The following is a 72089-nucleotide window of genomic DNA, read 5'->3' as shown; positions in this document are numbered from 1 at the left end:
TGCTATTGTATTAATTGCTTTATGTAGTTGTAGTACTCATGCCCCGACTAGGTTTGAGTTGGCAATATTGTAATAGTGTTTTTACAGAAGCCCACTACAATCTGTGCTAAACAATGCTTCCTACCTTGAAAACCATTACGACCTTGCTGTATGTAAAATAAAATATCTATAAGCTCAAACAAAATGCATTCGTAGATGAAGAGGAAGCATTTGATGTTTAAAAGCACTATTATCCAGTGACGTCGAAGGAGTGCACATTGAAATTTCATTTGAAATGTTGTGATGTTTCAACTTTGCAACAGATCCACATTTTCACACGCTATCGTTTCATTTCGGGAGCGATGGCCCTTGGCTAAATTTGCTACTCATGCAGGCATTATTATTCAATAGCTGTCGCATTAAAATGCCATGTTTTTATAACTCCACACATTGCATTTTTGGTTGGGTGTGATTGTAATCCATGGACAGTCAATGAAACATATATTGTGTTGATTGCATCACCAAAGGCTGTCCTTTGAAGCACATACGCATATATATGAATGTTTCATATAGGGCTTTTATCTGAATACAAATGGCAGCCATATTTTCAAAATAAAGACCACGAAATATGTTGGTGCAAAGTGGTGATCTGAATTTTGTGCCGTTCTTCAGGACCTGCAGGAGAAGATGTATTGTAATCGTTTTTTGGGAATGGGCATTTACTACTTTGCTGGCGAACGCAACATATCATGGGAAAATGATTCCACTTGCCATCCTTGTTAAACCCCCAAGAGTCCGAGTTTTATCTTCTCTCCCCTGCTGCTGCTTCTACGGAGGCCGGAGGATAGTGCTCTCTGATTTTGGAATCTTTCCACTGCAAAATCATAGTTTGTGGGTGACATTGGGTACCAAGTTGGCAAAGAGAGCAGTCCGTTTCTAACTCTGGCTATTGTTGAACATGCAGTCTTTCCTTCTGACTCACTTCAATGGGTGAATGCTTTCAAATAAACGGAGAAACGCAACAGGTGTGTTCTCGCTCGCCTGCTCTATTTTCTGCCTCTTACAGCAAATCTCCAGCCAGGCAGCTATGTGTATCCTACTCTTATCAAATAGTAGATACAAGTTTCAAATTGCCTGTACTTTGTTGACCTTCTTATATGTACATCTTGCATAGGAAGTCTATCATAAGCAACCAGCCCAGATATTCGTGAGCATTTCAGGCTGCAAAGGTAATCTTCTAAAAACAGGAGAACTCGGTTATAGCCGAAGGCAGACCAGAGTATTTAGGTGTAACCATGCAGCATGATCTGAGCAACACAATGCAATTGAATGTTCAGTCAACCTGGTTATAACTAGAGAAAATATTCAACTGCAACCAATGTCTGCTGTCATGTAGCCGACGGGAGTCCACAAATAGCACAAACATATTCATGGGACGAAACAGGTTTCATTGAACACAATAAGCTCCTCTCCTCTGTCAAACCAAAACATATAGTGTAAGGACGGTCTCATCTCAAAAAGGTCCAGCAGTTCATGGGTTTGCTTAAGTAGCAGCACATCTATAAAGGACATTGTCACTGAATCACCAGCTTTCAAGGAGGAGCCAAGCCAGGTCAGTGAACACCCCGAGTGCTTGCTCGGCTGCGTACTGCAGCCGAGGAAGCATCCCTGAACCGGCTTTGTTGCAAGGGAAACCCGATTTCTCCTGGTGTGGTGTACTCCAGATGCACATACCCAAAAGGCCAAGCAGGGCTGGGGTGTTTGGCCCAAGTGTTTGTAGGGGTCTGGAGTATTCAGAGGAACGTGCTTTAGCTACTACATGCATGTCAGGAACCAGGAAGGGAGAAGTCTTTGATTGTCACCTCCCCCTGCTTTCTGGTTCCTGTCTTCGGGGTGTGCAGGAACCAGTGGGCCACCCAGGCCACAGTGGGATACCTGAGCTACGGAGGAGCTGAGGTGTGATGCAGGTTAGGAAAAAGAAATGTTTTGTATAGGATGTTGGCATGCATGTGATTGTTTCTGTCAACTGTGAATGTGTGCATGTGTGAATCTGAGTGCAGTTTGTATCTTGAAGTTTGCATGTCTAAAAATGTGTGTATGTGCGAACATGCAGGGAGAGATGCTGCTGATTTAGGGCAAGCACAGCCTCTAGGGCCCAAAATGAAAGATTATTTTTACTGACATGATGGGCAAAGCAACATGATGCATCTCCTTATAGGGGAATAGTGACCTACATTGCTGCAGCCAGCATGTAAAGATTTTCTTCCAGAGGCATGGCATGTTTACTGACATTATGGTTCTTACATGGGGATTCTAGCATATATTGGTGCAGCCAGCATGGATACTGAATATTGATATATTGTGGACAATCGCATCATGAAAATGCATTGGGAAATGCTCTTGTGTGCTATTTTTTCTACAAAACCAGTTGCACACTTTGTGGCTTTTACAGTAAAATTACATTTTCACTTGTTATTTAAAAATATGTCTTGGTGTCAAACCTCCCCCTCCAAACCGCTCTTGATTGGGCAAGCACGCATGCTTTTATTGGTCGCTGGTGTACATTAAAAAATGGGTGCTAGATGCCATCCGCCCTCACCTCCCCGCCAACCTGGACAGCTGCACCCCTCCTCTGTGCTCCTCTGTATCCTAGTATAACTTAGCTCTGGAGTGCAGGTGAGTTTGGTCCCTTCTCCTCTTGTCCTCCTTGTGTCCCTCGTGACCTCCTGTGTCCCCCAACCCACATATCTTACTTAAGTCCTTTTATTTATTTATTTTGTCTGCTAGCGTTCCTCTGGCTGTTCTCCACCCCGCCCCCTATCCCTCTGCCTCGCTCGTTCCTTCTCCCTCTTGTCCCCCTACCGCCCCTGATGTCCCTGACCCCATTATCTTTACTTTAGTCCTTTTACTTATTTTTGTCTGTTTGCTCTCCTTGCACTTTTTCCTCCTTGCCTACCCCATGTCCCTCGTGACCAGCTGTGTCCCCAGCCCCTTATCCTACTTTAGTACTTTTATTTATTTCTTTTGTCTGCTGTTGCTCCTTGCACTTTTCTCCCCCCTACCGTACCCCTCTGCCTTGCTCGTTCCTTCTCCCATTCTCCCCCTATATCCCTTGTGTTCTCCTGTGTCCCCCGACCCCCATATCTTTACTTTAGTTATTTTATTTATTTTCTGTCCATTTTTGCCTCTTGTGCTTTTTCTCCCCCCTACTGCCCTTCTGCTCATTCCTTCTTACCTTATTTTTGGGCTCTTGGCATTACTGAAAACCTGTAACTTAACTGTATTGACCCTTACTTGCCTCTTTACCCAGCCATCCTTGTTGGCTCACATACCTGATGTAGCCCCCCACAGCATGATGTGAGGCTTTGCTAGAATGTGCATTCATACCTTCTTTGTCATCCTTGTTTGCTCACATACCTGATGTTGCCCCCCGCACAATTAGGTGAGGCTTTGCCAGATTTTGAATTCATACCTACTTTGTCATCCTTGTTTGCTTAGATACCTGATGTAGACCCTGACCCCATGCATCAAGAGGCAATGCTCTGCCACAACATGCACTCAAATTGATTTTGTCCTTTGTACTCTTGTAACCAGTGCCATGATGCCCAGGGGTTTGGTGTGCTTTATAAATGCAAAAAAGAAATATATATTAGTACAGCCCAAAGGGCAGCCCTCCTGCCCAGGCAGCCCCTGAGGCTAAGGGTTCTGAGGCAATGGGCAGCTCCTCCAGTAGTAGCTCCTGACTGTGTTTGCCTGTGTTCACCAGTGGAGCATGCAGCGCAGCCCTCAACCTGCTTCGACTGACAAGGTAAGAAAGGTATGGGTACAGGAACAGACATTGCCTCCTCCCATTACTTCTATTAACTAATCTTGCAGACTACAGCACATCACCCACTGTTGTTTGTTACCCATCTCTATCATGTAGACGTCTCTGTCTTAGTTATTCACCTGGCCTTCTTCACCCCCTCTCTCTCTAGAAAAGTCGAATGTGGGTATTTTTGTATTGGGGTGTGCTTGAAATGTAGGTTTTTCTCCCTCGCTCTATGAAAGTGGAATCTGGGTGTTTTGCATTTGGGGTATGCTTGAAAATTAGGCTTTTCTCTGCTCTCTACTTAAGTCGTATCTGGGTGATTCTGCAGTCTTTCCTTGTCACTAGATCCCTCCCCCTGGTCCTCAAGCACTCCCTTGTGCACTCTTCTCAAAATGCAAGTGAACCTGCTCACCTGCACTTTTTCACATTCTCCTCCAACACCCTGAGCTTTCCCCTTCCTCCCCATCTTGCACTCCTCCTCTTCCATCATTTCTGTTGCTGCACTTGCACGCTCCAAATTTTCTCACGGCCTAGTAGGAACGTTGTCTTCTCCCTGTGCCCCCCCCACCTTCACCTCCTATCCTCCCCCTCCCCTGCATTCTTACAGGGTAGCGAATCCAATGTGGTTGTGGGCCCTGGGATGACCATGCATTAATGACAGCCTTCAGAATAGATCAGCCCCACGGGCACGTAGCTGTCTGTCCTCATTTAAATAGCAATCCTTGAAATCTGCATCTCCAGAGACCGGGGAGAGATCGCAATGTGCACCTGCACGATACGAATGTCTGAAGACCGAGTAGGATCATTTTGTTTTATTTTTTTCTCCCCTCATCCCCTCTTGTCTTGATGTGCCTTGAAAAACACCTTGTGATGTATAGGCACATTATAAATACCCAATAAATAAATAAATCCTACCTCTGCTGTATGTCTGGTCTGTCGTGACCTCTGAAAAGCGCTTGGTTCTATACCTCTGTAAAGCGCTCTGTTGTGTATCAATATTGTTGTATAGCTCTGTAAAGAGGTCAGTTGCTTCCCAAAGCTAGGTCTGCACTCAATAAATTCCATAATGACAATAATAATAAAAAAATCAACCATCTGTCAATTTGTGCCTTATAATGTTAAAGTGTCCAGGGTACCCCAAGACACATAACAGGGGGGCAACATTTCAAGTTGATAGTTACTAGCCAAGCATAACATTTTTTTGCCACCTCAATTCTACACGTGCACACAGCGCTCCATTCCTTACTCGCCAAGGGTCAATTATCACTAGCCAGTGGCTAGTGTAAATTTTGCGTCTGAGGGACTGTCTTCTCCGGTTCTCCTTGTAATTTCTGTAGATGCCACTGTGTCTCCATCACAACTTGGTCATAATTTGAACTTTTCCCTGATTTTAATGCAGATCAACCTGGGTTTATCTTCACCACTTTCTCAGATGTTAAAAGGACTGTTATCACCTCTGTCTCTTGGGGTCTTGATTTCCCCTCTCTACTCCTCTTTTACTCCTGCTCCTCCCTGATGTGAGGTGTTCATTCCTCCTAGCACCATGGGTTTAAACACCCACACCTCCCTGCTTTGGGCCCAAATTATTATACACCCTCTCTCCCCATCTTCATGTTGGCCATCACATTATGGCATTTGCACTCGTGCATAATTATTGGACCCCTGTTGGGAAGTGAAGAACATCGTCTTTATAGGTTACAATGCAGGATAGCTCAGCCCCAAAGATGCACAGGACACTAGACTCTGGTAAAGTAGGGACATCCAAAGCACACCCTCTCGCACCCAGCCTCTTTCCAACTGTCATACATAGAACACTTATCAGTCAACACTCACACCACATTCTACATCCAGAACCTTCATGACATCAGCATTCAGGCAGAGAAAGCAAGAAAGCACAACACAACAGCCCCACGATTGGTTCAGCTTGATTTCTGCATTGGGTCCACAAAGAGTTGATTGTGTGTTGGATGCTGTATAAGGTCAGTGGTTGGGTTTTTTCCTTCTAGAGTTTCCATTTTAGTGTCAAGTGCTTCCCCGCCTTCAAGAGCTTCTCATCAGCATCTCACTCATCTTTGCATCTCTTGCAGTCAAGTTATCCCCAGTACCTATGCTCAACACATGATTGTTTCATTTTCCTCAACACTTTGTGGGTTCAAGTGCCCTTCACCCTCATCATCGTGAGATCTTAAATGTTTTCTCCAACAACTCCTGGGTTTAAATGCTCTCCTCAGCACTTCACCTTGGCATGCTGTGCGTTCAAGTGCTCTTCTCAACACCATATGTATGCACCTTGGGCATTCAAGTGTTCTGCAAAGCACTGTGTCACAGCACACCACCTTTGTTCTCAGTCGTCATGGGTTCAAGCATCTCCTCAGCACATCTTCAGTCTCCTGTTCTTGCACTCCGACACCATTCCTACAAACCCATAACCCCATGCTATTTTGGTGGGTCGAGTAAAGGAGGTGGACACTTTGAGGACATTATGAGTATTGCTAAAGGGGTTTCCCTACCTATGTAAATAACTCAAGGTGCTCGTCAGTCACTAGGAAGCCCGAAGTGAATATGTCCTTTGTCCAAAACAAATTTTACCTTATTTTACCACTATCTTCCCTAACTGAAATTACACTAAGATAATGCCTCCCCATTTCTGGCTTTCTCTTGTGGCAATGGCTCAACTTATTTCAGTGACATTGAGAACGTGCAGGGGCGAGGGAAGGGGGAAAGTGCAAGGGGAAGCAGAGGAGTGGAAAGTGCTGAACATGTGATAGAACAACAGGTAGTGCAGTCATCAGGTGGTATGTGCAAGAATATGGTGTCTGATAAGTGCTGGAAGGGGACTGTAGGGTAGCAGATACATACCCAAGTGCAAGGGTTGCCAGGAGGCAGTGCGGGTGTGTGGCTGGGAGGGCAGGGATCTGGGCCCAAAATCAGAGGGTAACCAGGTGCCCGGTGCCAAAGTAGACAGATTGGCAGGGGAGAGGAAGAGCAAAGGCAGAAGCAAAGAGGAGTGTATTGAGGTGCTTCCAGAACCGAAGATGGTTCTCCTCAAGTTTTAGAGAGGCAGGGAGGCTGTTCCAGAGGGAGGTCTCAGCAGAAGAAAGGGATCTACGCTCAACTCGTTGCTTGGTGAAGACCCTGACCCTGAGAGAGTTGAGGTGAAGGAGCGAAGAGCTCGAGTAGGAAGGTATTTACAGAGGGAGAGTTGAAGGTATTGTGGACCCAGGCCCCAGAAAGCTTTGTGGACAATGCAAAGGGTCTTGAATGTAATCCTTGCAGCCACTAAGAGCTCATGAAGAGATTTCAGGGCTGGAGAGATACGATCCCAGGTCTTGAGGCTAAGTCTCGCAGTCCTGTTCTGGATGAGCTGCAGAGGGCGGAGAGTGGTTGTAGGCAGATTTAGAAAGAGGCTCTTGCAGTAGTCCAGCCTAGAGAGAACCAGAGCTCTGGAGACAGTGAGCCTGTGGGGGAAGGAGAGGAAAGGGAGAATACCTCTGAGGAGGTGCAGTTGGTAGTTTGACTACTTAGAGACTTCAGAGATGTGCGTAGAAAAGGAAATCATAGAGTCGAAGATGACCCGAGGTTCTTAGCCTCGCAAGGGGGAGCAGGGAGAGGGCCAAGGGAGGCTTGCCAGAGAGTGACTGGAAAGGAAGGTACAGGTGTGCTGATGAGGAGGATCTCTGTCTTACTGGCATTAAGGCAGAGGTTGTTGGTGGTGCACCACTTCGGATTGCTGGTAGAGTCAGAGATGAGAGAGGGAGAAGAGGTGACAGAGGGAAGCCTGAAAACAAGTTGGGTGTCATCCGCATAGCACTGATAGTTATAGCAGAGAGCAGCAATGCAGTGGGCGAGCAATGCCAGGGAGAGAGGTTAGACCCCTGGGGAACACCACAGGTAGAAAGTGAGATAGAGGAAAGGAAGGACCCTAGTTGGACCTGGGAGAGTCGGTTGGAGAGGAAGGCGGTCAGCCAGGCTAGGGCCTGATCAGTGATACCCAGGTTATCACGGGGGCGATTGACCAGGATGACATGGTTGACCTTGTCAAAGGCAGAAGAAAGATTGGGTAGGATGAGGACAGATGGGATATTAGAATCAAGGTTGGAGAGCAGCTCTTCATGGATGTTCAGGAGAGCAGGTTCCATGCTTCTGGCAGCACTGAAGCCAGACTGATGGTCATGGAGGCAACCAACCAATTTGTATTTTTGCAACCAATGCAAATTTGGGATATGATCTTACATCCCCTCCTTATTTCTACCATTTACCCTATGCGTTTTAAATATTTGGTCGCCTAAAAGTGGGCTTGGGCGACTTGAATGGCAGTCTCGAGCGAGGGCTGAGGTTGTAATAAACCTCTTTGCCAAGATGGGGAAGGGCGCTAATAAATTGTTCCAAGGCTCGTGTCTACAAAACATCTGGTAGGGTTTCCCACCTAACCACTGGCTAGAATATTTTCTACCCGGCCTGCTAACTTCAAGGGACTTTCATCAGGCAATAGATGGATGTACTGTAAATTTAACCTGTAAAAAGCATCTGTTTGCCCTATCCATTCTAATAGGGCCCTCTTTAACTCAGGGAAAGGGGTAGTCCCTAAAGGATTTACATTTTGATAGGAGGTTTGTAAGTTTAAAATAAATGCTCCCAAATCCTCCCCTCCCTGACAAGGTTGGAGTACCCCATTGGGTGCTATCCGGTGCGAAGGCCCAAGTAGTATTTGCCGAAGCCCTTCCTGGAGTCGAAGAGCCACTTGGATCTGATGTTCTACTATTCGCTCCAGTATGGACTGGCGCTTAGTCCTTTTGTCATCCGGGTTAACGGAGTAAGATTTCTTCAAAAAGTATTTTGATTGTCTGTAGCTCTTTTATAATGTACTTTGGTTTGCTCTCCCCTTGTCTGTTATTCTGCAAGGTTTTGTATTACTCTTCCTTATACTTTGACCCAGACATAGGTCTCTTTCTGACCCTTATATTTCCAACTTCCTTAAGTTGTTTATCCTTTTTAGTAACTTATCCTTCCCCCTTTCCTGGGTTTCTTCAGTTGGACTACTTCCTCCTTTATCCGTTTCACTTGATTTCACTTCCCATTCATATTTGGAAACTTCTCTCTCAAGCTCATTTGTTACTGTCGACATCAAGTTAACACAGCTCTGCTGACAGATTCCAAGATGACTGCCGGGCTGTCGGGTCGGCTAGAAGGCTGAAACAAAGCTGTGCTGCAAGCTCTGACACTGTAGGAAGGTGATGCAAACAAAAGAGGATATTTAAATGACCCCTCGATGCTGATGAGCACCCATTAGAGAACTATCAGCAAGGTTGGGTGTGGCGCTGATGAGTGCGGATCAGGACCAGAGAGACGAGCATGTGCAAAGGACTCTTGAGGGCTAAAACGAACGCCCCGCACCCCCAGCTTGGTAGGATATGGCCATGTAACGCTAGGAGGAGAAGCGGAGGACACGGCCAGGCGCCCCCGAGTGTGGGTGGCAGAGAGGGACTGTGAATGGGCATCACCAGCAGTGAGAAGACATCCAAAGAAGGAAGTATGGAGGACTGGGGCTGGCGCCTCTGAGCACTGTGCCATACTCAATAGCCTCTGCAGAAGATGTCACACTACCCATACCGGATGGATGTATAGGGTAACAGATTTATTGAAGGCAAGTGATCTGGGTGGGGAAACATAAGGAGCAACCAGAATTCATTGAACAGTGATGTGGAACTGGAAGTGTGTTTAACCTTTGGGTTTGTGGAGCGACTTCACCTGTGAACAGGGGCCAGTTAAGAAGGCGGTGGGTGTTTGAGCCACCTGGTCAATAGCTGGTATTGGGAAGCAGCTGCACATCATATTGGTTTTGTGTAATGGGGCACTGGTCTGACTAATAGATCTTTTTCCATAATGTTAAGGGTGATTCCCTAAATTGGCTGAAAGTGTGCATTCCAAGATGCCAGAGCCTAAAGGGAAAACCGCTCCCTCGAAATCCAAGACACCCACCTCCACACAAGGAGGTCAGCTGGAACGTTGCTGACGACCTCATACTGGTGAAACCTCCATGGGGGTATGAATCTGTGCAGCAAGCCTCGGGAGAGAGGGAATCTGTGCCAATCAAAATGGCTTTGAATCAGGAAGATCTCCAGGAATGCCTTAAAGGTATGGAAGAGAGGATGGTGAACACCTTCCAGGTCCAGTTGCAAAGAATGAAGGAAGACATACAGAGTTCATTGACAGAGTGAGGAAGGAGGTCAGTGAAATTGGCCCTAGGATTGATACTACGGAAAGAGGCCTGATGGAAATAACAAAAGAAGTTGGTCAGAATAGCAAGCTCTTAGAACCATTAGCAAGGGCCACCCACAATTTTGATGTACAGACAGAAGATTTGGAAAATCGTTCCCAGAGATCGGGTGAAAGGCTTTACGGAGGACATAAGGGATAGGGATGCAGATTTGAAAACTACAATACAGCAGTGTTTTTGGAGCCTTCTTACGGAAATGGTGCATGAGGATGTGGGGATCGATCTGGTGCATAGGGAGGGCCCCAAGACATCTGGCCCAGGTAAAAGGCTGAGGGACGTGCTGGTAGCCCTATCATCATCTGCAATGATAGAGGATATTCTCCAGGCAGCGAGGTCACAGCCTACTCCAACAGTTAATGGAACCCAAATACATCTTTTTCAAGACTTGGCATTATCGACTCTGCAGAAAAGGAGGGCTATGATTCTGGTGACCAAAGAATTAATTGCTAAGCAAATCCCATATAAATATACTTTCCCATTTAAACTGCTTTTTACTTGGGATGGCAGACAACATAGGGTCACGACGTGTGAGGCGGGATTATCCATTTTGAACTTAAGTGAGGAAAGACGACCCAGTGGGCAACGGCAAGATCATGCCCCCTCGGGCAGTAATCGCCCGTGGGATTGGTTTGAGGCTCAGGACAGACTGGGCAGCAAGGTGTTAAAACTAAGAGGACCTCCACGCAGTACAGGTGGAGCAGGGCTGATGGGGGAGTTTTAAGAAGCGGATCAATTGCCCCTACATTTGGGTCATTCAGATATCTGCAACTACAAAAAAGGAACACAAATGAAGGGGGAGCTGCTGAGATGGGTGCAGTGTGAGCGGTGGGTTTTCCGGCCTGCGACCGGTAGGGTGGAGGGGACTGGATCGAGGAATCAATGCGGGGATGTAGTTCGCCCTCATTGGGGAAGTTCCCGGGGTTGTATATGGATCAGAACCCCAGGAAGGTATCTGGGGTTTTCGTAGGATATTTGGTTCTGACCGGGAGAGGGGGGGTTGGGTTTGGAAGGAGTGTGAGGGGAGAATGTTAGGGTTAGGCAATGGGTTCTGTTTGTCGTGAGTAGCAAGGGGTTAGAGTATAGGGTATGGGGATTGGGCAGGGGGATTGCCTATGCTGGTCTCGGGTGAAAGGAATATTTCATCTTCTGGTAATAATTCATAGGCAGTGCATTGCCGATAAATTATATCTTTAACAAGTTATATCTTTAACAATTTATTCACACAATGTAAGAGGATTGAATTCCACTGTCAAACTCAAATAAGTGGAGGTACAAATTAGACTATCCCAGGCTGTCGATCCAAAGGAGTCACATAGAAAATTGAGAGGCATGAACCCAATTGGAATTGCTGCATACGCAAAAAGCAGAGTGGGCATTGTTGAATATATAAGGCAGCAATACTATATGAAAGCTAATAAAGCGGATAGGCTGTTGGCCAGAAAGATCAGAATGGCGAACGCGAAACGAATAATTGGGGGGAATTAACCAATCGGATGGCAAGATTGTGACGGATTCAGAGTCAATAGTGGGTTTGTTTGAAGAATTGTATAAGGCTATTTATAAGTCTGATGAACATGACCGACAGGCAGTAGATCAATATTTTAGTGGCCTTTCGTTGCAGAAAATCACAGGTTAGAGGAGGGATCCCTAGAGGAAGAAATTACAGTGAGGGAAGTAGAGGTGATAATCAAATAATTACCTAAAAATAAAGCACCAGGAGCTGATGGTTTTACAGCGGGCTTCTATCAGAAATACTGCAGGCAATTGTATCCCAAAATTTTGTGACTCTTCAACTCTATAGGGAGGAATGGGAAAGTGACCCACACTATGAGTGAGGCAAAGATGGTTGTCTTTGAAAAGCCCAACCAAGATCCAATGGCCTGTGGGTCGTACCGTCCTATTGCTCTCTGAACTTGGACGCAAAGGTTTATACAGGTATTCTAGCGGCAGGGGCTACTCTTCTTCTTCTGGAAATCTTTGGTACAGATCAGTCTGGATTCATAAAAGGGGAGGCAAACAGGGGACAATACTAGTGAGCTAGTGCATATGATATACAAAGCTGCCAATTGACAGGTTCCTGCAATATTGGTTTAGCTTGATGCGGAAAAAGCTTCGACCATGTCGAGTGGTAGTTTTCATTTAGGGCTATGGAGCATATGGGTTTTAGTCCAGGGTTCATCCGAATGGTACAGGCCAACTATGCAAATCCCTCGATTCGGTTGTTTATTAACCCTCACATATCATAAAATATTCAGATTACGAGAGGGACGTGTCAGGGATGTTCGTTATCTCCACTTCTTTACTCTATATACCTAGAACCGATATTACCCATGTTAGCGACAATTAGAATCCGTGAATAAAAGGTATACAGTTTGGGGCGGAAGAATATAAAATAACAGCATTTGCTGATGATATGATGATGTCCTTAACCACTCCAGAGATATTTCTATTCCGGTATTGAGTATGGAATTGTCAAGGATGGAAAAGGTAGCAGGGTTATTTATACGTCCAAATCAGAGCTGTTGGGCATTGGGTTGACGGAGGCGCAGGGGGCAGATTTGTCATGGGTTTCACCTTTTCAAATGGCTGTGGGGACTATTGGGTACCTGGGCGTACGGATAACTAATTCAATTTTTAATCTATATATGGAAAATTACCCAACATTAATAGGTAAGATAAAAGAGGACTTAAATAAATGGACCCCCCAGCATATATCTTGGATGGGAAGGATCGCTACAGTAAAAATGGTCACGCTACCCAAATTATTGTATTATTATAAGGCACTTCCGGTTTGGTTACCGAGATCTTTCTTAAGAATATAAATAGAATACAGCTCCGCTTTAATGGCTTTATATCTAATGCCTCGTCAATTTAACTGGACACGTTTTTCTTGGCGCATTTTTCTTAATGCCTTCTCTTTCAGGTTTATTCGTTACTCTTGTGAATTACATTAACACAGTTCTGCTTTAAAGGCTTTATCTTTTGTATCTCGTCATTTATACTGGGACGAGTTTCTCTTTGTGCCCTTTTCTTAATACCTTCTCCTTTGGGTTTATTTGTAACCCTTGTGATTAAATTAACACAGTTCTGCTTTAAAGGCTTTATCTTTAGTATCGTGTCACTTGTACTGGGATGAGTTTCCCTTCCTTTATAGTGATGCCCCGGTGGCCACCAGTTATTCCTGTTCTCCCAGTGACCTCAGTAAGTGCTAGTTAACACATTCAGGTTCGGCACAGACTCGGGCCCTCTTCTACTCCATATCTCATGCTACTACTTCTTGTCGGGGTCTTGCATTCACCCTTATTTCTATGTGCTACTACGTCTAACTGCGGTTTGCAGGGCATTCCGTGGACTTGTGGTTTTGACGCTGTTCAACGGGCGCACTGCCCACCACGAAATTGACGTGGTCACACCACCACCGGCATAATGCTTCCCTTCTCCGATTCTCTAATTGAAAACACTGCGCTTCCGGCATTTCCCTTTGCTGCTCAGGACTCCTGCAAATGTCACAGGCTCCACGGCCAGCCTGACTCCACCACCTCTAGACGTCAACTCATCAGGGGGCTTCCCTTGCTTACGTTCCTCTCTCTGGTCATGCTCCGCCTTTCCCCAACATTCTTTCACTCTACTCGTCTCGGTTAAATGCATGTCTCTACTTCAAGAGACCGGCCCTCTCTCTTGGGAACAATGGGATATTTTAGACTTGTCTTCAGCCAAATCCTTGGAGCATAAAATGTTCTTCATATCGATAGCCCCATGTTTGCAATTATGGTGGATGCTCTAGGGAGTTCCTTAGAGAAACAGGAGTCCTTGTTCCCTAAGAGGGGAGTCTCTGCCAGTGAGATCCCACTTGCCCATACCTCTGTGGAGGGTCTTGCAGAGTGGGCTCACATCTTTGGCCTCAAAGGGGGAGGCTGCCCCTTGGGGAGAAGGGACAAATACCCTTGATTCATCACATTATTCATATGTCCTTAGCACACCCTTTCTACCATTAACCCCGCCCCCCCTTAATGGAAAGGTTTTCCTCCTCCTCGTCACCTGATCATAGCCGATATTTATCATAGGTTTATTAGCCCTTCCTCCTCCCCTCTAGAGCATGCACCCAATTGGGCAATTACAGTATATAATCTCTAGAAGCCATTTTCATTTCCTCGTTTTTTCTCCTTGACATGTGACATATCAGCATATGTGGCCGCCTTCTGTCATCCGTGAGTTCATTTCAGACAAACCAACTTATCCATTTGTGTGATCACTGATATCTTTTATCTGCACACCTCCAATATCGCACAGCATCTTCTCTCTAGACTTCACAAGTGAAGGCTTTAGTTTGCATGCGCTGTAAACAATTCACTAAGGAGCCTTCGGTCCACATTGTTAATTATATAATCTAGTAGGACGTCGTCACAATTTCTTCCAAAGTTTGTATTCCTAAACTGCTATAAAGAATATAGCAACGAACCCTTCAAAATCTGTAAAGAATGTGGGCTGGAATAAGTACGTTTCAAAGTGGTCTCTTGCTTCACTTTAAGATTGAATTAGAAAGCATTCCCATAAGTATTTGTACTCTTATGTCCTGTCCCTTTTCCTCCATACATTTGGGACATTCCATCCTATAGAATTGGGACTGAAGCGTTTTTGCAGAACAAAAAGTATTTGTCCTTCGATTTTCATGTAAAGGGAGGTGCATGCATGTCCTTGGGCTTCACCCTCCAAGCCTGTCCTGCAGTCCTTTTCATGGATGCATGCTGTGCTGTCGGTCTTCCACACTCTCTTTTCTTTGTCCTTCTATTTCTTATTTTCTTTTTCTTTCATCGCTTTCCATGATTTTCAGCTCTGGATCTTCCTCTACCTATGCTGGGTTTTCCTACTGTGCATCTACAACAGTTGCTGTGTGGTCTTTGCTCCCCTCTATCCTCTGCTTCGTGTGTTTGGGGCCTGACCACTGTTGGGACTCTATATTGTGACACCATTTTGGTCCATATGCGAAGTCATTGGCTCCTTCGGTGGGAGGTAATCTTTGGTCGGCTAACTCCTTGAACTTTTCATTGAAGATAAGACAAGCAAACAACCAAGTTATTTTCTTTCCAGGGCAGCCCAGCTTGGTTACCTCTTCCAGGATCAGCCAGTTCCAAGTTGGGATCATGGAATTCTGATAGACTCCGGGACTCCACCAGAGGTACTCCCAAGGGAGACCAAGATGGATACTGGAGGCGATTCTGAGGCTTCCCATTCACAGGATTACACCATGGGGCAAATGCAAATTCCCCCTTCAGAGACTAAGCCAGAGACCGGCAAGGCCATTGTTCCCTGCTCAAGGGCTACAATTACTGGGATGTGCTTTGAGTCTCCATTTAGTAAGATTGCTACAGGGCTGTCAAGGTTCCACACACCAGGCTAGAACTTTCAGGGGCAACCATGAGGTCCCCCCTAATTTGTTGATAGACTGTGTCCAGGCTCCCCACTCAGAAATTAAATCATCAATAGGCATGGCTATTGGTCCTCGTCCAGGGCTTATTCTGCCATCAAGATATGCACTGAGCATGCAGAAAATTCCAACTCCACTAGAATTTGATTCTGTCACTTGAGGCTGTCTCTGCGTGATATGGCGAAAATGGGCTTTGGAGAGAGATTTGTGCAATAGTTTAAGTTGCTGTATCAGGCCCTGCCAGCCAAAGTCCAGATAAATGTGGTCACTTCCAGAACATTCCCCCTTGAGCGAGGGATGAGACAGTGTTGTCCCCTATCCCCCTACTGTTTACACTAGTAATTGAGGCCCTGGTGATAAAGCTAAGATCCAATCAGACATGGAAGGGGTTCTTGTGGCCAACCAGACAGGAGGATAAAGTAGCGCTATATGCTTATGAGCTCCTAAGTTTTCTCAGGGGCCCAGTGTATTTGTGCCCCAAGGCGGCAGATACTCTAGGAGAATTTTGCGCAAAGGTCAATTGGGATAAATCAACTCTGCTACCAATTCAGGTGGGTGCGACCGGACACTCCCTCCCAATAATGTTTACCGTATTGCGGGAGAAAGGTTTAAATACCTAGGTATACAGGTATGTGTTGATCAGACACACTTCATTAGACAAAATCTAAAGTCAATCACAGACCGATTTATTTTGGATGTCAAGCAGTGGAAGTCCCTCCCGATCACACTGATGGGACGCGCAGCACTGTTCAAGATGCTGATGCTACCTAGATATGCATACATGCTCCAGAACGCCCCCTGTGTGACACCCAAGACCGAGTTTGTCCAGGTGAACACTATATTCAGAGATCTTTTATGAGGGGTTTGGTGACATGAAGTGAAGAGGCGGACCAAATGGAGGCATGTTTCTGGCTATAGTTTCATTAACAAAAGAAAACCAAACCTGTCTATGCCTATCTAAGGTTGTTTCTCTATCTAAACAAACTAAACTATGGTCAGTCCGGATGTCAGTGATGTCCAAATCAAAAGTTCTGTCCTGGTCAAACTCCTCACCGATCCCTACCACTAAAACACAAGGTCAAACATAATAGTCTCTCCACGACCCAGGAGAATGACACGGAGGATTCACTTGTCCTGGGTAAAAGTCTCTCAAAGTTCAAAGGTTTGAAAATTGAAAGTCTTCCCCAATTCAGAGCTATGAAGTCTGTAGTAGAATGACTCCCTTCTCCTAGTCTCTCGGTAATTTCTCTTAGGCTGTTCTTCAGGTTTACTCTTTCCTCTAAGGTTATCAGTATCTTTTTGATGTCCCCAACTGGAACGAAGTAGAGGCTTCCAGAGCCCTCTATCTTTCTTCAACTCCACAATCCTATTTCACAAAATGACTTCTACCACTACTCTCTCCTGCCCCCCCGCAGCCCCCGGCTCCCTCCTGAATTTTCAACACTTCACAGTACCTGTCTCCTTGGGAATGTTTCAGCAGTTCTCCCTGGCACCATTTCTCGACTTTCAACTTCTTCTTTTTTCTTCCAGACTGGGCCTGCTTGACTTTGTGGCCCTATTCTCCTAGTGGAAGATCTGGAATAGAAGTCACTAAACACATGGGGTCGGATAAGAAAATCACACTTGCGCGACCACTATAGCACAATAAGGCGCTTACCCAACTTAATAAAATTTGAGTGTTAAAGATCTGGGTGGAAAAAAAGATCGGGGCTCGGGGACATGAAGGAAGGGGCGCTCGTTACATTCCACGACCTGCAGAATATACATGGGCTGCCCGGAAACTAACAGTTCAGATATCTACAATTCACTCACGCCCTGACCAAACAAATCCCAAACTTCTGTGTAATCCCTCCACCCTCACCAATGGTAGTAAGCATGCTCCCTGAGAGAATTCCAGCAAACGACACTTACTATCAAACTATATCCTAATTCACCCCCCCCCCCACCCCCGCCCCGCTGCACCTCCCGAGATCTGAAAGGTCTCAGGGTAAAATTAGAAAAGGATATAGGGCCTTTAGAGGAGGAGGGGGAATGGATTGAGGCACTGAAGTCTCAGCGCGAAGCAGCGATACCCTCCAGACTTCGACTGGTACAACTAAGGCTTCTACCAGGGTATAATATTCTCGCACACAACTATTTAGATGCGGCAGAGCACGAGACCCACAATGCCTACAATGTAATAGCGTGGACGGGACTTTCGTTCACATTCATGGGAATGCCACCGGATACACAGATTTTGGTGCTCGATCCTTGAAAGGTCGGTAGTGGTGGTGGGGGCGAGAAGGTGGAAAGAGACCTGAAGGTTGTAGTACTGAAAGCATGGAGCTAAACACCCTTCACTCGTTACGAAAAGCTATTTCTTTCCACAGCCATGATGTTGGAAGAACGTGTATATAATTCATAGGGATGTCCACAGAAATTCCATAAAGTGTGGGGTAAATGGAAGGATGCAGGGTAGTGTGAATAGGACATTTAGCATTGCAACATCGGGCAAGGGGGCGATATTGACAGCCAAAATTTTCGGCATTTGTGTGGGGGCGAGGGTGGGCTTTGGGTTGTATGGTGATGTTAATGTTTTCTTTTGGTTTGTTACAAAATACCAATAAAATGTGTTGTTATAATTATTTTTAAAGATACGCACTGAGGTTCCCTTGGCAGACTTCACTGAAGGGACCAACCGACCAAGGCAATGCTGAGGAACCGAGCATGTCTCCTAAGCCTCACATAGCACAGTTGTTTTTACAGTGCTACAAAATGACAGACAGCCATGTTTCTTTTTCCATGCCAAGTTCCTCCAAATATAGGACTCAGTCAAAGTCCAGCACTTTGTTGTGAGGTAAACCCTATTCCTGCCTGAGTGGAGTGGGTGTCCCGCCCCCCACACTCTGCTTCTCCTCTACTGAGTTATCTAAACCCTTGGCTGTTAAGGCATTCATGGCTGCCAGTATATGTGGAGTCATGGGCACAACCTTGACCTTGCCAATGGCATCCCCCCCCACCACAGCCCCACTGTCCCCAGCAAGGCAAAGGAGGATTAATTCTTCACATCAATTATTGAAAAGATGCATTCAGGACCCATGGAAACGTATTTCAAAAATCTCATAAAAGAACTCTCTCTGTGAACAAAAGTAGCAAATGTTTTAGTGGGTGGCATGATGTAGATGACCTGATGTATTTTTTACTTGTTTGCCCCTTAAATGCTCATTTCAGACGCAGGTTCTTTGTCCGCTGCTTAACAATTCGTGAGTTCAGCACTTAACTACGGCTTTTAACATGATTGTATCCCTTCCTAGTATGTGCATTTAAGAGGTATCTATTGAACGGATGCTAGAACTAAGGATGTATTTTTTGCAGTGCAAATAGTTTAACTGGATTATATTTATTCACTGTGAATTTGTGGATATTTTAAAGATGTTATATCTGTATGTATTTCATAACGTGTTGTGTTTTGCATGTAATATTTGTATTGTTTGGTTATTATCTTTTATGGGCGTTTGTGCCCGAAATAAAGAATGTTCCCACTCAACTCATTGCGGCTCCTGCTCTGCACAGGCTAGTACTCCAAGCTCCTGTGACTCCAACTTCATAGACACTATTGGGTCGTCCAACCAGTCATTCCAGCAGGTTCCTTTACAGAGGTTATCCTGGGATTCTCTTCCCTTTCCACCAACTTCAGACTAGGTGTCCTCACCTCTCCCACAAGGTGACAAGGATGAGCCTTCTCTCCCTGAGGACAAAGTGGATGATAGATGCCTCGTCCACCAGGGCAATTTTCGATCGCCACTTTGATCTAACAGATTTTCTGGAGAGTCCCGGCCTGGAGAATTGGCTGCAGTGGCTGGCCCCCTCTGAGTTAAGGTTTCCAAAAGGGCCAGCGTAGTCCTACAGAATGATATTCTTTCACATGTGAGGAAGATCTGGGCTAATCTACGCTCGGTCCAGTCCCCGAACAAGATGATGTGCTGCAACATGGTCCTGTGGCTTTGAAAGTGGTCTCCTTTATCTCGTGTCCACAACCATCTTCCTCAGCTCTTTACTCGACTATTGGCATCCTCAGCCTCCCAGGTCTCAAGCAGGGAGGATAAAGCTCTGGAGGCATTTGTTGAGAAACGTTTCACAATTCATGCCTCCAGCTCAGACACGCTACTGCAGAGGCACTTCTGGCAGATGAAAATGTGGCATGCATTTTCAGATTTTGAGAAGTTTCTGCAGTGTGATAAACTGGAACAGTTCAGTGGAGGACTGGCAGACGTAGAATTACTGTATAAGATCTTATGGAATCTACTGCCAACCATACTGAGATCCGTCCCAAGGGGATAGCACTATGTGTGTACATGTGCAATAGGTGTGGCTTAATGCTTAATGAGCAGAAGGCTAATATGGTCATGGCCATCTCCTTGTTGGTCTTCACACAAACAAATCATAGGTGAAACCTTCATAGAGTTCCTCCTGACAAGTGCTTCAATCTTGTTCTGGATGCAAGTTCTTTCAAGATCCGAGACTTACCGATGGATCCACCATCCTCCATAGAAAGAAATAGTCAACAGGCACAAGGGTAGTTTTTGCTCAACCCTTCTGCAGCTTCTGGTTCAACTCCGCTACCAAAGACAAGACCCCCAAATGAGGCTTTTTCTAGCTTGGAAGACAGTAACATCCAACCCCTGGGTTCTTTGGTTCTTTTAGTCGTGATTCAGGTGTTTCATCTTTCTATTCTCCCTATCCTAGTCTTACATCCCGTCCCCTTTCCTCCATACTGCATGGGGCATCCCTTCCAAGGGACGGGACACAGAACCTTTTTCACCAGAAAAAACCTTCTTCCCCTTTAAATTTAGAGGCACGCAGGGGTGCGGCCCAGGAAGCATGCGCTGTCCTGACTCAGTCCTCTGGTGCAACACGTCAGTCCCTTTTTCCGCGTCGACGGGAACAGGGCCGAATTCACCAGCGCTCCTATCATTCAGGTACTCGGTCCTCAGGCGTCACGCTCCCCGGCGCATGTTGACTTCCACAGGGTTCAGCAGGTGTCCATCCTGCAACGGGCTCTTCCCACCTTCAGACCCCCATGCCCTCTGCGTACTTTGCCTTGGCCCAGACCACGGTTGCTAAACTTGTACAGGGTGTGTCTCGCTGTCCTCGAAAGCGCTGAAGAACAAACTAGCCAGGTGGAGGGAGCTCTTCCAGAAGTCGCTTCCAGAGGATCTGAAGAACTTCTTGAAACATTGAGCCAAGCCCAAGGTAGGCCCGGTATTCTCCATCGCAACCCGCAAAGGAGACTCCTTCCCAAGGACTCTCCCGCACGGGAGCGACCGGTCAGGTCCTTATATCAGCACGTGCACCGAGGCTGCTGCAGCTACCGGCCTTCGGGCCGAGGGATCCTTGGATCCTCCCGGTGGTAGTGTTGAGGGACCGGAAGGTTCTTGTACCGGATTGTCATCCAAGGGGCTCTGGCCTTGTTCCAGCAATATGGCCGAGGGGCTACGCCCTAGTACCAGCAGTATGTCCAAGGGGGTGCCTAAACGCAGATCTACCGACCCCCGGGTCGAGGGTGTCACACCTACCGGGCCTAGACCCAAGGAGCAGGGTAGGCCTCGTGATCCACATGCAAGAGTCTTGGAGGAGGCTGGGCCCAGTGAGCCGAGTAACACGTGGCAGGCACCTGGCAGGCAGCTCGGCAAGATGGCCACCGCGCCTGAAAGAGCACCCGTCCGACGCCATTCCAGGAATTCGGCAAGAACGAGTGTCAAGGTGGGACTTGCCTCAACCAGGGACGTGGCCTATGGCCTATCCTTCTTATGCACAGGGCAACTTCCCACTACATCCATATGAGCAGGTTATGCAGCAGCTCCTGCAGCTCCCATCTACCCTGTTGGGACCCCCTGCCACCTCTACGGCCTGTGAAGAGGGGTTCTTGGAGAGGTTCCTCAGCCTCATGAAGTCACCTCGTATGGGGGTTATCCTGAAGGACACCATCAGGGAAGTCCTCCCGACTATGCTAGTGGCACCACAAGCACCTCCACCGGCACCCCCGGCCCAGCCTCTGCCGCCTCCTCAGCCCCCGGCTGCGGTTCCTGTGCCCCAGCCTCCGGCTCCAATTACTCTTCCACCTCTGCAGGATCCCCCTGATCCGCATGACACGGACGAGGAGGAGGCTCCAGACACGCCATCCTTGGCCAGGGCCTTCCACAAATGTGTTGCTGGGCTGATGGAATACCTGGGCCTACCCCAGCCTGGGGCCGAGCAGCAGGCAGAGGGGGTCTGGCTGAAGTCCTCACATGACACCCCTCTGTCAAGACAGGTATTACACTGCAGACCGATGTAGTCTCCTTGGCCAAGAAGGGCTGGCTTAAGCCCCACTCGGCCAAGCTGGTCAATCGACACCTGGACGCCAAGTACAGGCAGATGGAGGGGGATAATCTCTTGCTCTCGGCCCATCCTCAGCCACACTCCTTGGTGATCGCTGCAGCATCACTATACTCCAAGCCCCAGTTGTCCTCAGCCGTCTCCTCTGTGGCGCTTCTAGGCAAGGAGGAGAAGATCTTGGAGGCGTACGGCAAGAAACTCTATTACAACGCGTCCTTGCATCTTCATCAGGCCAGCGCAGATGCCATGCTGGTGGCCGCTAACCAAAGGTTATGGCGTGAAATCGTGGACTTCCTCCCGGAACTCCCTACGCAGAGCCAATCATGTTTTAAGGCTGGGCTCGATGAGGCCAAGCTGGTGGCACAGGACCTCATCGAATCCACCGTGGCCCATATTGACACCTCTGGTCATGCCATCTGTATCGCCACGGACGTGAGGAGGTCAGCATAGCTCCGGGTGATGAAATTCAACCCTGACATCCAGGAACGCATATTAGATCTACCGTTCGAGGGGGGGAACCTCTTCCACTCCACCACGGACGAGGAGCTGGACAAGAGGAAAAACAGCTCACAAACTAACTGCCAAATCTTTATCCATCTTGACAAAGATCATGCCCAAGTTGTATACCCAGTCACAGCAGCGCTCTGACATGGGAGGCGTACATATGGAGGGTTCTGCGGCTTCCAGGAATGGAGTTCCAGGCAGCCGGACCGCTCGCCTTCTCAGAACCGGTGCAATCAACAAAAAGGTGGGGGAGTAAGGGCTTTTTTCAGTCCCCCTCCTCCACGACAGCCTCCGAGGGAAAGAAGGCATGACACGATCCTTCGTGTCCACGTGTCGCCAGTGGGGGGGCAGGCTCGCTCTCCACACACATTTCTGGTGCCAGAATTTCACAGACCCCTGGATCCTCTACGTTGTCTCCACGGGGTACTGCCTCCCTATCCCAGCCTCTCCACTCCCTCAAGTTGGGACAGCAACTCTTCTGGCAGAGATCTGTCGCTCTTAGAGAGCCAGACGGTGGAGGAAGTCCCAGCCTCCCAGCGAGGCTTGGGCTTTTACTCCAGGATTTTCACCATTCAGAAGAACAACTAGGCGGGCCTGAGAGTTGTGCTGGACCTTTCCACCTTCCAGCTCTCCTTACCCCTTCAGAAATTCAAGATGGTTACGCCAGCTCTTATAACGGAGACATTGTGCAAGGAAGACTGGATGTGCTCCCTGTATCTGAAGGACACGTACCTACACGTCTTGATTTGGCGCCCCATCGTTTTTTCCTATGGTTCAGGACCATGGGCTACCATTTTCAGTACAATTCGGCCCCCAGTGTCTTTACCATGCTCATGAATATGGTGGCTGCCTTCCTCAGAGCATAGGGCCTCCACATCTACCCATACCTCGAGCACTGGCTCGTCAGGGATACATCTCCGGAAGCGGTTCACCACTCTTTCCATGCCCTTATGAACACACTGCACGATCTGGGCTTCTCGCTCAATCTAAACAAGTCGCAGCTGCAGCCCACAACGACTCTGACATTCTTGGGCCTCATCTGGGACACGTGCTCCGAGAAGGTATTTCCATCGCGGGGCAAGATCTTGGCCATCAAGAGGGCCTCCACCCACTTCCTCAGCAGAGAGGTGACCATGGTGGTACCAGCATCTCCTGGGTCTCTTGGCGGCGGTCCTATTAGCCATTCCACACATGAGATTGAGGATGAGGAGGATTCAGCTGCACTTCGTGGCCTCATGGAATCAGGAGCGGGGCTCTCAATCCGAGATGATCAACGTTCCTCCATCTCTCCACCCGCGCCTAACATGGTGGTCCAGCGACTGCAACCGACGGACGGGCAAGCCCTTTTGGCCGCCCTCCCCGCAGGCTACCATCACCACAGACTCCTCGCTCGAGGGCTGGAGAGCCAACCTGGACGATCCCTTGGTCCACGGCACCTGGACTCGACAGGAGCAGGAATACCACATCAATTGGTTGGAGCTGAACGCCATCTGGCCAGCATTCCTACCACTTCTCAGGGGCAAGGTTTCCTCATCCAGACAGACAACTTGACCAGCATATACTATGTCAACAAGCAGGGAGGCACCAGATCCCCTCCTCTGTGCAGACTGGCAATCAGCATGTGGATTGGGCCCTGGAAAACGACATCCACCTCACGGCAGTCCACCTCCCGGGGGAATACAACCTGAAGGCAGACAGACTCAGCAGGTTGGGAGCGGACAATTATGAGTGGCAGCTAAACAACCTCGCTATTCTGGAGATCTTCAACAGGTGGAGTCATCCCCAGGTGGATCTCTTTACCACCTGTCACAACAAGAAGTACCCTCAATTTGTCTCTTGGCAGGGACAGGGCCCTGGCTCCCTGGGCTATGCTTTTGGCTTCAGTGGAACGGCATGAAGGCTTATGCCTTCCCACCCACACCACTGATTCACAGAGTGATTTGCACGATCAAGGAGTCTCGCCATCTCAACATCATTCTAATAGCTCCATGGTGTCCGGCTAAGTCATGGTTTCCGGAGCTGCTCAGCCTCTCGGAGATGCCTCCAATTCACCTCCCGACAGGCCCAGCTCATCTTCTGGTGCAGCAGAGGGGGCAGGGTCATCCACCGAGTGTCTCAGAAACTAGTCCTCACAGCATGGTACCTGAGCAGAGCAGATAATGCCGCAGCACCTCAGCCTCTCCCAGGCTAATCTGGAAATCATACAGGGCGCAAGGAGCAAGGCTACCAGGGCCCAGTATAAAAGCAAATGGACCAGGTTCTGCCACTGGGCAGACTCCAAGGAAATCGACCCTCTGGCATGTACTTTGGACAACGTGCTGTCCTTCTCGGCGCACCTCGCCCACTCGGGTGTCCAGGTGGACACCTGTCGAACATACCTTACAGCCATCAGGGTTTACAGGAACTCCGAGGAGGGGATCTTCTCCTCCTGCAATCCTATCATCAAGAAGCATTTGACTGGGCTCACAAGACTCTAACTGCCCATCAAGAGGCCACACCCCCGTGGGACCTTAACATAGTATTGGGTGCCCTGGCGGATGCCCTGTTCGTCACCGTCGGAGGCTCAAGACCAGGCTATCGGGCTTCCAAGGCCTCCATATCCCGCTGGATGGTCTCCGCCATCAAGGAAGCGTACAAGTGCCAGCACAAGCTGCTACCGGCCAACATGCATGCCCACGCAGTCAGGGCCAAGGTAACGGCCATCGCATTCCAGCACCACGTCCCTTGGCAAGTCATAAGCAGGGCGGCCACTTGGGTCACTCCCTCGGCTTTCTGCAAGCATTACTGTTTGGATGCCTGCTATAGATCTGACGCAGCTTTCGGACAGGCGGTTCCCAGGAACCTATTTGCTTAAGGAGGGTCTCCTCTCCACCCTGGGGCTACATTCAGTTGTAATCGCCTATGCAGTATGGAGGAAAAGGGATGGGACGTAAGAGTAATTATAAGTTACTCACCGTAGTAACTAACATGCTCTTAGTCCATAGTCCCCTTTCTTCCATACGTCCCACCAGCCTCCCCCCTAATAATACTGGTGCTATTAGGCAATGTTAATTCTATTGTCGACGCGTCAATGGGGACTGAGGTGTGGCGCCCGAGGGCAGAGTCAAGGCAGCGCATGCTCCCTGGGCCGCACCCCTGCGTGCATCTAAATTAAATTTAAAGGGGAAGAAGGTTTTTTCTGGTGAAAAACGTTCTGTGTCCCTTCCCTTGGAAGGGACGCCCCATGCAGTATGGAGGAAAGGGGACTATGGACTAAGAGTACGTTAGTCACTACGGTGACTAACTTATAATTTTTCTTTGTGCCACCTGACAGGTCCAGGTGGGTTCCCTTCACTGATGGAGGTTGAGAAGCTATTTATCCTGGAGGGAATTAAGCATGTTCCCCTTTTAGCTAGGTGCCTTTGCTTCTAGTCATGCCTCTTTGAGTGCCAAGGTCCCACCAGGCTAGCCAGTGCACCTTATGTGACCATTCAGCTTACAACTAACAACTTTCCACAGAAACATTCAAGATTATCAGTTCGGCACAGATCCGATCTGCTCTCCACCAGGGAGACTGAATCTTCACAGTGGTGTGGAATGGCGCTTACTTGCATGTTGCTGTACGGCCAGAACACAGATGTTTTCTTCCGGATTTCTTGGTGGGCAATCATCATTTTCAGTACACAGTCCTTACTTTCTTCCTGAAATCAGCAATGTCTACATGTAACAAAATTATGGCTGTAGTTGCAGGGTTTGTTTGTCACCGCCAAGACCATGTTTACCTGTGCCTTGATTACTGGCTCGGGAGTGATGAATCTTAAAATGTGGTCATTGATCTTTGCCAGATTTTGCTCAATCTTTTATTGCACATAGGCCTGTCAGTGACCATGGGGAAGTCATTCTTGACTGTTCCAAGGGACCTGATCTTCATAGGCTTCCTGTCTGTACCAGTGTCTTTCCCACTACAGACGTAGTGACGCACATAATCTCCACTTGCTCCTTCTTCCTAAAATAGGCTTAGATATAAGCCAGCTGGTTTCAGAGGCTTCTAGGTTTCAACGGCTTCTGGCTCCTGGCAGTCCCTTTGGCATGCTAAAATATAGGCAGGGCACATAGATCCAGAGCCCAAAGTTTTTGAAGTTTTGGAAGTTGTCTGTTGGACACACGCGGCCAACCATTCCTATAGGGGTGGTCCTCATAAAGCAGTGTCACCAGGTAACCATTACAACAGACTCTTGGTTGTTAGGATGGGGAACAACAGTAGGGAATCTCCAGGTCTTCGACCTCTGTTCCAATCAGCATTACAATAACCACGTAAATGAGCAGAGAGCAATCTTCTTGGCACCCTCAGCCCTGCTACCCAATATCAGGAATAAGGTTGTTGAAGCTGGAAAACAACTCAATGTTTTCTGTCAACTGGCAGCAGGAACCTGCTTGGCCATTGAGATTTAGGAATGGGTGGTTGAACAGTTTATATACTCCCTCCGGCAGTCCATATCTCTGGCCTGGAGGATGATGACATGGACTCCTTGAGCTGCCTGGCTTCAACAAATCATAAATGGGAACACAACCAGGAGGTGGTTGAGAAATTGATTGTCCTCTGATGTTCTCCACAAGTAGAGCCATTTGCCACTTGTTTTCAGGAAGTGACCTTTATTTACCTTGTAGGAGGGTAAGGGCTCAAACTCCCTGCTTGATGACATCAAAATTCCATAGGAGGGGATGTATGCCTTTGCATTTCCCCAATTCACTAAATTCTTCTGGAATTGCAGAGGTCATGGGGTGCTCACTGATTCTGCTATCACCTTGGTGTCAAGCCAGATTTTGGTTCTGCGACCTGCCAATGTCTCCGTTGAATCTTCCAATGCTGCCAGACCTTCTATTCAAATAGAAAGAGCGTGATCTTGCACTTCTCCCATCCGTCAATATCCATAGCAGCTTGGTTCCTGAACAGCTAGCCATATGTCATCTTGGTTTCTGAGAAAGCAACATTTGCATAATTTCAGACAATAAGGAAGAATTCTGCTCACTCAGTTTAAGATCAAGTGGACCAGGTTCTACCATTTGTCCCTGTAGAATTGTAAGTCTCCTCTCTCAAGCTCTCTGGACAAAGTATTAGCTGTACCTTTGCATACAACCTCATCTAGAATCCTGCTGAACTTGCCCATCTTCTATAGGCACTTACCTTAATTCCGACTCCTTAGTATTCTCCATATCAAATTGGATGGTTAAGCACCACTGCAATGGACTGTCAAATTTTAAAGCACATCTTGTGTGGCAGAAAAAGGTCTGTTCCCATTCCCTTAGGATGGAATGTCTCAAATGTATGGAGTAACATTGTCGTAACTATTAAAGGAACAGACACTTGATAAATGATGGGATTCATCAAGAGTACAGCGGTGCAGGTAACAATGGCATTAAAGTCGATGTAATTGCTTTGCCCCTAAGAGTTTTGGTGGTGAAGTGGAAGAGTTTCTTCCAGCAAAATGCTGGAGGTAAGTCATCCACTTTCCTACCAAAATCATCTGAATTACCATGGCGAAATTAAATCTTCCTGGAGTCTGTTGCACTAAAAGAACATAGATTTACACCTCCTTGCCACCACTCAAAACCCCAGGGTAATTCCACTGGACTGGATGTTGACAACAGTAATTGATTTGGCCCATAATTCTGTATATTTACCATCAAACTCATAATGATCTCAAATCACAAGAACAAATCTTCTATTTAATGCAGATAGTTCCTTTGAGTCACAAGAAATACAATTGGCCATTGAAAACCCAGCTGAAAGTCTTTACATTGGTATTGCGTAGTTAAATCCTATCCTATCCCTCTCACTAAGTCTGGCAGGAAGAAGCGCAAAAGGGACGTCCTGGTCTAGAAACCTGAGCCTCCCTATTGCTGATACCTATACGAGTGCTTCCTCCAGACAGATCCTTACCGACATACTCTTTCGTGTTCCCTCTCCAGCCCTATACACCCCACATATGGTCTCTGTTATCTCTCCTTTTTCCACTTCTCCCATTAATGGCGGCACCCGGTGGGAGGCCCTCCTGGCCCCCTTCTACTCCTCTAAAACCATTATTAATGTTTGCTTAAATGGCACAGTCTCTATCCAGGGTCCTCAGGCCAATCTCCTCCTCTTTGATAGATGCTTCCCACGCCTTATTAACTTCCTTTCCTCTCCTGCTATCCCTTCTTACCCCCCTCTGTCTCCTCAGCCGCCTCCTTCCTTTGCCACCTCTTCAGCACCACCTGCTGCTTCTCTGGCTACCCTGTTGCCTCTCTCCTCTGCCACCCCTCTGGCACTTTCTTCTCTTCTGACTACCCTGCCTTCTCTTCCATCCTCCTTTGCCCATCCTCGGGCACCTCCAAAACCTCTGCAGGGTGTACCTCTGGTCTGTACGCCTCCCCGGAAGTCCTTCAAATGTGGCAACCTGCTCCACATCACTACTCTCAACTCACGTTCAGCTGTCAAACATCCCTCTGACATTTGCTGTCTCCTGGAAGAGCTCGATTTGGAAGTACTCAGTCTCACCAAGACTTGGTTCACGGCCAGCTCTGTCACAGGTTTTGACACTCTCCTTCCCGATGGCTACAAGGCTACAAGATCCTCTCCGAACCCAGAACCAACCATCCCGGTGGGGCTGTAGCCTTGATTTTCCTGCAGTGGATCCCTGCTTCTATCATTCCAATGCAGCACTACTCCTCCTTTGAATGCCTGGTCTGCAGACTCCATCTCTCCTTGCTGCTCTATCATTGTAGCCACCATCTACAGGACGTCTGGTCAGGTCGCCCTCTTCCTCTCTGAGTGCGCTTACCTCTCCTCCTCTCTCATTGCCTCTACCTCTCAACTTCTCCTCCTCAGAGACTTGAACTTCCATCTGGATGCTACCATCCCTTCTTCAGGACTCTTTCGCAAACCTCTGCGATTTTCTCTCTCTCTCTCTTTCTCTTTCTCTTTCTCTTTCTCTTTCTCTTTCTCTCTCTCTCTCTCTCTCTCTCTCTCTCTCTCTCTCTTCTTGCCTCTGGCCCGACTCACTCTGCAGGGCACACCCTGGATGTTGTGATCTCCTCAGACCTCCCCTTCTCTAACCCTCTCACCACTCCTCTCTCTTGGAGTGATCACTTTCTCCTTTCTTCCCACCTCTCTCTCCCCCGCAGGTCATGCCGACTCCAGCATTGCAACCTACCTTCTCAGTCATCCGACCCATGAAGAGTGTGTCAGTTGAGGTTTTCGTCGCTACTTTCTCTCCTCCTACTGCACCTTTGGCTGAACTTGTGAGTTAACTGCACTTCCCCCTTCCCCTCTGGCACTTCTCCCCTTTCCCGCATTTGCACGAACTGAATGACACAAGGCCTAGTAAGATCGTTATTTTGTCCTCTCTTTGTTTCCCCCGCCTTGTCTTGCCACGCCTAGAAACACTTGTGTTCAGGCGAGTTATAAATGCTACATCATATCATACAATATTTGCTTACAAAAAATATATATATATATATATTTGCTTAGGACGATTGCTTACCAGTTTTGCCTCAACCGACTCCTCGCAAAGGTCCCTTTGCAGGATACCATCATGAAAAACATGAGGTTTTTGCATTGTTTCCAGACCACCGTGAAAGCAACTTTGACTATCCTTTTAATGTAAGGGTAAAGGAGTGGTGTTCTTACCAAATCAAGCTGGCGTTCTTTCATTAGGCTTTGTGACAGTCACAGCAACATAGATAACTGCTTTACAGCCTGCTGTCTTTCATTCCCACAAGGTACACTAAATGTAATCCCAACAGCATGTCTCTCAGTGCCCGCTTGGTCGTGTGAATACGTTTTTCACATGCCCGGTGATAATACATCATTGAAAGCAACATTCTATGACCTGTTTAGCTTGTTAGAGATGAATTAATGTCTGGAAGTAATGTCATCATATTTTTTATCCAAACAATCACATAAAGACGTATGGTATTTTGAGCGATTTCAATAGATTGTATGTCTCTGTTGGACACTATGAGCAATGTAGGCAATGCTTCATTTATTGTTGGGAAACACATTTCAGACTATTTTGCCTCTTCTAGAAAATAATTTAAAATAATAAGTCACCGCGACAAATCCATTTGAAGCCTGATTAGACTGCATGGATTTTGTGTTTCTTTTAAATCGTTAGCAGTCATCAATGTACAGCGGCAAACCCTCACAAATTTCTTTCTGAGGGCCTGCAAGACATTCAGCAGGTGTGGCAACAGCGTCATATTAAGAGCGGCCACCCGTCTAAGCCAGGAGATGTCTTATTGCGACAATCAAAGTAAATCAGATTTAGCTCAAGAATTCAGGTTGGGGACATTTTTAGTGTAAAGTTGAGGGTGGGTGTAATCTGAATCCCTAAATATTTGAGGGACACATTGAACCATTGAAAGTCAAACCTATCACTGAGTTCTCGTTACACATCAGGCCTCACTGAGGCATTTAGAATTATAGATTAAGTATAATTTATCTTGAAGCCTGAAACCTGGTGAAGAGAGTCCAGCAGAGAATCCATATGAGGCAAGGTCACTTGGGGACGATGCAAATAAAATAGGTCATCTGCATAAAGGGCAATTTTATGTTGGTATCCTGCAACACATATCCTGACAATATTTTCGCCAGTCGGATCTGGGCTGCCAAGGGTTCCATCGACATTGCAAATAGGAGTGGGGACAACCGACACCCCTGGCGAGTCCCACTAGACAGAGGTTGTAGCTCAAACAGCTCCATTCCATTGTGGCTCCATTCAATTTTACACATGTGGTTGGGTGAAAATAATTAGCCAATTATCTTTTGGTAAGCAGAGGCCAAAACCTATCTAATACTACGGAGAGATAGGACCAGTCCATGCGATCGAATGCTTTCTCAGCATCAATGGATAGCACAGCCAATTCCTGGTCATATTGCTTCACATGCTTGATCACATTCAGGGTTCTGCACACATTATCGAATGTCTGATGTCCCGGGACAAAACCTGTCGGGTCCAAGTGAATTATATTGGGGAGGACTTCTACCAATCTAGCTGCAAGGACCTTAGAATACATTTGGGCGTCATAATTCAACACTGCAATGGGCCAATAAGAGGTGCCAAGAGTAGGATCTTTGTCTGGTTTGCCAATAAGCGTTACCAGAGATTCACCCATAGTAGGCGAAAACGCTCCAGTAGTAATGAAGCTGTTAAATAGTTTAAGGAGATGGGGTGCAAGCACGTTGCTGAATTTCCTATAAAAAAGGGCAACAGACCCATCGTGCCTGGGGGCTTCATTATTAGGGAGGGACCGAATAACCTGGGTAACCTCGTCTAATGTGACCGGACTCTTCAAGTTTTGCCAGACATCATCTGCTACGGAGGGCAGATTCCCCAGAGCAACTAAGTCCCTCTGAGCTTCTGTATCCCATGTGTCTGCCTCAAATTAGGATGAGTAGTACCCCACTAAAGTGCGCCTCTTAGAGGCTTCATTCTCGACTAGCTTCCCAGTATCTTCTTGTAGATGTACAATTGCATTCTTGGTCTTTTGGGACTTCAATTTATAATCCAGAAGGCAGGACGTTTTGTTAGATGCACTAAAGTAAAACTGCTTGGTCTAAAAGAAACATCTGCTGCCCCAAGTGCATTAAATTCAGACCTGGCTACCTGGAGTTTCTTGTACACCCTTCTGTAGCCCTGCTGTTTATACTACTGGTCTAGCTCTAACACACGCTTCTCTGCCTCTTCCCGCAGACATTCGCATACGCTTCCTAGAAGCAGCCATTCTAATGAGCGCCCCCCCCGCAGCATGGGCTTAAAAGTATCTCAAACTGTTGCAATGGGTATGCCTTCAAGGTTTGCCTGAAAACATTAGGTGATCCTATCTGAAATAGCAGTGCCATAGGCCTCGTCCATCAGCAGTGAGTTGTTGATCTTCCAGATAATAGTTTTCCTAGACCCCATCGCTAATGTGTCAACTCAGAGTGTAACTGGAGCATTATCGGAGGCCAACGCTAGCTCTATAGCTGAGTCCATCACCATTGGGGCTAGGGAGTGAGAAACCAAAAAGAAATCCAGTCGAGAATGGATGTGGTATACATGAGAAAAATAAGTATAGTCCCTCGTAAGGTGGTGATGTGATCTCCAGATATACACCATTTATAAGTCTACTATTGCCTGCCCTAGGGATTCCGATTCGGCTCCCCCCAGCCCTCCAACCCTACCAGATATATCCATACCCACCCCCCACAATTCATTGAAATCGCCCCCCCCAATATATGTTCTCCTACCTGAAAATGGGTAATATGTGGAATGATGTGGGCATAAAAAGCATCTTGAGATTGGTTGTGACCATAAATTGAAAACAGGGTAAGATCTACCTCCCCCAGGCAGATGTGGAGACCCAAGTAACAATCTTGCTTATCTTTAGTTTCCACTAGGGTGAAGTTCAAAGAAAGGTCAAATAAAACAGCCACTCGCATGTTTGGTTAGAGAAGATGCAAAATACTGGCAGTAAAACCACTTTGAGCGAAGTCTAAACCAATCCGCCTACAATAAGTGCATCTCTTAGAATAAAGCAATATCAGCCTTCAATTCAAACAGTTTGATCACCACACTTTACTGCTTCCTGTCCCTGCTTATTCAATGAAAGCACTTTAAGATCAGACATTTAGATGAACAACCTGCGATGCTATAATATCACCCAACTGCTATCCTGTTCCTTCTCCTAGAACAGGAACGAACATTGGATCTAACTAAAAGCCACAGTTCCAAAACCTGAGATCATCCCTCTGATATGTGCTCTGAAGTTACCAAAGAGCAACATCAAAGTCTGGTGCAGTATAGAAGGAAAATAACAAGACAAACCTAAAATCCAACAAGAAAAAATGGAAACCATCCTGTATGGGGCAAACATTGGGCCAATGAACCCAATGAGGGTGGGTACTTCGGATGCCCTGCCCACATACGCAAACCTATGAAACAACATGCAGCCCATGGGCTGCACCAGTCCCAGCTGTTCACAACCAAACTGCACAACATTCATAACCTCCCAGTGCCAGGCTCTAAGAATGGACAGAAACAACAAATCCCAGAAAGGAACGGTCAGAGCATATTAGATAGTCATGTAGGTCCTTCCGGGCCCCTGCTTTTCTCTCATCTATCCATAGAGGGTCTCCTCCAATCTCTGCGTCTCGCTCTCCTGGAGCGAACCCTTGACCAGTTCCTTGGGGGGCCAACTTGCTCAAGTTCCTCAGGCAACTGTATCTCTGTGCAGGGGATCTCTAACACCTCCAGCACTGCAGCAAGTGTCATAAATTGATGGTGGATTTCCACATACGTGAACATTATGCAAAAGGGATAACACTATCTGTACTGAACATTGTTCTGTACAAGCCATTGAATGAGTGGTCTCATCTTCTGACAGCACTGCACTGTTCCTTGATATAAGACCTGAAATATCTGCAGGTCAGTGTCTCGAAATGTAACACTGTGTTGCACCCTGAGTTTCTGGAAAATGAGCTCCTTGATTCGAAAGAAGTGAACCCTAGACAGTATGTCTGAGAGAAAATGTTGATGATGTTGGAAATTGTAGAACAGAACACTTTGTGTGCGTGTATGATCCAGTGTCAGATCTGCCTGTTCGATATCCCCAAGGATTCTCCAAAAAAAGATCCCTCACATATCCTCCAAATATCAGTCTAGAACTTCCTTTGGGATGCTACGGACCGAATAGTATTTCTTCTGGAGCGATTCTCGCCGTCTTTCAGACGCTCCTCTGTGATTCTTTTATGCATCTCTAGAGCCACCACATGTTGTTCAAGCTGGTCATGAGAATGTTATGTTATGTTATTTTGCATTTATATAGCGCCTTATATACCATTGGTATGGTCTGAAGGCGCTGGTAGGTTGAACGCCCTTGGGAACCGAAGTTCAGGTCAGTAGAGAGAGTAGAGGGAGTCCAAAAGTGCGTGTGCGCACCAGGTATGTGTGCAGCTGGTGCGAAATCAAGTGGTAGCTGCTTCTTAGATGTAGGTGTGGTGGTTGAGAGATCAGGAGTATGTGTTCACTCTGGTCGGCTTTATCCGGAACGATTGTGGCTGCGTTAGGCCTGAGAAGAACGCCTGGCTGGGGGGTGAGAAACCAGCAAGTGTTTACTTAGAGTGATGTGGAGTAAGCGGGAGATGTAGATATGAGAACAGTTATACCGAATGGTGTCATAGTATCTCTGTGTTCTAGATGAGTGGTGGTGTAAGGGAGAGAGTAAGAGTGGGGTGTGGTATGATGTATGTTTTCACGCGTTTCCTTCATTCCAAGGCATGTTAAGAATCGTCCGTTGCACATAATCGTCCGTTCCTCATACTTGACCGCTCCACCATTCGTCCAGTCAGCAGCCAATGTTTGGTTCGTACCCTCGTCCAGACCGCGCACTCGTCCTGTCCGCACACTCGTCAGGTCTAGACACTTGCACTTGTCCAGACTACATGCTCGTGTAGTTTATCCACTCGTCCAGTCTACATACTGGTTTAGATAGAGCTAGGACACTCGTTCAGTCCATAATGGTCATTCGGTCCACCCACTCAACGGCGCATCAAACTACTCGTCTGTTCTATGTGTATCTATTCAACAGACTCATCTGCTCTATGTATTTGTCTGGCCCATGCATTCGTCTTTTACACACACTTGTGCGCACCACACATTTATCCGCTACACCTACTCGTCCGCTCCATATATTCATCTGCACCAGAGACTCATTCGGTTCATATACACATCTACTCCATACGCTCATCCACATTACACATTCACTTTTTCGCTCTCCTCATTCGTCGGCTCTCCTTATTCATCGGTTCCCCACTAATCTGTTCTCCACACTCATCCGTTCTCCACATTCCTCCGGTCTCTGCACTCCTCTGCTCTCTTTGGTTCTTTATACAAAATCGCTCTACACACACAACCGTTCTCCGCACACAACCGCTCTCCACACTCAAACGCACTCATCCGCTCCCACCACTCATCCGCTCCTGGCATTCATCCGCCCCCCACGCCCTCATCCGCCCCTCCACGCACTCGTCCGCCCCCCACACACTCGTCCGCCCCCCACACTCATCCGCCCCCGCCGCTCATCCGCCCCCCACACTCATCTGCTGCCCCACACTCATCCGCCCCCACACTCATGTGCCCCCCACACTCATGCGCCCCCCACACTCATGCGTTCCCATACACATCCCCCACTCCTACGCTCTCCACTCTCATCCGCTTACCTCTTTCATCCGCTCCCTACACTCATGCGATCTCCGCTCTCACCCGCTCTCACCCGCTCTCCGCACTCACCCGCACTCTGCACTCACCCGCTCTCTGCATTCACCCGCTCTCTGCATTCACCCGCTCTCTGCATTCACCCGCTCTCCGCATTCAACCGCTCTCCACTCTCACCTGCTTTCACTCTCACCCGCTCTTCACTCTCATCCGCTCTCCACACTCTTCCGCTCTCCGCACTCTTCCGCTCTCTGCGGTTCCTCATAGTAAACCGCTCTACATCCTCAGCCGTACTCGGCACTCATCTGCGCTCATCCGCTCCCCACAACTCATCCGCTCCCCACAACTCATCCGCTCTCCGCACTCATCCGCTCTCCGCGTTCCCCCATAGATCCGCTCCCCACACTCATCCGCTCTCCACACTCATCCGCTCTCCACACTCATCCGCTCTCCACACTCATCGGCTTCTTCATACTCATTCGCACCCCACGCTCACTCTCATCTGCACTACACCCTCGCTCTCATCCGCTCTCTGCTCTCATCCGCTTTCCGCTCTCATCCGCTCTTATCCACGCTCATCCGCTCTCATCCACACCCATCCGCACTCCATGCTCATTCGGATTCCACGTTCATCCACGCTTCACGCTCATCCACGCTTCACGCTCATCCGCTCTCCGCGCTCATCCGCGCTCATCTGCTCTCGGCTCTCATCCACGCTTCACGCTCATCCGCTCTCCGCGCTCATCCGTGCTCATCCGCTCTCGGCTCTCATCCGCTCTCGGCTCTCATCCGCTCTCGGCTCTCATCCGCTCTCCGCTCTCATCCGCTCTCTACACTCATCCACTCTCCACACACATCCGCTCTAATCCGCTCTCCACACACATCCGCTCTCCACACACATCCGCTCTCCACACACATTCGCTCTCCACACACATTCGCTCTCCACACACTTCCGCTCTCCACACACTTCCGCTCTCCACACACTTCCGCTCTCCGCACACCTCCGCTCTCCGCACACCTCCGCTCTCCGCACTCAGCCGCTTTCCACACTCAGCCGCTTTCCACACTCAACCGCTTTCCACACTCAACCACTTTCCACAACTTATCTGCTCTCCAGTTATATCGACACGCTTCCGTTTAGTGTAATTGTCAGTTCTGTACGCTTCATTCATTCTAACTATTTCATTTATGTCATTCATTGTATTCCCTTCTCAATTCATTAAGTCCTTTTGATCGGTTCAGATCTCCAACGTTTCTCAATGATTTATTCGTATTTTCTGTTTCACTGTTTTGATCTCCTCTACTCGTTTAAGCCCGCTTGTCTTACTAGTTTACATTTGAGGTTATTTAGCTGTCATTCTCGCTTCAGGTAGTTTGAGTCGGTATTATTGTGATGATGCTGGATTGGTTTTATGGGAAGAGCCAGGTTTTCAGTAGTTTGCGGAAGGACTTTAAGTCTTCAGTTAGGCGGATGTGGGGTGGGAGTGAGTTCCACAAGGTTGGAGCCAGGGCAGAAAATGAAGATCCGCCTAGTCTGACTGAGTTTGTCTTGGGAATTACTAGGAGGCCGGCTGAGCTTGATCTTAGGGTGCGAGTGGGATGATAAGGAAATAGTTTGTCTTGAAGATATTGCGGTCCAGTTTTATGCAGTGCTCGATGCGAGAGGCATAAGGTTTTGAAAGCCACCCTACGGGCTACAGGAAGCCAGTGCAGTGTTTTAAGGGCTGGGGATATGTGGTCTCTTGGACTGAGCGCAAGTAGTAATTTGGCTGCTGCGTTTTGTGCTCTTTGGAGTTTATTCAGTTGGTAGGCATGGATTCCGAGGTATAGGGGGTTTCCGTAGTCCAGTCTGGATATAACGATTGATTGGACAGCGGAGACTCTGTTGGGAAATGAGAGGTATGGAAAGACGCGCCCAAGTGCTAAAGAATGAGCATGGTCACAGAAGGCAGACTCCAAATCGCTCAGCTGATGCTCCAGTTGCTGGACAGTATGTGGCAATTCTTGGAATGAACTTTTCAGCTCCTGGACTGTGGACGCCATCACCTGCTGAATGTATGGAAATAGTTGGGCAATGTCTGCCTTTGTAGCTGGTTGTGAGTCGGAATCCATCGCTGGATTTGGGTCCGCTGCCAACTGCCCAGACGACGGCACATTCGAGGATTGCAGCCGGTCTTCGATGGAAGCGGTGGATTTATCCCTAGACTTGGAGAATTTCATGGCCAATCTGCCCAATGTACACTGGCGATGTAAGAAAAATAGCTAAAACGGCAGACCCCAGCAGGTAACAGGAATCACAACATGTCAATCCCAGGGAAATCCAAATGTAGAGCCTCAATTTGCACAGGCCCAAGGAGGGCGAATGGGGAGTCTGGCGCAGGGTAAGCAGGCCACTGGAACCACACTAGTGTCTTTAAGTAGCGTACACACTCTTCTCAGGCAGGACCAAAGTGCCCCCAGCACCATTTAGCACTGCAATCCGGAAAATACTGTTAAGCAGTCACAGTGCAAAAAAGGAAGGGGGGCATAGGGGAAGGAGCTTCCCATCCAGCTGAGTGATCCAGGTGTGCCCAAGGAAGATAAGTATTCTGGCTCAGGAGCTTTGCTGCCAATATGAGACAGAAAAGGTCACGTAGAATGTTGGGGCCCGTGTATAATTGCAATTTAATTAATGCACTTCATCTCCTTTGGCTCAGTGTGTGCTCACCAGCAAACATATGCCGAACATCCCAGTGCAGGAAGCCGTTAAAGGCGCAGTGTTTCTTCTAGGAATCCCCAAGCCTTGTAACTGAGGCCGCAATTGCAACTGCTCCCTGTGTCCAGGGGACATCAACCAAGCTTAGATGGAGGGGGGGATTCATAGGGCTTATGCCGGGGTCTGTTGTCCACTGGGCAGCCAAAACAGATGGCGAGAGAGACAAACAGGCTGCATGGCCTCCAAAGTCCTAGTGGGGCACAAGTCTGAGCAGCTCTCGATTTTGCTTTTTTGAGGTCCCGCCATGTTTTGTTAGATTGACTGATCTTACGTGCCTATTCTCGTGCGTGGACCCTATCTTCCAACTGCACTTTATGTACTAGCTATGCGAAGTTCTGCTGCGCACATACTGAATTCTCCCTGAATAACCGCCTTCATGGCGTTCCAGACCGTTGAGAGTGAGCATTCAGCCGAGGTGTTTTCCACGAAGTAGTTAGCTAGGGTGGTGGATATTTCCTGCTGAATTGCTGCATCCTGGTGCAGGGCTGGGAAGCCGGTGGCTGGAATGCTGTCTACCCCCGGGGCAGGGTCTGAGATGACCCTAGGCAGGATGCTGTCTCCCTCTAGGCAGGGGAGGAGTGCGCTGGATATTAGGATTGAATCTATTCTTGAGAGACCCCTATGAAAATGGGAGTAAAAGGAGTAATTATGTAACCCTGGACTGGATATCCTCCAGACGTGCACCAGTCCCAGCTCTTCACAACCAAACTGCACAACATTCACAACCTCCCAGTGCCAGGCTCTAAGAGTAGACAGAAACAACAAATCCCAGAAAGGAACTGTCATAGCATATTAGATAGTCATGTAGGTCCTTCCGGGCCCCTGCTTTTCTCTCGTCTATCCGTAGAGGGTCTCCTCCAATCTCTGCATCTGGCTCTCCTGGAGCGAACCCTTGACCAGTTCCTTGGGGGGCCAACTTGCTCAGGTTCATCGGGCAACTGTATCTCCATGCAGGGGATCTCTAACACCTCCAGCACTGCAGCAAGTGTCATAAATTGATGCTGGATTCCCTCATACGTGAAAATTATGCGAAAGGGATAACACTATCTGTACTGAACATTGTTCTGTACAAGCCATTGAATGAGTGGTCTCATCTTCTGACAGCACTGCACTGTTCCTTGGGATAAGACCTGAAATATCTGCAGGTCAGTGTATCAAAATGTAACACTGTGTTGCACCCTGAGTTTCTGGAAAATGAGCTCCTTGCTTCGAAAGAAGTGAACCCTAGACAGTATGTCTGAGAGAAAATGTTGATGATGTTGGAAATTGTAGAACAGAACACTTTGTGTGCGTGTATGGTCCGGTGTCAGATCTGCCTGTTCGGTGTCCCCAAGGATACTCCAAAAAAGATCCCTCACATATCCTCCAAATATCAGTCTAGAACTTCCTTTGGGATGCTACGGACCGAATAGTATTTCTTCTGGAGCGATTCTCGGTGTCTTTCAGACGCTCCTCTGTGACTCTTTTGTGCATCTCTAGAGCCACCACATGTTGTTCAAGCTGGTCATGAGAATGAGCATGGTCACAGAAGACAGACTCCAAATCGCCCAGCTGATGCTCCAGTTGCTGGACAGTATGTGGCAATTCTTGGAATGAACTTTTCAGCTCCTGGACTGTGGACGCCATCACCTGCTGAATGTATGGAAATAGTTGGGCAATGTCTGCCTTTGTAGCTGGGTGTGAGTCGGAATCCATCGCTGGATTTGGGTCCGCTGCCAACTGCCCAGACGACGGCACATTTGAGGATTGCAGCAGGTCTTCAATGGAAGCGGTGGATTTATCCCTAGACTTGGAGAATGTCATGGCCAATCTGCCCAATGTACACTGGCGATGTAAGAAAAATAGCTAAAACGGCAGACCCCAGCAGGTAACAGGAATCACAACATGTCAATCCCAGGGAAATCCAAATGTAGAGCCTCAATTTGCACAGGTCCAAGGAGGGCCCATGGGGAGTCTGGCGCAGGGTAAGCAGGCCACTGGAACCACACCAGTGTCTTTAAGTAGCGTACACGCTCTTCTCAGGCAGGACCAAAGTGCCCCCAGGACCATTTAGCACTGCAATCCGGAAAATACTGTTAAGCAGTCACAGTGCAAAAAAGGAAGGGGGGCATAGGGGAAGGAGCTTCCCATCCAGCTGAGTGATCCAGGTGTGCCCAAGGAAGATAAGTATTCTGGCTCAGGAGCTTTGCTGCCAATATGAGACAGAAAAGGTCACGTAGAATGTTGGGGCCCGTGTATAATTGCAATTTAATTAATGCACTTCATCTCCTCTGGCTCAGTGTGTGCTCACCAGCAAACATATGCCAAACATCCCAGTGCAGGAAGCCGTTAAAGGAGCAGTGTTTCTTCTAGGAATCCCCAATCCTTGTAACTGAGCCCTCAATTGCAACTGCTCCCTGTGTCCAGGGGACATCAACCAAGCTTAGATGGAGGGGGGATTCATAGGGCTTATGCCAGGGGTCTGTTGTCCGCTGGGAAGCCAAAACAGATGGCGAGAGAGACAAACAGGCTGCAGGGACTCCAAAGTCCTAGTGGGGCACAAGTCTGAGCAGCTCTGGATTTTGCTTTTTTGAGGTCCCGCCATGCTTTGTTAGATTGACTGATCTTGCGTGCCTACTCTCGTGCCTGGACCCTATCTTCCAACTGCACTTTATTTACTAGCTATGCGAAGTTCTGCTGCGCACATACTGAATTCTCCCTGAATATCCGCCTTCATGGCGTTCCAGACCGTTGAGAGTGAGCATTCGGCCGAGGTGTTTTCCACAAAGTAGTTAGCTAGGGTGGTGGATATTTCCTGCTGAATTGCTGCATCCTGGTGCGGGGCTGGGAAGCCGGTGGCTCGAATCCTGACTACCACCGGGGCATGGTCTGAGATGACCCTAGGCAGGATGCTGTCTCCCTCTAGGCAGGGGAGGAGTGCGCTGGTTATTAGGATTGAATCTATTCTTGAGAGACCCCTATGAAAATGGGAGTAAAAGGAGTAATTGCGTAACCCTGGACTGGATATTCTCCAGACATTCACTATCCTCACAAAACCGGGTGAACCCCATGGCCTGTTTGTAGTCCTCTCCAGTGGGCAGAAGAGTTTTGTCAGCTGCTGGGTCGGGGGTCAAGTTGGAATCACCCCCTATGAGAATCCAGCCTTCTACAAAGGAGATGATGTCTGGGGCGATGGCCCGCAGGAACCGATCCTGCGCACTGTTCGAGCAATAGATTGACACGAATGTGAGCATTTGCTGAAACAGACATCCCTTAACTAGTATATATCTACCCATTGGGTCCCACTTCACTGTTGCCTCAGTAAGGTACTGTGATGAATCCTGCGGATCCCTCACTAAACCCCTGCCTAAAGTCTCTTCCCAGGTGGCCAGGGAAAGGCAGATGCTTTCTGATCCTGGTGGTGTACTGCGGAAGAATCACCTGAGAGGAGACGAGGCCCAGGGTGGTGAGGAGATCCCGTGGGATGAGACGCAGTATTTTTCTTTTAAAAGGGAGAACCTTTTAAGGTTGCCCGAACAATTAATGGCCTATTGTCATTATGATGTATCTGAACCACAAATAAGAACACAAATACCTTTAAACCTGAACAAACCCTAATAACAGACCATGTAAGGTAATTCAGGATACAAATCCTCCCTACTCCCAAAGAAATAATGAAAAGGAAATTGGAAATATTGCCTTAAGTAAATTATTTTACTCTGTAACAATTAAGTCTAATAGTTCATCCTTAAATGACACTAAGGGATTGAAATATACCCTTAAAACTGAGAAGTTACTAAAAACAACTAACGTTGTTGGGGGCTACACGTCCCATAATTCCATGAGTACTGGGACGAGGAAGAGGGCTGAAAGGCATGCGGTGGCAGCAGTCAGGCAATTAAGCCTAACAGCCGACACATAAAGGAACCTGAGAGGCATAAAAGACCCCCTTGGGTGCAGGCAATGAAAAGAAGGAGCTGGAACTGTGGCTAGAGCGAGAGGGGCTCCTTAATCAAGTGGCCGGACCGAAGATACCTTCAGTAAGGAAGGGTATGGGTACCAAGTTAACCCAGACACAATAGAAGTTGTACCCGAAGCAGTAGAAGTTGTGCAACACGTGAAACAAGGATCACAGAAGCCGTTGAGTCAAACCTGGCATTCTGATTCCTTGCACAAGCACTTCCGGCAACAGTATCCAGCTTAATATTCACTCATGTGTAAGCAGAAGTTGTTTGTTGAGTTCTTAACAATGGGACAATGGAAAAGTAGCTCTCGCATGTGATTGGATGATATATCTTTAGTTTGCGTGAAGAGCAAACGCTGCAGGAAACAATTGTTAAATCCTTAAACCTTGTAAACCTTATGAAGAAGTGGTCATGTGTGCCTAATTTTGCTCTTCAAGAGAAGGGAACTTTGCATTCTTATACACACTAATAACAATTGCTCATAAATAAGACAAGAGTATTCCCCTACTAAGACTGACAGCAGCCTTTCTTAAAGCCAGAAAGAAAACCATCTAACCAATACTGTGAGCCTAATAGAGGTTCAACCTTGACTAAGGTACAAGTGTGCAAGCATTATTTATCGGAAACCAAGAGAGTGGCACCAAGGCTTCTGGGTAATTATTTTGGCTAATAGTTGGCAAAGAGATGAAGGCAACGTTGGGGAAGGGAAACTGACTGCTCATACATATTATATAAAGTTGACACAACCTATTTTGCCAAAGACTTTAAGTGACAGAGAGAGGTGGATCATTAAGGAAAACTTAGGTGGTGGTTGTGGCAGACAGACACGAGAGGCAAAGAAACTGCCCCTTTTTGAAGAGAGATATTCAGAGGAAGAGTGCTTTGCCGATCTGAAGGTGTTGAAGTGCCTTAAAGTAAATCTTGTCGGAACCTAAACCTGTTTTGAGTCACAAAGTACTGAAGCTGTGGTGGGACATCTGGTTGCCCGTAGATGGAAGACTTCATTAGTACAAGTGAAGTGGAATACTATGAGACAAAGGAGGATGCCCTCATGGTAAACTGTGATAGAAGTGAAGTTGTTAAAGTAGAAGCTGCAGCACTGTGAAGTCATTTGGACAAAGATATCTATTTTAAATCCTAATCTTGTAAAGAGAGACCTTATAACTTAACCAAGAACTGTGTTTCACTAACATTTCCAGAAGCTATATTTCCGCTTTGAATTGTGGTAACTCTTATTGAACAACTAGAAGTTGTGGAAAAACATTGTGGCTAGGCATAACAATGATGCTATTCTGGTGAAGTGGAAAGTCTTATCACCTACTGGAAAACCTTTGTTGTTGGATTTTGGTTAAAAAAAACCTTCATTTTGACATTGAAAGCTCAAGAACTGAACTGAGTATGTTCTATCTACATGGATTTCCTTGGTTCTTTTTTTGAACATGGGAGCTGAATTTACCTTAAATCCTGGGAAAGGGAGTTCACCCAGGTTACGAAGAGGTTATCACGGAACTGTACAAACAATTGTTGGTATTATTGAAAATGCCATATGTTTTCTTTGCATTTGATGTTTGGGTGTGAGGGACAGACATCCTGTGCTAGTGTTTCCCCTTAGCTTTGTTAGGCAAGGAAATTCTCGGCAGAGTAGGGCTAAGGGCTAGCGAGGTGTTAACTTACTATAATTTCATAAAATGGTGAATATTAAACAAACATACAAAAGTTGTCCGCCTCGGATTGCTGACCCCTCACATTACCTCCTTGCTGAACAGCAGCACTATCCCCTTCCCACCCACCCCCCAACGTAGCAGAGAACGATCTAGGGTACCTGTCAAACTTGCTACGTCGCTCGTCTGTGCCTAAGAGGTGCATCTCCTGCAGGCACACTCTATCGGCTGGTATGTCTGTTCGCCTACGGGCAGCTGATTTTCGCTTCTCTGGAAAGTTAAGGCACTGAACATTCCATGTCACCATACTGAGTTCTTTTACACTGCTGTCAGCCATGTCTTGCTACAGGTGTGGTGCGTGCAACCCTTGGCTTGTGCCTATAGCTGTGGAGTGCTGCAGCTGTAGGGTACTGACCTGCCCCGTGATGGAGTGCTTTGCTGGTGGCAATGTTATGTAGATAACATCCCCTACAAGTTTGCCTCTTTAAGCCCTGCAACTCCCATCCGCTCCCCACAACATAGGAACAACAGAAGAGCAAAGCCCACATTCCCTGGGGCAGCTATCCCCAAACGGGCCCCGAAGAGCCATGAACATAACTTCTATCAGTAACCGTGAACAACCGCCTACAATCCCTCACCTCTCATGCCTTTCTGAGGATTTAAGGAGCATCCCATGGGCCACCAAGACCAGTTCAATGCTTCAACATTTCACATTTTACAGCACTCACCCATTTCTAGCTCCCACTGGGAGTCGCTGCCACAACCAATAATGACTAGGAGTCATATTGATGTCCCATTGCTCTGCACCACACCACCACAGCTCCCTGCCACCAGAGCAAGAACTCTCCTTCGGCACTTGTTGACAGTCTTCCTTGCTTCAACCCATGGAACCTTTTTTGTTCTTGCGGGCCGGGCCATTGGGTTTCCTTCTCCTGTTCACTCAGGCCCAGGACACCACTCGCCCCTGCAGGAGGGCCGCACCCGCCATAGAGTTGGTTGTGCCCTTGTCACCTGAGGCATCCGGGGTGAGAAGCTCATACTCCTCCTTCATCGAATGCACCTTCCATGGCTTGCCACCTGCTGCAAAGATCAGGCCTGTGGGAACCCCCCAGCAATAGGTGATTTTCCACTCTCACAGCCATTCTGTGAGCGGTCTCAAGTCCTTCCTTTTTGCCAGCGTGGAGCCTGCTAGATCCTGGTACAGGGCGATTGAGGCGTCCCTGAACTGGATTCTAGGCCAGTCCCTGGCCGCTCTTATAATTTCCTACTTGACCTTAGAAAAGTGGACTCTTCCCAAAATACCTGGAGGAGTGGCCTGTGCTTGCCACAGCTAGGTGTGATGCACTCTGTCCAGCTCCAGCGATGCGCTGTCAGAAAGGGCCAGGACAAAGAGGGAGAAATCTTGCACAAATTCTTCAGTCCGCATCAGGGACCGTGGGTGGAATGCCCCGTGGGTGGAATGCCCCGCAGGAAGATGTTATTGCGGCGGGAGCGATTCTCGGGATCTTCTTTCTTTGCTTCTAGAGCCTTGCATCTGGCCTCCAATGTGGTGATCCTGTTGGCACCCTTGCCTATTTTGTAGCCCTGCCCGCACAGGACAGACTCCACTACAGGCGTTCTGCTCTCCACCTCTCCGACGCACTTGTCCAAGCTAGTGCTCTTCTTTAGGAGCTCCTCTGCACGTTTTTGATACTCTCTTGTCATGGCAGCAAGGAGATCCTGCAGGTCAGTCTTCATCACTGTTTGCAGGGAGACGGAGGGTCCACCAGAGAGTCGTATGCATGAACCATGGCTTTAATCTGCTCCCCCTTTTTATGCTTCTCCGTAGCGCTAAGCAGTAAGGTTGTGATATCAGATTGCTTCACCGATTTGGGGTTTTTCCGCTATGTTCTCCTATGGTGGTGCTTTGCGGCCCCCTCGCCCCCTCGGTGGGACAGCAAGTCTTTCCAGCTGATCCACAGCATTCATGCGGTTTAGCCACCTCTTGAGATCTGTTAAGTGCTAGATCTGCTGGGCCACTGGGCCTCAACACCCTCTCCGCCGGGTCACCATGTGTCTGGGCTCATCCAGCAGGCAATTGGTAGCTGAGGGTCAGGCCCAATATACTCCACCAGGGCCAGGAGGGCTGCTGAGCGCTGTAACACCCAAGAAGCCACAGATGAAGCCCTGACTGGCAGGCCAGCTACCGGGAGGCTGATCTCCTCACCACCTCACACCTTTGATTGGCGCAGGCTTACATTATCCCTATGCTCCCTTCTCATGTTAGGCGGCTCCCAGGTGGGGACCCCCAGCCTCCTTTCTCAGTATTCGTCATGGGAGACGTCCAGGAGGCCAGGTAGCTCCCAGTATTGGCGCCATGGCCAGGTGCGTGCTCCCATCAGATGACCCCCGCCTCAGGCAGGCTATCCTATTTCGGGTCAGTGGCCAGGAGACAGTGGCACCTCTGCCATTCGCTGCCTAAGGGAGCCTCCACGCTGCACCCGACGGCCTGTCAGGTGGTTGGGGGAGACACAGGAGCTCTGCATGCACAAGCCCCTTTCTCTCCAGACACTGCAGCGGGCAGCAGAGATGTTCACAGCAGCATCGGGAACTCACTTGTCGGCAATGACTTTGGAGGATGCATCAAGTGGGGTAACTCCACTGCTGCGTCAGGCCTGCCCGGCTAGGCGCTGAGCTGTTGCTCACAGTCAAGCCTGCCCCTCGGCAGGAACGTGGGCTGTGGAGGCACGTTGTGCCATGTTTGAGTCAGGACTGGCTGGGTGATGGGCACAAAATCCCTGGAGTGAGCCGTCCTGCCAGACTCCACTCCTCACCTGCAGAACCTTTCAGCATTCCCTGTCACGGCTGGCACTTTTCTAGCAGATTAGTGGTTTCACTCCGTAGTTCAGGGCATAGTTGCCTGTATTGGTCCAGGAGCTGGCACGGAGCCATGCTTTGCGCTCCGGCTCCAGGCCACGCCCCACCACGATAAGCTATTTTTAAGCTCAGACCCGCTAATCGTACGATGCAAATGTAATTTGCTGACACTTTTTATGAATGATGGAGCACAGGGCGGGACCAAAAAAAAAGGCTAGAGATTAATCCTTCAAAGACAAACATCCTGATGGTGGAGGACTCATGGCCAACTAATTTGTGGACTAAACAACAACAGCTATTTGAGGAGAGACAACCATCAAAAACCCAACAGAAACCCTGGCAATCTTATTCTGGCAATGGGCCCAAACATTGCAAAGAAGTCTGTTTCATTTCCTTCCCTGGGAAAGTCCAAGCAGTGAGCGCATTGGTCACCTCACATCTTGACTATGCCAATAATACTTCTGTCTCCCAATGTACCAGCTGCAAAGGGTCCAGCATGCCTCCGCTAGAGCTTTGCTCTGGCTGGGAAGGGTTGACCACATATGTCTGGCCCGCCAACTGTTGCACTAAAGCTCTGAGTCTAATTTGACATTTGTGCTGTTAATGGGGCATTATTGTTAATTGGCTTCAAAAGTGTAAATACATGCGCGTAGCTGTAGCATACTCTTTGCTGCTCATCAGTGATGCGTGTACATTTCCCAGGATTTAGCATAAGCAGCCAAGGAGGGTGCTTTCTTTACGTCCCAGCATACAGGCTCAAGAACGCACTCCCAGGTGACCTCAGGAACGTGGTCAACTGCATACTGTTGAACAAGCAACTGAAACCCCATTGTTTTCTTTAACCTGTTTTTAGGAAGCTACTCAACCCCCTTAAATAGTTGGCATCCCTGCCTCTCAGCCTCCAGAGGCCACTGTGATGGCGAGAATAAGTGCCCAATAAAACAAACTTAAAAGAACATTTTGAGCATGCCTGCACAGAACACCTAATACACTATGTTTAGGAAACAAACTGCGTGTTGTGATCCAATCTTTTTGTATGGATGCACGTTTAAGAACAGGATCATGACCGCCTATTCTGTGATCCAGTGTCACGATCCATGCCCCCTCAAGACCTTCACACTGGCCCCAAGGGCCTTAAAACTCCATCAGAAACATACATGGAGTCAGTCCTGGTGCCCTTGGCAGGAATCAGGAATAAAGCATTACCAGTTTTGGACCTTAATCCAACATGGAGGCCTATTAAACAGCTCAGTTCTTTAGAACCAAGACATGCGGTCTAGTGTTTTGGGTGTGGCTGGGCCTGGAACTACTTGGCCTGGAACTACTTTACCTGGGCTATTTAAACCACACCCAAACAGCAGAACACGATTCGCGTTATTCTGCACTCCTACAGCGTAACGCCCACCGTGTCTAGCTCCAGCTCATCTACTTCTCCGGCAGCCCGATCCTGAAGCCCTAGATCCGGATTCCATCAATAATGTGGAAGAACACTTACATGTGAAGTAACCAGTCTTAAATCCATCCTGCACTTCGCTTACCTCGCCCATCTCCGGGTTTCACCCCAATCTTCAAGGGAGAAGGAACAAGGTCAGCATTAACAAAGCACTTACCTGGGCAAGCAGCACTTTGATCGCTCATCACTCCGGAACATCCCCGCAACCTGTACAAAGAGAAGAGAACACAGGTTAGCAATTAACACCAATAAACAGCGCAGTGCTCCGCGCATCAATAACTCACTGTGGTCTTTGCCATCGGCGCGGCAACTCCGAGATTACAACCATCCATGTGAAAACAAAAAGAGACATTGTTAGGGAACAGCATAGTGGAGCAAGACGCCAAGAAGACAGAGAAAACTGAGGGAAAGAAAGAGACGGAATAAAGACAGGAAAGACATTATAACTCACCTGGAAGACAGCAAGCAGAGTCGGAGTCACAGCCGGTCTGGACCCGACGTAAGGGCACACGGACCAGTGAAGCAACTAGGTCCATGGAACGCCCGCACCAACCATGCGCCCCTGCACAGAGGCGCAGGACGGAGAGTTCAACGCACAAAAACCCAAGGTGAGCAATAACCCCAAGGGAGGGGATTTGGACCAGAGGGTGGTGGGAGTCCACGCATCACAGAACCAGTATCTTAACCCTCCATTCTCCTGTTATAGATGGTACCCAACGTCTGGCACATAACCAAGCAGTGAGGGGTCCGGGATAGTGCTTAGACCTCCATCCAGTATCGTGTGGCACCCCGTGGATACCAGGTGAGCCTAACATCCAAGTTTAACTTTAAAAAAAGCATGAATATGAATGATTGCAGAAAATGAATTAGCAGCAGAAAATGATAAGCATGACTGTTTATTCTCTTCCATTTGTATGGGTAACCGACTTGTGAAACAAAAAGCCATATGACAGTGGTCGGATCCTCTAGAACCCACTTTTAAATAGGTTCAACAGGAAGCAGTTGCAGACATCCGTTTTTTGTGCCTCTCCTAAATCGTCACAAATCAAGTTCATTGTGATCGTATTGAATAAGTTGTATTTTAATTACAACATAAGTACACACATTTCAAAATCCAAATGCCACAGCGGTGTTTAGTAGAATCAGGCGTGGAGCCACTTGAAATACCCCACCCTTGCTCTAACCAGCCAACACCATCTCATGGTTTTCACCTGAATGCATGGCGCCCTGAAATGCATGTCAGTTGAATATGTTGCATGTTTTCTACTGAATCCACTTGCCTGCTTATGTGTGTTTGCACATCTCCTTAACGGATTTGACCAATTTTTTTAAATACAGCACGGGTAGGGCAGGCCCTACACAGATATCTCTGTAGAGCTAGGACTCTGAAGATGTTCCATGAAACTGCTGAACTAGGATCATGGTTTTGAATTGGGATATATATTGCACCCATGTGGAGGTGGACTCTGTCACACACCTGAGGTGATGGGTGTTTGTGGCGAGGTTGGGTTGTGGATGGGTGCATTTGTGTAGGAGGTGTGTTTGTTCCTCTTTTGGTTACATGGCTTTTTTATGTATTAAGCTTCAGCAGGACACCAAATGTACGCTGGCCTCTGAAGAAAGATTTTTGTCACAAAAATGCAGTGATTCTTGGAGCCATGATAATGGTGTTGAATTAATTCTCTTACGTGGTACACACAGATATCTACAACCGGTGATCAGCCCTCTGATTTATTTATTAGGGCTGGTGCCTGTAAGATGTCAACTTTGCCCACAACTCTGCAGCACAGGTACATGTACACTAAAGCTCTTTTTCCCCCTCAAACCATGCCCCTTTGCCCCTCCCCCTCATTCCTCACCACACCCTCTGTGCTGCTCACCTTCTCTTGCCCTCACTGCCCTTTCTTTCCTCACTCTTTGCAGGCCCTCTTTTCAATGTTTTCGCAAAAGCAAAAACTATTGGGTTTATCAACAACTTGTTATTAGTTATTTTCTGCCAGTAGTAATGTTTTTCTAATTACCTGTCAGTTTTCATTTGATTGAATTTTCTTACTGCCCATATGTCCTGTGCAAAGGTTCCAGAAGAAGCACAGTTTATGGAAACTCGTTCATTCATAAGTTCTTGGAGCAGCAGTAGACCTTTCCGAACAAAAATAGCCGCTTGGGGAAACTGAAGTACACTGCTGTTTAGGAAGAGTCATTAATAGTAATGTAAAAGATGGTACAGGTGTTTAGTTTAGTTTCTTTGTTTGTACTGCACACCAAACCCTCAGGTAACTGGGCGCTTAATCTTATGCAAAGGTTACACAATTGTCACACAGGCGAAAAATAACAGTACAGAAAACACAACAATGATAAGTGCAGGTTGACCGTGGTTACAAGGTGGTCGTGTATGGAGCAAAGCAACTAACACAAACAGCGTTCTGAGAGGATCTATAATTGAGCCGGGTCTGTAACTGATCCTTCATGGAGCTTCTTGAGGTACCAACTGTTTACTTTCGCTCTGAAGGGCCAGAATGCAGGTTCGGTCCTGAGGCTAAGAGGAAGTGCGTTCCACAGTTTGGCCGCTAGTACTGGGAAGCTTGTTCCCCCTGCTCTTTTTAATAGAAATCTTGGAACTGCTAAGCAGTGGGAGTAGATGGCTGTGGTGGGTCTGGTATGCTGGCGTAGGTTGAATTTATCGGCTAGGTATTTGGGGGCAGTATTTGAGAGGCACTTGTGGGTGATGACGAGGGTGCGCAGGGCTATTCTGTCACGTACTGGGAGCCAGTGGGCATCCTGCCTGAAGCTAGAGATGTGCGCGGATCTCAGAATACTTAAGGCAGCTCTTAAGGTGTTATTTTGTAGGACTTGGAGTTTGTTGAGATTCCTTTCGGAGGTGCCTAGATAGAGAGTGTTGCAGTAATCGATGTTGGATAGCACTAGTGATCTGGCTAGTGTAATGCAACTACTAGGTGTGTAGGCCATGGAGGAAGCAGTAGCGTTCACCTGCTTTTTGAGGGAGAGTATGGAATCCAGGTAAACTCCCAAGGTTTTAATCTCTTTGGCCACTTTGATTGGATTTCCATCAATGCAGATGGATCTGTAACGGGGGTCTAATTTGTTCAGGCGGGATTGGGAACTGACGATTAGGAGCTCGGTTTTGTCGTTGTTATGGCAGAGGTAGTGATCTGCCATCCAGGCCTGGATTTCCAAGTAAATCTCATTGTTTTTTTTTATAATCATCTTCATAGCAACCTGAGAGCGTGATGAGAACCTGGGTGTCATCAGCGTAGTTGGTGTATGTGACACCCAGGTTGTCAAGACAGTCAAACAGGAGCATGGTGAAGATGTTGTAAAGTGTCGGCGAGACACACAAGCCTTGTGGAACACCACAATGGAAGGGAATTGGGTCTGCTGCGGCGGAGGGTGCGAAGACGCTGGTGGTGCGGTTAGACAGGAAGGATTGAATCCATGAGGTGGTGTTGCTGGAGAAGGCAGCTGCTGTAGACAGGTGATCAGTGAGGATCTTGTGATTGACAAGATCAAAGGCTGCTGACAGGTCTAGCAGCAGTAGCATAGCAAGCTTACCCTTGACCTTTGCCTCGTCCATTTGTATTTTTAGATCCAGGAGGGCTGTTTCCGTTCTGTGTCTGGGCCTGAACCCCGATTGTCAAAGGCCCAGTAAGTTGTGGACCTCCACGTGATTCTGCATTTGGAGGTAGGCCACTCTGTCCAAGATCTTGAGGATGTAGGGAACTGTGGTGATGGGCCTATAGTTTGTGGGGGTGTTGGGATCTAAGTTGGGTTTATTCAAGAGGGGCATAACCCAGGCTTCCTTGAGGTAGTTGGGTACTGTGTTGGATTCAAAGGAGGCGTTGATTAGTGCAGCAGTGAAAGGGACCAGCTCCTTTGCACCTTCCTTTATGATTGTTGCTGGGCATCGATCGCCCTGGCATTTGGAAGGTTTCAGACTTAGGATGATTTTTTCTACTTCGTTTGTTGTGACCGGGAGAATGAAAAGGTGTGCTGGTTCATGCCAGACACTGGTGCTTGGCGCGTCTTGTTGCAATGTTTAATACCCTTTTTAATAATGTAGAGTTAACCACTGAAGAAGGGTACAGTATTCGGTGTCAGCGGGCCCGCCAGCCAGAACCCTGGTAGTTCCGAGTGAATGCCAGGGCTTCCGCGAGGGATACGTGCTGTCATCACGGAAGGCCTCCCCTTTCCAAGGTGGCTAATGCTATTGGCACCCCAGGCCGACGTCCGGGGTGCTAATATTCTTGTTTTTTTTAATGATAAAATCGTCTTTACATGTTTTACGTATGCAAACTTTCTAGTAAAAAAAGACAATCTATAATGGTTGCCTGGCAAACAGAAAAGGAACATTGCTGCTTTTCTGTTTCCACTGGGGAACACTAGAAGGCACTGGAGAGGGAGGGAGGAAGCTGAAGCAGATAAGGAGGGAATGGGTGCTGGTGGGTAAAGTGGGGGATTGGGAGGAAGAGGCAGATGGAAGGGGGGGTAATTGGAGTCTGTGGTATTGTGGGTAGCAGGTGAAATAAACATGGCAGAGGGAGGAAGTGGCGCAGGAAGGGAACAAGCTTACATTGGCAGTGCAAGCCCATGTTCCCATACTCCTGATTGGTTGGTGCCACTCCTGTGGTTGCTAATTGACATTATTATTTAACTGAAGTTAAGATTTTTGTCGGGAGGTCCAATGCTACCCTTTTAGAGGGTACGATGTCTGGGGTGATCTGTTTCTACTGCTATTGAGTAGGTAACCAACAGTTGCATGTGCAGATGCTGGTCGAGCTTCCTTTGTAGATGTCGTACATCGACCTCTCACCAGGTCAGCTCCTTGGACACTTTGGTGGTGCTGGCTTCATCAGCATCCCTTTATCGCCCATTGTTTACACCAGGAAGAGGATCACCTTGCCAAAGATGGTTCCTGCCATAGGAACATATGTCTGTTCCAATATGGCAGCTTCATTGAAGTAACCAATGATGTTGCTTGCCGATTCCTCCTTTGTGTCTCCTCAGGTTCTCCGGACTTTGAGAGAACCACGTGTCATAATGCACAGGTGAGTTGCCTTCCTGAAGCTGATGATGTTTTTCCTGCATCTCTCTTCCTTCTTCTGATAGCCACTGTTACACTGATTCGGCCCTATCCCCTCTTGTGGAGTTAATAAAGTCAGGCCCCCCCCCTTAAAACCTGGGACGACCTTAAAGAGGAGAGGAAGAACATGGGCCCGGGGATTGAGGGAGGAAGAGGAGGGCCTAGTAGTACCCAGCAAACTGCAGACTGGAAAGTAGGCTAAAAGAGGTCACACCTTTCTGTGGCTCTGTGTGGTTTTGGAAGTGTCAATACGAGGGAAGGAGGGTGTGGGGAAGGCTGAATCCCACCCCAACACAAGTAATAAAATCTGGCAACGTCCACACCGGCAGCAAATCACAGCAAGATAGTCTGCCTGCCGTTCCTGGATCCCGCAATTGGAACAGGGTAGTCCGCCCATAGAAAAGGGGGCAATTGCCCAGTTTAGGACGGACAATCTCAGCCACAGCAGAATTAATGGGTAATTCGCCCAGAACAAGGAGGGCAGTCCGCCCAGCCCAGAGGACTGGTTCTGACAGCGAGAAAGGAGGATGAGAGCGGTGCGAACGAGAGGATAGCAGCCGCGGGAAGCCTGCCGCAGCTGCAGAGGGAAGGCGCTCTGCCCCAATGCTGGGGGGGTAGTGGGAACAAGCCCGCAGTGTGGGTAGGGCAGTCTGCCCGGGGGAGGAAGGGCACTCCACCCACCACTCAAGAGCAATCCACTCACGAGGAAGACACAGAAGGAAGTGAAATCCACCAGCCCCAGGAAACCAGCAGTGCACCATGAAGGTGAGGGACAGGGCCATCCGCCCAGCAGTAGTGCCGATCCCAGAATCATGCAGAGGGCAAAAGGAGCAGGATGTCCTGCTGAGTTTCACCAAAGGACAATCCGCCCACAAAGCAGGTAAGGGCAGTCTGCCCGTACAGTGAAGGCACTCTGCCACACCTGGCAAAAGGGGCAATATGTCCACGATTGCAAAGGAGGGCAACACGCCCACAAGGAAAGGAGGGAGTAATCAGAACAAAGGAAGGGGGGATCTGCCCAGAGGACAAACAGCAGGGAGTGTTGCACAAGGAGGAGAGACTCACAGAGGAGCCCCATGGGTGGCGAACAGGTACCAAAAGAGAAGCAACAAGGAGGAGCTGCAGAGACCAGGTGTGGCCAACAGCACCAAATGGGGAAAGAATGGGGAACCCCAAGAACCGGCAGCGCAGCAAGTACGATGAGAGCGCCATTTCTGAGATGACCGCAGCCATTCCAATTGCAGCCACAACAAGGCACAACAAGGCCAAGGGCCCAGATGGGAAGAGTGGCTGGAGGAATTCACTGACTACATGAAAGCACTGGGGGAGGATGACACCACAACGCTCCTGGGAGTATTCACTAACATTGCAGGGAGAGAGATCAAAGGGATTCTTAAAACGATCCCACCACAAGAGAAAGCGACCTACGGGACGACCATCACTGCATTCAACCTAAACCAAACAAGGATTTTGAAAGGTACTTGTTCAACAAAGGCCGACAGTTACCTCGGGAAACAATAGGAGAATTCGTTACCAGATTACAAAAGATGACTTTGCACTGCAACTTCACAAACTTAACAGACGAGGAGGCAATACTTCTCTGGGTAATAGATGGATGCAACTCGTCCATATTTCGTAAACCTCTCCTGAAGGAGCCCCTCTCACTCACAGAGGTTCTGGAGAGGGCACCAGTGCATGAAAGGGTGGATGCTCAAGCAACAGAGATAGAGAAGCCAACAGAGAGAGGCCAGACAAGGGGGCGACGAGAACAGCTGGGCTTTGGGAGAACGCAGCAACACCCTGCCTTGCAGCCAGGGGGTGAGGAAAGTATGTGCTATAGGTGTTGGAAGTGATTTCCCCACAGTGGAACATGTCCGGGAATATGGCATTGGTGCGCCAAATGCTGGAGAAGTGATCACTCTGAAGGGATCCTCTTCCCACCAAAAAATTAACAAGGCCCTCAGAGCAGTAGAGGTAGGGCAAAGGGAGACTTACACCAGCGGGAACAGCGAAGAAGGGAAGGGAAGACGCACCGAACGGAGTATACTGAGGATGCCCATATGAACCAGGGGGGAACACCACAGACGAGATGAAATGGCGCTACGGAAGAAGCTCTGGTTGACAACGACCCACTAGACGGAGTCCACCCTAAAGTGAGGGCATGAGGAGGCACCTTGAATTCAGGGGGAGAACAGCCAACCAGATCCAAACGCCTGGAAAGAAAGAGACAGCACAGACCCCCAATGATGATAAGCAGCGGGGGAGGTGTTGTGGAGTCAATAAAGTCAATCCCCCTTAAAAACAGGGATGACTTTGAGGAGGGGAAGGACATGGGCACAGGGATTGAGGGAGGAAGAGGAGGGGCTGCTAGAGCCCGGGAAACGGCAGTCTGGAAAGGAGAATGAAAGTGGTCACACCTATCCGTTGCTCTGTGTTGTTTTGGAAGTGTCAATACGAGAGAAGGAGGGTGCAGGGAAGACGGGATCCCACCCCGACACAAGGCATAACAGCCCCCCCCACCCCCCAGTATTACCTTTTACTGCAAGGCAGTGCATGAACAGCAGAAAATTGAATTCATTTGGCCTAATAGGAAGCCTGCCTTTTCTTCATGTGTGAGATGAATTAAGCCAATACGCAGATATATTATAATATAGCTATGTGGCACTATTTAAAAACTAAAAAAGTGAAAGATAGGTGGCCCGAGGTCACAACGGAGAGTCTAGGGGATTGCTCCTAGGAGACGCTGCTTCGTGGCGCGGTTGCTCTTTTGAAATGTCCATTCGTCATTCCAGAGTTGGCGACTTCCATGGTCTGGCCTCGGCTTCTGCATCTAGGATTCATATTTTTGGTTTTGCTGATTGATGATGAGCAGAAAATTGCAACTTTAATCATGTACCTCGTGAAGGGCAGAGGCAATCAATAGGATTGCGAGTGCAGTCCCATCCTCTGTGCATCTGTGTGCATGCAAAGTAGTACACTGCAAAAGGCTACACACTCCTATAAGAGGACCACAGCCTGCACGCGCTGCCACACACGTGGGAGTGCGGGATGTGGCCTTACACTACACATGGATGGTGGAGATGTGCTGCAGTAGTGAAGACACATTTCTTTTACATTTCCTCCCCAGCTGCATAATACCTGGCCAATGATGTGACTGAATGGGGTTTTGGCGGGAATCTCTTGAAGTGTGTGCACACCTTGATTGCAATAGCTGCATTATGATAGGAATATGTGTTATTTGTTGTGAGTAACAGTGCAACTGACGGTAGTATATGTGCATCAAAAGGCAATTTCTAGCAAAGGGTGACCTACAGGGGTTGTCGGCGCTTTCGTAAAGCCTCCATTGGACAAACCATGGCGTACCATGAACATTTGGCAAGCCAGAAGAGGTGGATTTGCAAATGCTTGTTTTGCCAGCTTTTCCATTGACGAGAAAGCCAAAGCTTGCACTTCATAATGTCTGCCAGCGTGTTGAGCTCCCTGCTGATCAGAAGCCTTGTTCCTGGTTTGGATTCTCTGAGCTGCACCGAACATGCATGCTGTTGGGACCTGTGCTTGTTCTACCGGCCATGTTGTCTGAAGGTAGAATGTTCATGAATGGTGTGTGCCTGAGCAGCTAAGGGGAATGTTGAGCGGGTGCTTGAGTGAATGTCCCATGTGAATACCAGTTGGGGCTGAGCTGTGACTGAGTCTGGTGGGTGTCACCTTTTGTTTATGTGATTAAAAAGGCTTGAAACACTTTCCATTCCTTAAACTGAAGAAATACAGCCTGTCGCAGATTCCTTGCGACCTCCTGTCCAGTTGAGCACTCTTCTGCTGCTTTTTGGTCAGTTTTTCTCCGATATGACAAGAGCTTTCACCCATGAGCTGCATGTACGTGTAGAGAGTGGCAAGTGTATTGTCACCTTTGCCAGCTGCTTGCCATTTTTCCGGGTCACTGCACTCATTACATATGCATCGTCTACAGAGGCCACTATGACATTATCTATTTCAAACTGTTTGCGTTATTTACCTTCTATGGGACGTTGTGAGAGACAATTAGCCGTGACATTCAACTTCCCTGGTATGATATTGATACTCTAACAAATTAGCAGCGATTCTTGCAAGTCTGGTGGACACGTGATCTGTGTGAATTACAATTGGTCCCCATCGCCCATATAAACAGCTTGAAGCGTCTGACAGCCCATAGGCATGCTACGGCGTCTCTCTTAATGACGGAATCGTTCTATTCTGCTGGCTTTAGAGCTATTTCAGCAAACGCCACTGTCTGCTCTACCTGTCCATGAGCTTGTGATAGTACAGAACCAAGTTCCTTATTGCTGGCATCTACTGTGACAATGGACAGTTTGGAAGTGTCAAATTGTTTCTGGCAGGACGCCTTGACAATTGCCTCTTTGGTTGCCTCAAAGCCACTTTGAGCTCCAGCCTCCCATGAGAATTTGACTAACGGCCTCAACATTTCACTCGCGGGTTGCAGGAATGCTATAAAGTTCAGTAAGAAATGTAAGCAGAACTCAGAGGTCTAAAAAGGATGTCATTTCCACTTTGTTGGGTGAACAGGCTGCTTTGTGTTACTGAGGCAGACAAGCCCAGCTTGGATCTGACGCTTTGCATGATTAGTGTGTGTCTGAAATAGTGGACTTCCTAACTCGTGCACTTGCACTTTTCATTTTTGAGTGTGACACAGTTGTTCTTTAGTGTGTAAAGCAATGTGTGCAGTCCCCATTCATAATCCATAAGCGAATTTGTGCACATCAGGAATCTTGTCCTGAAAGAACTTTTCATATCTCATCCCTCTAGAAATCGGGGACATAAGCCATTGGAACACCGAGGCCACACTTACCAATCCGAACCACATATGTACTCTGTTGTTTAAGCTCCTTAGATCCACGCATAGTTGTAGCTCTAATGTTCCTGCTTTGTTGGTCAACACTACTGGTGCAATCCAGTCTGATGCTTCAGTTTGTTGAATGATACCCTTTAAGGCTAGTTTGTTTAAAACACATTTGAGTTTCCGGGCCTTATGCCTGACCATTGTGGTGTAGGTTCTCAGTACGTTTGTGTTTGAACCCAGAGAGCTGCCTGACTTTTCTTTGAACATTTCTGGGAATGCCCCAGACGTGTTCAAAGAAAAATGGGCCATTGGTGCTAGCCTTGCTGAGGTAGCGGCATCTCCTTGTTCCTGCATAGTGCTGAAGATAGGTGAAACAATTGTGCCGCTGATGATAGAACCATGAGTTTTGCCACACATTTCGACCACACCATTATGAACATTTATGCCTATGAGGCCATCTCAGATTTGACCTGTAACAAAGTTGGCAGCTCTTTAAAAAAATGCTGACTAGTTGTCATTTAGGTATCTTAATCTGTGTAGATCATTTACTTGTGGTCATGCAATGCCCAGTGCTTACTTTGTGAAGGGGGGGGGGGCTTGCCAGGGCTCAGCCCCATCACTTATTTTTAAGCCCAGCTTGATTATGTTGTGGTGTTTTGGCAACTTTATTATTTTAACCGTCTGTCAGTCATAGTAACATAACAATCAACCACAGTGTGCACTGGCCAGGGTCTCTGCATCCTAGGCTGGGTCATTGTTATTCACAAACCTGATGACCCAGGTTGGCAGGTGTATTGCTCTGTCATAAATCGCCATGCAATTACGGAGCCAATACTTTGAACGCAGGAAGACGCAATAACTTGCAACCACACACTCTTCGAAAATAATGAGCACTTATACGGCTATTTATTCAAAGCTTAGAAGCAACCAGTGATAACAGAAATAAATCACAAAAGAAAATACATCACCGTGAGCGTAACTGGATTCCTCATCTCGCCAGAAGCGGCTGGAATACCCCGATAACAGCCAGGCCGAGAGCACAACAGCCCACAGGTATGCCGGACGGAAGCGTCCACCCTCCGTTAAAGTCTCACCTGACCGCTCAGGGCTGCCGCATATATGCACACTTCAAAAAAGGGGTGGCAATTTCTCGAACCTTCTGGCAACGCACTTGCGCATTGATGAGCAGCCGTTGGTTTCCAGCTAGGTCAACCGACAGTAACCTCAAGGAGCAAAGTGCCTCCCTCCTCTAAAAACAAGCACCACGGAAAACAGTCCCATAGCTCATAACAAGACATAACAAAGTTAGCTTTCCCAGTAGAAATGTGTTTGACTGCATACCAGGTTTGGAAAGCATATTTTCTTCAGCATCGTGAATCTAGCTCTCAGCAAAATGAGTGCAGCTTTTCACTGCGGCATGAAGTAAATATCCATCATGGCTCCAAACGCGCCCCCAGAATGCACTGCGCACCAGCGCCATGTTTTATCTCAAGCATAACAGCAGGGCAGGACTATTTATCAATCTTCATTAAAAAAAAAATGAGTTGCAAGGAGACAATCCTGGGCAATGATGCTGGCCATGTCCACACACTGCTGCACTCAGCCTGCATAACATTGCTGCAAATTATCTAGTGTAATAACCTGCAGGGTGGGTTGACAACAACATGACAGTCACCAGCCAACAGCCCCAACACAGAGAAAAGTCAGTGAAAAGACCTGTATCGAACAGGAGAGCCAGGCATGAGTGCCAACCTATGCAAGACAATCTTTCTGCAGTGTTGGACAGGCAACTCATCAGTTCAGTAGTGATTTTGCCTCCATTCGTCCATCAATATACCATAGCAGGGAAGGCATTTATGCTCTTTTCCTTGTGGTTAGATGGTTAACACGCGCTATTTGTCACTGATAGGATTGGAGCAAAATGTTAATGATTATGTGCTTGAAAGAAAACCTTAAACATTTATTTGATTTCAAGACACAACTAAAATGTAGTGGAAGTTGGAGCTTTAACCCCAAATATGTTGACACCGTATGGAGCAACAGTGGGCAGCATCAACATTGGACTGGGACCTTCCCCTCCCTATGCAAGAAAATATTTTGGCCATGGCACTTATTGTCTTACAAATTAAACACTGGCAATGCTTATTGTACACTTTAGAAGTATAAATGAAGCATAATTGTAAATAATAATGTTTTTTCCTAATTTATAGCAGAATTTATAAATTCATTGACTTAGTCAAGGGGAAAAAAGCAAAACCATTAACAATTATTGTTTATGTAATGCAAATAATGTCTTATATTGCTGATTTCTTTGTTATTGAATGAATATTGATACTATTCCTGAAACAGATTATTGGTGATAACCACCCCCCCTTATTTCAGTAAGTAGAAAGAACGCCACAAGAACAAAGAGCGGTACACTGTGGGGCAGCCTTCCTACACTTGCACTGTAGTGTCCAGCTTTCTTTCAGCCACATCGCAAGAGTTCCCTGCAAACTTGTGTAGCCTCTGGTAATGTTGTCCAGGAAATTTCCCATCCACCTTCATCCTTCTTCTTCCACCCCCAATTACTTGGTGATGGAAGCTGAGGTGTTCTTATGATCGTTTGGGCCCAGCAGTAACCAGCCTGATAGAGAGCTCTTTTTATTTGCGGAATGAGCACGTCTTGCGTGGGAGGTAGATTGTCAATTGCTCTACCTTTCTGAGTAAATAGGTATTTTCTTGCCTCATTAACATGTTTGTTGCTGGTAGTACGGTCATATAGCAAAACTACAAATCTCACCAATGGCTTCAGCATTTCTTCTACTGCCTGCTGACTAGGCCTGTGTCGGCTAATCCACAAAAAGCTGAGGTGACATCTATGTATGCATTCCAGGTGTCCCAAGCAGTCCTCCTGCCGTTTCCTTCAAAAAGGGACACAGTGTCACACCCAGTTATTGCATAAAACATTGGTAAGGCAGTACAACGATCAGGACCCAAAGTTGTTGCTAACTCATGAGCGGCAAAGAACTGTAAGTTCTTCCCAACTCCAAATGCAACCCATAGTTGCTCAATGTTCGGACGTTGTGCAGATGTGATCTCAAGAACTACATCAGTGTACACAATACGTATATCAGCTTTGTTATATCCTTGCTGCACAGCATAATGTAAGTGGTGTAAGATGCGAGTATCTGCTTTGTCATGTGAGAATGAAGCCAGACCCGAGATATCTTGACGATTTTTAGAAAGAACATTGGTACTATTTGCGGTAATTACCTGCTTGTTCATGTCAATAACTGTTAAGGTTTTTGCTAAGAAAGAGAACAATTCAGTCTTATTTTCATCAACCCAGAAAAAATCCTTCCAATTTTTAGGACGTGCATTTCTTGGTTCAACACATTTCCGAACACCTTTTCCCTTTTTACTGTGTGTGTCACTCTTCAAGCTGTTGGGCCTGCCCACATCCCAGATGATATTTAGACTTGTAACATATTGAAGCTGAGATATGATGTAGGGTATGAACACAGTACTGTTATAACCTTAGAAGGTTATGACAAATCCTGGTCGCAGCATGTTGACAATTTCAGCGCCATCAAGGATGGTCATTTGGACTGTTGGTCTGAAGGTAGTGTTTTTTCTGGGTGTGTATTCTTCCAGGCAAATCAATAAATCAGACTTTGTTCCGGTTATTTGACCCCCTAACTTCGACAGTGCTGAAGGATAGGCTTGGTTTTCGTGTCTAAAGAAATCACCCAGATCTCCATCATGTATCTGTGATGCAATTTAGAGTCTAGAAAATAGTGAGCAGTCATTCCTCAGCGATGTCAGTTGTAACAGTTTAATTGACTTTTCATGAACTGTAGGATTTCTGAAGAGGTGGTGGTTCCGCTTAATAAGATCTGCGATATGTTTAGTTTGATTAATAAGCCCGTCGCTGACATATAACTCATATAACAAATATATATTGGGTTCTCTCAATGCACATCCATGTTGAAACTGTCTGTTGGATTACACACCATTGGTATATGTTACATATATTCAGGGTCCAGGGGAGTGGGAGACAGCAACAATGGCACTAGGCCGGCTAATGCATAAACAAGACTATTTTCCTTATTTATATAACTCATACTAGTCAACTACAATTTGTTCAATATTTAGCAATGTGTCTGCCACTGCTGGGTGTGCTATATTTCTGCTGTCAAGTACCATTAGAGCACAGCTGGTTTCACTAAATGGGTTTCCCATATCTTGTATTGCATGAGTAAGAGACTTGATATCTTTTGCAAAAGCCACCTGTGAATGCTTGTTGGCTTCGTGGTGACGCACATCTTTTTCCCATCTCTTTGTCTTTGTAGAATTTAATTCTTTAACTAAGTGGCCAGCTGAGGGCCAGAGACCATTTAACGATGCAGAGCTGTTGGGTTTTCTATCAGTCCTACAGCCCCTTTGGCTGATGAGTTATGTTGTTCATGGGCCTGATCAATGGCAATAGCAGACCATGCACGCTTTGGCTTTTTTGTGACAAACTTTCCTTTCATAAATTCTGCCTAGGTGTTAGGGTGATGCTTTTTGAATGAAGCCATATCACATAAGTGGACAGGGATCCATTGTGCACAGTGAGTATGGTCCAAGGAAAAGAACCAGGCAACAATCTTGTAAAGCGCCTCTATATAGAGCTGCAAACTCCTTCTCGTATCGCTCTTACAAAAGTCAGCAAAAGGAGATCTAGTTTTAGAATGATGTACCAGGATCTAAATTGAGTAAATACATCATTTATTTCTTTACACCAGTGTACAAGTGATGGCTGTGATTTGATGAGCCCTGTGGGTGCGAGTCACATGGGAACCTTTTATAAACAAATCCGCTTTTCCGGCTGTGGTAATATCAGCATGAGCAAGTACTTCAGTCCACCCACTTTCATCCAAGAGATTTCCAAGAACCTCAATAACTGCCATCTCAATATGCAGCTCACCAAATATTACAACAAATTGATCTTCACCATGAGTTGTTGGCCAGTTCCACTGGATTTGTTTTTCCAATACGTAGAGTGGTTGGTCAAACGTAGTGATTGGAATCTGTTCATGAGTAAGGCCTTTAAGTGCTGTCTTGACAAAATCCATTCAATTGCAACTCATGGCCACTGCATAGCATGGTCTGGAAATAGAGGAAGCAGGGATGAAAGTGTTCATTCACAATCTTTTGCCGTGCATTGTATGCTGGCTAGGATATTATTTCATCGCCTTGTAGGTTGTCACTAGCCAGAACCTTTGTTACATGCATCAGCCAGGTGTATTCTTTCACAATAGCTTGTAGCGTAACTTGGTAGTTACCTATTTGCTCTTCTGCTGTTGGCAAAGGACAATCAGTTCTCAAAGGAGGAACGGGGGCACGCTGGTGTAGCACTTAGGAAGATGTTTAGTCACTTTCTCAGCACAAGGATTTCTAGTCATGATCTGATCAGTCCCTGTACAATTATCATCTGGATGTTGAAATATTGATATTCCTGTATCATGGAAAGAGTCATGAGCTGTGGTAGAGCTTGGACGGTGGTCTGTATTGTGGATCCCACTAGTCGTGAAGATCCCTCCTTTTAACTGAAGCGGAATGACAACATTTTCAGTCGGATAGTCATGACATACTACATTGCCAAGTTCTGATGATATGGGCAGCACACGGTCATTTGATATGCTTAACACAAGCTTGTTCAGGGTTTGAACAAGTTCATGCTCATGAGTTCTTATATGGATTAGTAGATAGGCAAAGGAGTTTCCAATTCTTAATTGAGCATGACGGATCTTCAGACTCATATTCCCGACGTCTCACCAAACTGTTGTACATTAGTAACTGTGCAACAGTGAGGATTGGTTGTGGCATTGTTGAACAACTTCACTCTGCTTTAAGGTTTGGGTTGTTTGTAACCATAGCAACCAGTGCTAACAGATGCTGGCACATTCTCTTCCTGGCATTTGTTTCCAAATGATCTGTTGAATGTATTTTTTCATTTTGAAGATTTCTTTTCTCACCATATTTGCTGCTTTAGCAAGATGAACAGTGTCACTATCTGCATTGTATTCACATGCTTTGCTCAGTGCAGATCCAGTAACATTAGTAAATATAAGCAGCACATGACAGCCTTGTCTATGTGCTTCCATGTCAGGAAAGTTAGCATGTATCCTGTTTTTCAGTTTTGTGGAATGTATGTGTCTTGAAAGATCACTGTCAATTCCCCTGTTCTCACTGGTCACGATAATCTTAAGTAGCATCTTCAGTTCATGTGTACAACACACCATCTTTTAGGATTTGTCAGTGGTAAGTGGTGACATCATCACATAGTTTCACATACAAACATAATTTATTACAAGTCACAGCTGGCCTGAGACCTCTTAACCCGAAACGTAATTGCACATGGTTTGCACAAATACTTCAAACAGCATGAGCAGGGGCAGAATAAATAGGTTCCCTTTGAACTGGCAATAACTAGCCACCTCACCCAACTTGCTGGCATCTCTGAACACTCTAATCTAAAAGACTAGCAATTCAACACGCATGTCCTCTGGTCACATCCTGAGAAAATAATCGAAATCGCGGATGTATCAGTCACTCTGGCTTCGAGCATCACTTCACCCCAAGTTTACTGTTGGTCAAAGCAAATGGCTGTATCCCCCTGAACAATAAATAATAAACTCCCATGCACTTAAAAAACCATGGCGCGGCCTGTTGGTTTACCATCTGCTAAGGTCGTAGTTACTCATTACCTCTCGTCTGGCCTCTGAAACCCTGCCAAACCAGTTTTTCTCAGTTTCTCAGAATTGACATCGCAACTCCGATTGCAGAGTTTAACCACTTTTTTTTTTTAAACATATTTTTATTGAGAGAGCAGGTCGGCAGCAAGACAAACCATATATACATCAAAGCACAGTCTGAATTTCTCACAGCATTCAAAGAAAACGGGTATCAACATGTCGGGTGTGAGAACTCCCAGTGCAAAAGGAGCGAACAATACAGGTCAAGGCGTGGAACTGGGTGTTACATCAGAGTCTGAGTCCAGGTCGCATAGGTAAAGGCGCAGGAGTGTCCAAATATCCTTGGGGCGACAGGATGACGGGACTGACAGGACACATAGTTCCTCATCGTCATTCACCATACAGAGGTCTTTCAAGAAAGTGACTCTGGTTGGGGCGGTAGGGGACTTCCAACATTTAAGAATACAGCGTTTGGCAATAATGCACAAAATATTGAATAATCGCCTTGTGGTTTCCTTTACCTTGCCAATGTCGCCCAATAAGTATTTCAGAGGGGAGAGAGTCACCTGGATGGACGTAATGTCTTCAAGAAGTTTCGCAACCTCCCTCCAGAACTCAACAATCAATGGACACGCCCAGTACATATGATAAGTCCCCGCATCAGGGGCATCACATTTGGGGCAGGCACCCGTGCAGTTAACCACAAATTTAGCCAGTCGGGCAGGGGAATAGTGAAGTTGATTTAAAACTTTAAACTGAATTAGTCGGAGCCCAGAATTCATAGAGACAGATCGAATAAGTTGACAATACCGGGCCCAGCGGACCTCATCTATCTGAGTGCCCACGTCCCGCTACTAGACCTCTCTCATGTTGCATGAAGGGGAGTGGGTTTGCACTAGGGAATACAGCTTAGAAACCCCCTTGCCATAGCTGTTTGTGGACACTATCGCCCTAATGCATTCATGTGTCTGGGGCTCTAGTGGGAATGTTGGCCATCTCGCCGAAAAAGCAGCCCTCATTTTGTAGTATTGAAGGCGTTTAAGCTGGCCCCTCCCCATCGCTCCAATGAAGTCTGTGAGGTCACAGAACTCACCCTCTGGGAACATGTCTCGCAGCGTGAAAAGCTTATTAGGATCCCAGGATTGCTGTAGGGCCCGGTCGAATGTGGGGGAAATACCAGAGAAGTCCCATAAGGGCACTTCCGGATCGTCGGGGGATTCCAAACCTATCCTCTTGTAGATTCTGGCCCAGGCGTGTGTGGTTGTATATACTGGATCGAATGGGCATATGTCTCCATAGCTTGGATTAAGAAGGAATGAACGTATGTCGTTTGGGCGGACAGAGTGTTTTTCAATCAATATGTGGGGCGCCGTGTCCTCAAGGTCGAACCAATGTTTCGCAAATTGAGCTTGCACACACAAGTAATATAGCTCAAAGTCTGGCGCAGCGATGCCACCCTGCACAAAAGGCTCCACCATCTTATCCCAGCCCATCCTAGCGGTCTTCCTGCTCCAGATAAACGAGGAGGCGAGTGATTTAAGTTTCGAGAAAAAGGTTTTACCGGGCCAGATAGGGATGTTATTAAAGTAATATAGGAGTTTGGGGAGGACTACCATCTTGAGTAGCGCAACTCTGCCATATAGGGATAGTGGAAGGTTAGCCCATAGCTGGAATTTGGTCGAAAGGGTTGACAACAATTCCCCATGATTATGCGTATACAACAGGTGTTTATCTTTGGCAACCATTATCCCTAGGTACCGTACCTTGGTGGGATCCAGCCTGAACCCTTCTATATCAGCTAGGTGTCCCGTGCCGTCGGTAAGGGGAAATATTTCAGACTTTGGTACGTTGATTCTATATCCCGAGTATTCTGAAAACTCATGTATGTCTAGTGTTGTACATTCTCTATAGGATCACGGACATATAACAGAGTGTCATCTGCGTATAACGATATTATCTGAGGGGGGCCGGTCATCCTAAGCCCTCTGTGTGAGTGGTTCTGATGTATGAATTCCGCCATTGGTTCAATGGTGAGGTCAAAAAGTATGGGCGAGAAGGGACATCCCTGCCTAGTCCCCCTGTGTAGGTGGAATGAAGGGGGGAGAGTGGTGTTGGTTAAAACCTTAGCCGTCGGCTGTGTATATAGTAGGCGTACACAGTTAATATAGTACTGGCCTAGACCAAACCGTTCCAGCACCAGGAAGAGGTATGTCCAAGATACGGAATCAAAAGCCTTCTCGGCATCCAGTGCGACCACAGCCGCCTTGGCATCCGGATCTATTTGTGCCATAACGTTAAATAGGCGTCTCAGGTTGAGAGCCGTGGACCGGGCTGGTATAAAGCCCGCTTGATTAGGGTGGACCAGGATCGACATATATGGCAAGAGTCTGGTAGCTACTACCTTTGCGAAAATGTTGGCATCAGTGTTAATTAAGGACGGGGGTCTATAGGACGCCATATCCTGTACCGGTCTACGGGGTTTCAAAAGGACAGTGATGATTGCTTCACGCATCGATTCCGGGAGAACCCGCAGACTCATTGCCTCTTCCCACACTTTTAACAGTATCGGGGCCAGTTCACTACAGAATTCTTTATATAATTCCGCGGGGAGGCCGTCAGAGCCACGGGAACGGCCGCTTGATAGAGCTTTTATGGCCTCCACAATCTCCTCCACAGTGATGGGTCTGTTAATGTGGGTAGGTCGAGATTGTCTAAATATCGGAACGTGTCTTCTTTGTTCTTTTTATCATGGTTGGAATAGAGGGAGGAGTAAAACTCAGTGAATGCGGAGTTAAGGTCCTGATCTCTATTTACCGTTTCTCCAGTTGGAGTCTGTATGCTCGGGATTGGGTTATGGTGTCTGTCAGTTCTAAGCATGTCGGCCAGGAATTTCCCGGCCTTATTACTTATTACTTTCCCCATATCGATGGGCTTTGGCCGGTGCAGCCATGTAAAGAACTTCTCTATGGGCTAACCTGTGGAATTCCTGCAGCGCAGTGTGGATTTGCAACAGGGTTTCCTTGTCCTGTGTGATGCCGTATTCAGTTTGTAACAAGTCTATTTTGGCCTCGGCTATGCCGAGCTCCCCCCGCACCGATTTCAGCATGCCAGTTGATTTGCCCAGAATAGCCCCTCGGACCCAAGCCTTAAATGCCTCCCACATAGTAGCATAGGTGGTAACCAAACCCTTGTTTAGTTCCAGAAATTCCGCCAGCTCTGTGTGTAGTGATTCACAAATGTAAGGGTCTGTTAGGATCGCAGGAGGCATCCTCCATCTTCTCGCCGGGGGGAGACATCACTGAAGTTGATATCGAGCGTCACCTGCGAGTGATCCGAAAGGGTACGGGATGTATATCGCATCGGGAGACCGCTCCAGCTAGGGATTGACTAATGATCCAATAGTCAATGCGCGAATGGGAATCGTGCACCAACGAGTTAGAAGTGTATTTCTTCTCACTTGGGTGCAATGCACGCCATGCATCTAACATGCCCATTTGTTCCATTAATTGTTTTACAACCAGTGCGGCCCTCGAGGGGGTTCTGGGGACAGTCGAGGAACGATCCAGGAATGGTCCAATATCATGTTGAAATCGCCACCCCAGAGTATTTGTGCCTCCCCAGATGTAGATAGCATATCCAGTATTGTACAATAAAACTGTGGATCGTCCAAATTGGGACCATATGTATTGATGAGAATCACTTCGTACCCCACCAATTTCCCCCCACACCAATGCGTATCTACCCTGTGGGTCTATTTTGCTAGAGTGATATTTAAAACACAGCTTGTGGTGTACAAGAGTCAACACTCCTCTGTATTGTGCTGAATATTCTGTATAATACCTGTGGGGCCCCCACCTCGGCAGAAGTTTAGTATTGACCTGCCCAAGCGCATGTGTATGAAAAGAATATGAGAGTTGTGACGTGTGATATATGCTGCGATCTTCCTTGCCTTAATCGGGTTATTTAGCCCCCGGATATTCCAGGAAAGGAGCTTAATATTCAAGCCCTTATTAGCCTGTGTTATAGTCGTACCTTAGACTAGGCATATGTCCATAGTCCTGCCCCTGTCGCGAGAGGCATGGGCGTCTTGCTGCAAAACCGCTCCCTGATTTAACCATTATAACAACTCGGAACATGAACTCCCCCAACAAGCCGGCATATCGCCCAGCAAAACCCTAACCCTGTTCCCCCCAAGTCCCACCCGCATCATCGACCCCAACTAGACGATGTACCCCTAAAGCCATAACCTGGGAACACTCCTGGGGTTGTAAGCTGCCCTCACATGGCCGCCGACCCAGGAAGTCTACCCGGCTCCATTTCAACAACCAATAACAATCAGAGCTGCCCCGCGGCCTTCAATTTAACAGTGTGGCAGGAACGAAGAAGCATCAACCAGCGGGGTTGTCGGGCTCACCCGCACCCCCGGGCGGCAAATTCTGGTTCCCGGCCCGGTCCCGGGCCGGTAGAGGGATGGAGGCCTCGACGTACAACATGGCTTCGGTAGGGTTTTCAAAAAAGTGAGTTCGGCCCCCATGCTGGATTCTCATTTTTGCTGGAAAGACAGGCGAGTAGGGGACCTGGCGGAGCCTCAATTTTCTCTTGATGTGTTCATAAGATCTTCTCAGTGTTTGTACGTTTGTGGAGAAGTCCGGGTTTATGTGTTATCCTGTTGTTTTCATGGAACCGCGTGCCCTTTTCCCTGGATATCCGCAGGATAGCGTCCCTGTCCCTATAATTGAGGAGACGGGCAATTATTGTGCGAGGTGGTGCTCTAGGCGTAGGCGGGGGCACCAAAGTGCAGTGCGCTTGCTCCACAAGGAAGTGGTCCGAGAAGGAGTCTGGACCCAGGAGTTCTTTCAGAAGAGCTTCTACTTGGCGTTCCATGGACCCCCTGCCAAAGGTTTCGGCCACCCCAACCAGACGAATATTGTTCCTCCTAGAACGGGATTCTAGGTCCTCGCATTTGTCAAGGGTTTTACGGAGGTCTCCCTTCAGCTGGGCGATGTCGCGGCCATGTTGTATTATGGAGTCTTCATTGATACCAATCCTGCCCTCGGCCTCAGTAATACGTGTGCTTTCCTTGTCCACCCTCGCCTTCAAGGAGCTAATTGTTGCCCCGATGTCTTCCAGTTTAGTGTTCACCGGCAGAAAGCCATTCTGAACCATTGCCATTAATCGGTCCACTCTCTCCTCCATTGGTAACTCGGGTTGTCTGTCTGTCTGCTGTGACGGGGGCGCTGCGGACCCACTGGGCTGGGTACTGGCAAAGGAGTCCATTGGTCCTGTTTTCTTGGAGCGCACCCCCTTCTGCTCGTGGCGGCCAATATGCAGAGTCAAGTAGTCCGTGTCCTCTCACGCCTCCCATTCCACTTGTAGCAACGTGTTGTAAGGTCTCCGTATAGGGTTAGTAGCATGCACGGACCTAGGTATTGAACAATAGAGGCATGTAAGGTTCAGTTCAGGAGTGTTGAACAGGTGTGATCAAGAAGTGATGAAAACGCAGGGTCCGCCAATGGTCAAATCCAGGGGAAAGAAGTCTCAATGGCCCCCACGAGGAGGGATTGTGGGTTCAACGTTTATGGGTGGAAACCAGCCTCTCCGGCTCAACTAGCATTCCATGTGGCGTCACCTCGCACAGACTAGTGTGGCCAGCCGTGCACAGCAACCCAACTCTGTCGCAGGAGTAACATTGTGGATCCGGACAACTATTTGGGAGACCCGGGCAGACGTGCGGGCCTCACCCCACACACGGCCCTGTTCAGTCACTAGCAGAATGGTCTGATGTGTATATCACTGTGGCCGGGGGCCGCGCCGTCCGCCCACTGCGCCGTTCATGTAGGGCCTTTGTTGATACTACAGGTATCCCCTGCGGGGAGCCGCTACGGGGCGATCAACCCACCAACCAGAGTCACTGCCTAAGGAGGGCAGTATCAGGCAAACGTATTCTTCCCTTGGCTGTCCCTTTATGGGATGTTCACCTTGAATGTTGCCCCACCTGTCCTGACTTGTTTTTGTCTGCCGCTGGGCCCGGGGAGGAAGGGGTGCTCCACCAGCAGGGAACAACGGACAATCCCCGGGTGTCCGTCCACGGGGTAAGGGCCTCCACCCGATCTTCGGGACCGTCAAGAATGGTCTCCCAGCAGGCCCGGGAGCCGAACCGTGCACCCAACCATCTCCCGAACGGGCCATTCACACTCCACGTGGCCCACAGCGGCCGCTGCCCCCAGCCCGGGAAGCTCCTCAGCCAGCCCCCACCGTCCAGATGGGCCCTCCTGAGTCTCAGTGTCACGCTGACCCACTGGCACTGGCAGCGACGCTCCACTCACCTCGCGGAGATCAGCCGATGCGCGGCCCCTCCAGCACGATATAGCCCCTCCCACAGCGGCTCCAAGGAGGAATCACCCGGAGCCCGCGGGCGGCCCGCTCCCCAGCCTCGGTCCGCAGGATCTTCTGGATGGCGTAACTTCAGCGCGGTCCGTCGCAGCCGCCCCAATTTCGCCCAGCGGGTGCCCGCAGTCATGCGCCACAGACCGCCGTGCTTTGTTTGTTCCGTGGGTGGCCCTGAGGGAGGATAATTCTCATGAAGGATTTATAGGAGCTGGAGCTCTGGGACTAGGCAGCCATCTTAGATGTGCACAACAGCGCCCCCGAGTTTAACCACTTTTTGAAAAGAGTACAGTGCATATAGATTTGTAAATTCCCCATGTACATATATCAGTGTGAATGCCTGTTTGAAAAACTATTGTGTCTTCTTCGCAGTGGCTTTTCCATGACAAGTCCCCTTCCTCACATGCACATTATAAAACTCCTTGTTGCCCAGCTTCTAGGCACTTCATATCACCCCATATCTAGATTGTGTTTATATTTCGTTGGAGATTTTGACTTTTATCTTACTGCGCGCTTGCAAATCTAAAATGTATCAACCTTAACACTTAAAGTAACACATATCCCCTTCACATTAACTACGCTGAATGGATATAAAATTGCTACATCGCACCAACTTTGCAACACCCCCAGTCACAAATATGGTGCATGCAACGCGAACCCCTCTATCTCAGTGGGTCCTTTCCTGACCACCACAACACCTACTCTAGATATAAGTGGAACATTTTACCATATGGTGTGAAATTCCCCATCTCACCAAACTGTTGTTGCTGCACTCTCTGGCTCTCTTTGGCTCATTCTGCCACATTATGTGC

At 47.7% G+C, this 72089-nt stretch overlaps 1 protein-coding gene across 1 annotated transcript in view; it reads left to right on the top strand.

Annotated features, from left to right (window-relative positions):
• FBXL17 (F-box and leucine rich repeat protein 17) overlaps positions 1 to 625 on the top strand; it is a 2179700-nt gene extending 2179075 nt beyond the window's left edge. Inside the window, exon 9 of the mRNA XM_069625476.1 lies at positions 1 to 625. This exon is cut by the window's left edge and continues 2317 nt beyond it. The gene's annotated coding sequence lies outside the window, so the exon portion shown is untranslated.
• Positions 626 to 72089: the final 71464 nt, after the last annotated feature.

This window comes from Ambystoma mexicanum, chromosome 6p (genome assembly GCF_040938575.1).
Source record: "Ambystoma mexicanum isolate Mex_15411 chromosome 6p, UKY_AmexF1_1, whole genome shotgun sequence".
In the NCBI taxonomy this organism is placed as follows: Eukaryota; Metazoa; Chordata; class Amphibia; order Caudata; family Ambystomatidae; genus Ambystoma; species Ambystoma mexicanum.
This window is presented reverse-complemented; position numbering and strand designations above follow the sequence as displayed.